The sequence below is a fragment of the Schistosoma haematobium genome, chromosome 2 (assembly GCF_000699445.3).
Source record: "Schistosoma haematobium chromosome 2, whole genome shotgun sequence".
NCBI lineage: Eukaryota > Metazoa > Platyhelminthes > Trematoda > Strigeidida > Schistosomatidae > Schistosoma > Schistosoma haematobium.
This window is the reverse complement of record NC_067197.1, coordinates 5,666,027-5,732,708: the sequence shown is the minus strand read 5'-3', so window position 1 is coordinate 5,732,708 and position 66,682 is coordinate 5,666,027. Positions and strand designations below refer to the sequence as shown.

At 35.9% G+C, this 66,682-nt stretch overlaps 2 protein-coding genes across 4 annotated transcripts; one reads left to right on the top strand and one right to left on the bottom strand.

The window, feature by feature from the left end:
• The first annotated feature begins 20,007 nt into the window (after window positions 1–20,007).
• RPUSD2_1 (RNA pseudouridylate synthase domain containing protein 2) lies at window positions 20,008–43,245 on the top strand. Of its 2 annotated transcripts, XM_051214175.1 has the most exons (8): window positions 20,008–20,264; window positions 20,297–20,407; window positions 20,447–20,567; window positions 20,602–20,767; window positions 23,228–23,315; window positions 25,194–25,473; window positions 26,809–26,954; window positions 30,660–35,869. In XM_051214175.1, the coding sequence occupies exons 1-8, from the start codon at window positions 20,061–20,063 to the stop codon at window positions 30,909–30,911; spliced, it is 1,368 nt and encodes a 455-aa protein (XP_051067327.1). In that variant the 5' UTR covers window positions 20,008–20,060; the 3' UTR covers window positions 30,912–35,869. The 2 variants fall into 2 exon arrangements, with proteins under 2 accessions (XP_051067327.1, XP_051067326.1); XM_051214176.1 differs by adding an exon at window positions 42,795–43,245 and having other exon boundaries at window positions 20,008–20,407; window positions 20,447–20,767; window positions 30,660–30,917.
• LIMK2_1 (LIM domain kinase 2) lies at window positions 37,000–59,322 on the bottom strand. Of its 2 annotated transcripts, XM_051214174.1 has the most exons (10): window positions 59,275–59,322; window positions 57,068–57,118; window positions 56,988–57,022; window positions 56,776–56,950; window positions 55,247–55,333; window positions 50,106–50,300; window positions 47,417–47,482; window positions 45,462–45,692; window positions 41,304–41,563; window positions 37,000–39,111 (listed from the first exon to the last, which is right to left on the bottom strand). In XM_051214174.1, exons 2-10 carry the CDS (start codon window positions 57,089–57,091, stop codon window positions 38,934–38,936), a joined length of 1,251 nt encoding a protein of 416 aa, XP_051067325.1. In that variant the 5' UTR covers window positions 57,092–57,118; window positions 59,275–59,322; the 3' UTR covers window positions 37,000–38,933. The 2 variants fall into 2 exon arrangements, with proteins under 2 accessions (XP_051067325.1, XP_051067324.1); XM_051214173.1 differs by having other exon boundaries at window positions 41,304–45,692; window positions 50,106–55,333; window positions 56,988–59,322.
• Window positions 59,323–66,682: the final 7,360 nt, after the last annotated feature.

Below are 66,682 nucleotides of genomic sequence, written 5' to 3'. Positions count from 1 at the left end.
CTCAAAAATACGCATTCACAATTAGTTTAAAGTACTGTCATAGAGGATGTGTTGATAATGTTCAAATGGACGATCTGAAAATCTTCGTTAAAAATATACTGCTTTATTTAAATTCAGCTGTGCGAATTTCAGTTTGTCATCAGGACACCGGAACTATACAAGTGAACTAAAATTTATCTTATCTAACAGACAAGTCAGCAATTGAGCATCGACAACTCAGTCCATTCTATCTCAGTCAATTCATGAAACCAACCGGCTCTTCTATTAACGTGTCATGACTCCTAATTACCGGAATGTCTCAAAGTCCGATATTTGGATGGCGAAAACAGATATACATGAAAAATACATTTTGGCTTGCTTCTGTGAATGTAAGGAGAAGCCCCCCACATGTCTGTTTTCTTCATGACTGGTAATTTGCGTTTTTAGAGCGTCTGCAGTTTGTTTTACTGTTGTCCGTACTCTCATATATTTACTCCTATTGTCGAAAAAATTATCAGCAAAATATTGTTCACAAACTTTGAATCTCACATCATTGTTTGGTCTTTTAATAAAACGTTTCCCTTCCATCTACTCAACAATTTTTGATGAGAGTCAAAGTACCTGACTGCTATACTCTGTTTGATAACTTGTAAAGCGATTAAAATATATGTGTATAAAAATAAAACATTTAATCATCGAAAAAACTAAACGTAATTTGAGTGAAGTCATTGTAAATTTTATCCGACCGCATTGTCGAAGACATAGATTTGCTACTGTACAGTTACACCGGGTTTTGCCGACTGAAGAGAATACACAATTGCCTTCTTCGATTCACATCATTCCTAAACAAACACCATGGTTCTGAAAGATGAGGCCAATAATCAAACCGACAATTTCGGTACTCAGACTGTTTCGTGTAACGTATGTAGCATGTGTGATCTATTTTTCACGCACAACTACACGTGATTATTCATTCATATTATATTCTGTGTTTCCGTCTACGCTATCAGTTTGTTTGTTTGTTTGTAACCGTCAAATTCCTGTTCTCTGAGTCTAATTAATGTATGGAATGTGAACAATGAGTAACATTCAGCGCAAAATTTTTGTTTAAATCTAACCTATTTGAAATGCACACTTTGATGTTATCCGGACGTTTTGTATCTCTATATAGCTCAAAAGTCGGATTCCACATTAATACTGCTTAGCACCTTCTATCTATTGGGGTGGCGTTCGAGAAGGACAACGAAGCCTCCAGTGGCGGATTGTGTGTGTATGTGTGAGTTCCGATAGGAGGGTAACACGAAGAAAGTTGAGCCGATGGCTCAATAAGCACACAGGACGCACTTATATTTAATAAGGAAGGCAATCTATGACCAATAGAATTCACAGATGTTTGAGATCAGTGAGAATCGTTAATGAAAACAGAATTTTGAAACGTTTAGGTTCTGAATGTATCACACTATTGTAGCGATTCGGATCTAACCGGGTGGCGTTTCGTTTGTTGTGGGCACGAGTTGAATGAGGTGCGCGGACAAAGTTAGATGAGGGAACAAGAGGAAAGATGCGCAAAAGACTCAGCAAGCGAAAACGCTCCATGCATACTTAGTACTGAAGGCGAAATACGACAAACAACAATAGCACAAGCCTCAGACTGCCTCTCGAATGCCCCGAAATGACCAAGAGTAGGGATAGTCAGCTAGTCCTCTCGAAAGGCTGTCACATGGCCACATGAATTAAACCACTGCAAGAGAAGTCCTACTCACTGTATTCTTGCGGAGAACGAAAAGCGAGTGTTCGACGCTTTAACCGGGTTTAGGTGGATACGCAGGGTCCACCTAAGGGAATTGGAAGACCCCGATTCCAAACCAACTGTGCACACGGGCTCAAGATCCTAGTGGAACAAATGGTGTCAGGACCCATCGTTGGTCACTGGCTATCATACGACTGCATCTCCTGATGTTGCCTCACTGCCTTGTGGATTAGACTTTTGGGTCAATGTCTCCGAGTGTGGCCCCCTAAGAAAACCACCTGCTAGAGTTTGTGCACTCGAGCAGTATCACAGCCTACACACAAACAAAATAAAATGACGATAATTACTGAAAGTATTATTCTGGCCTGGATTAAAAGACAGACAATTCACATTCAGTTTTTTTCTTATATACTGTGTCACTTATCCACACTCTTTTATTCCCACTTTCTGTATCCTTGTTTTTCGACTTATACAGCAGCTTGCCCATGATGGGGACTCTTTTCTATGTAAACGATCTCGAGTCACTGATTGGTTGAAAATTGAATGCTAACACCGAATACGAATACTGAAACAGCTTTTCTGAATCAACATATAACGTTCAAACTGGCTTTCTTCAACGTTCGCACACTAAGGCAGATCGGACAAAAGATAAGATTGGCTATGCCTTTCGAAAGTCTTAACATCGACGTTTGTTGTCTATCCGAGACTATGGTGATGTACTGCGAATTCGCTCCCCATCTCTCGCCTCGAAAAGCTTGTTTTACGTGCGTTAGTCCGAGTAGAGTATGACATATTCGTCCCGTATTGCTGGCGTTGGTGTCGAACTAAGCGCTAAGGCTGCGGCAGCAGGGTAATGTTAGGACCCGAGTTATACCCAGTGTAGAATTCAAACTATGGTTTGGATGTTGAAGAATAGCCGACCGGGGACTTTAGACACGCGCCCTTTCCCGTCGAAATCAAAACAAGTAATTGGGTAAATAACGGTTCTATAATTCGTCATAAATTTAAATGTAAATCGTTACCTAAACAAATATTACCACCCGGCTATTCAACCAATGATTGTTCAATCAATCAAATCTAAATTACAATAAATAAAGAAGTTGATAGAAGATGAGGAAAAATTACCAGTTACAACAAATGAACGTTATTCTATCCTGACTGGATAGATCACACACAACAGGAGGAACAAATCAATATGGCTACCGCCAAAAACAAGTGTCAAGTAAAACAACACAGATGCATTTCAGGAAGAAACACAAACATAGTGAATGCGTAATAAAAACAAAACTGCAATAAAAAAACAAGTATTAACAATTCAAATGTAACCAAAATACAACAATGTACAACTAAGGGGATCAATTGGAACAAAGTACAAGTATATACATGGAGGGATCTTCACTAACACACAAAACATTCAAAATGGATCTTACACACAGTAGATTAATTATTGTTTGATATGACGGAAAGAAAAGTCAATTTTCGATTGAATTACTCATTATGAGTTTTATTTAATATAACATCCGTTTTGATTCGACGTGACGAACATTCAGTGAAGTATTTGATTGTTTTTCCAGTATGATATTTTCTTCTGTATAATATACGATATTCTTGCATTCACTTGACATGAACTATGCTCAGTAAGTGATTTGTTATAAATGAGTATGTGATTTAATCCTAATTATTAATCAAAATGGGTGTACAATCAATATATAAACCAGTGTATTTTAGACTATATTTGATTCGTCGTTGTCATAGTGTTTGGGCTAATAAATCTTCACTTATACCAGTCTTGTGTTCTTACTTCGCATCATGGGAATTGTAGGGGTCCCTCGTTCCGAGTGTAAGTGATCAGCGTTTTTTTCCGGCACAGCAATCTGCGACGACCACATATAACAGGTTATAGGTATAAGTAAGTGAGTAAGAGACAAAGACATTTAAAATCCGGACACAGACTCCCTGACATGTTCATTACTCCTCGGCCTAGAAGGGTGATTTATTTCCACTACAAAACAATCCCGGCAGTATATTAAATAATTGGATATAGTAAATCAACAGGAGCCAATATCAATCTAATATAGATATAAATGTGGCATGCATACTACAACTTTTGTAACGTAGTTCTACATGTTTAGGGGTGTATATTCAATTTATTTGCGTTCCACGTAGATAAGCAAGTGTCAGTCAGTTTTCGTAATCTTCTACGACTAGTTTGATACATACTTCTACCGCCCTATACTTTCTTTTTAGATGCTATTTCTGGACTCCGGGCTGTTCGGTTTTCAGTCTATTAAGACTCTGTTCCTTTTCCAGGGCATCAATAGATTTCCATATAATTAGAAGAGTGACATCAGTAAGTTGGCTAAATCCTTACTACCACTCCTATATCATCTTTTGGTGACCCAGTGAATTCCTCAAAAACGGCCAAAAGGGGACTTGAGAACGCTGAGAAACATTTTATCTAATAAGCATTGAATATAAGTTACGCGGAAACATCTGGAAAAAGGAGAGTCACACGTAGAATTACTGACTGCATTATTACATACGCTGATACTATGTTTAATAGGGTTCCAAAACTTCCCATAGGTCCATGGCTGTTCGAGTTGCCACAAATGACTTCAAATTTCTGTACATAAACTGACTTTATAGTAAGGCGTTCCTCACGTATTTCGCGCCTTTTCTCTGGTGTTCAAGTTGTCGTGTAGAGTTAGTCTTGGTTTATTGGAACAGCTTAGAAAACCGACTCAAGAGTGTGATCAGAAGATTTATCACATCAACTTATTAGTTTGAGGAAGGCTTTCCACAACAGAGGGTAAATACATCGTATTTCACATCAATAACAATGATTACTCTTAATAGTAATATGAACCATTTTGATGCTTTTCAACTGAACCATTATCAGTATCAAACTCTCATTGTGTGGTTTAGGAAATGATAGATGAAGATAATACGTAGCTTCATCTTGGTACACCTGGTTGACAGTGAAAATTTTGATTTGTCCATCGTATATCTTCATCGTTTGATCCTGTCTCTTACATATAGCAGAAGCTATAAGGATCTCAATCTCCAATTGTAGTTGATATGTTCAAAAGAAATTGATGCCACTTTTTCTCTTCCCTGACCAGATATAACGTAACAAATGATTTTTCCAATTTTTCTCACATCCTGTCTTCTTTGTCATTCATCATCTCTTTCCGTTCATATTCTTCACTATCCAATTGTTTATATAATGCTTATTACGTAATTTCAATGGTTTGTAGTGATGATTTTAATTTTCGATTGAGGTCATGAACCGACTGATGTTAGATTACCATTGAAAACCTGGAAGCACTGGACGGTCGTTTCGTCCTGTCGTGGGATTCACAGCAGTGGAAGTCCACGATCCCGCTCGTGGGATTCAAACCCAGAGCCTTCAGTATCGCACGCGAACGCTTAACCTCTAGACCGCTGAGTCGGCATTCATCAGTGTTAATGTCTAACCTCAACCAATTCACGAAATTACGCGACTATCTTCCAGGTAGATACCTGTCACTACCCGACACGGATTAGCTTCACTGGTTTCTTATGTCTGGACATTTCAGGTGTCCAGAGTTTATATTGAAGATGCCAAAGGTATTCAGAGTTTGACAACGCTTTAACCAGTAATACCGTCTCCTATGAATCGTACCCACCAAGTGAAATCAAAAGACAGAAACGAGGAGGTTCAAAGATATATTTGATAAGCTATAAATATATCGGGAGTTGTTTGATCTAATCTGGCTAGCGATTGCAGTAGATGTTGGGCACGGCGTTTCCACTCGTGATCTAGTACGGATGTATGACCGAAACGCCTTCAGCTAGGTGAGTTCATTAAAACTAATGTGGTCAGCATCCAGTGTTGAAAACTTACAGAGCTGTTTATTTTGGGGAATAATTTACCGCCACAATATCAATAGACAGTAGGAAAATATTTTACGCTTTAGAAACTACTTCACTGTTAACAAGATGGTTAGTAGATTGAGATAATCGCTTAATAGATTTTATTTCGGTTACACTTTTATTTTACAAGAGAATCAACTGAACTCTACTCATTTTAGTCCTATCAACGCTTACTCATTATGTAATCACTTGTTACTGGCCATTTGAACTGTTGTCATAATCAGTGTTGTAGAATGTTCTTTTACAATATTCAGTCTATTGAATTTATTTACACCCTTGCTATACTATACTAATGTGTCTTCAATATAACTTCCAACCAAACCCTCTCGTGTAAGTAATTTAAACCCATTATGTAATTATGATTTTTTTGAATATCTCAGGTTGTAAACAGCTGATGAGAAGCAAACGAAATAAAATGAATTCATGCTATTCTGTTAGAATGTTTGTTCTTGTCCTTATCAAAATAATAAAGGCAACTTTGTGTATGAAAAGAATAAAGTTTAATAGATAAAACTATACCATCAGTATCATGGTATTAACTTTTAGTCTTTTCAAAATGTAATGATGATTGTCATTCATCTGATGAAAAATTATCATTATATGGTAGTTAAAACGGTTAAGATAAATTTGGAAAACACCACGTTTTATTGTGTGAGTTAATTACTCTAAAAGCAGAAAACACGCGACATTTACACTTCTTCTGGCAGAAACAAATGAATTCCAATGATCAAATAAGGTCACAAGGTGAACAGACATTTCTCTCTATTGCAAAATATTTGGTTGAAACTGGTCATCAGGTCGATATCAGGTCAGCCTTTTTAGTGTTGTACAAAAAGTCTTCAAGAACGTATATTAAGGTTGATTAAAGCCTTGGCTATACGGAAACTGCCTTCATGTGTTTAAAAACTATTAATTACCCTACATTTAAATATCTTCACATTGTTTCCGCACATTTAAAAGTATTTAAAATCTTCATCCCCGAATTGACTCCTTAACGCAACCGTAAGTATGTGTTAGAAAATATTCTTCAATTGAAATAAGCACAATATAAAAGTCACCCCGAGCGCTTCAGATGATGACATGTGTATACATCTTGAGATTCAATAGATGGATAAGTATTTCAAAACTAGAAACTATTGCTGAAAAAATCAGTTAAACATCAATCTACCTAACTAACTGAAACACATGGTTTCTAAATTTTTCCAGGTTTTAAATCACTTTTCCAATCATAAATTGAGAAAACGTTCATCATAGAAACATATCTACCCGAGTGTAAGTCAATTTTCTTTTGGAACATTTATAATCTTACTATTAATTTTGTAATTCACTCTTTTTTTCAACGGATTCCATAACTTTTGTGTACGAATAAATCATTTGACAAATAAACAAATATGATTATAATCAGAGAGTTGTTTTGGGTATTATAATAACTTAATAATAACTGAAGCTAGACTACCATGGAAAACCTGTAAATACTCTGATTGTAATCATTATACGCTCACGAGTGATGCTTTCTAAGAGGTATTTCCTGGAGTTCTTGTGAGAAGCCATGACCAGTGGATTTCAAATGGGTCTGTTAAGAGATTGTAACTAACTGAAGAAACTGGTGGACGATGGAGCAACTTCGTTGATTGGTTGCAGTTAGACACCAACACTGTTGGATTCCAGCTCGGTGCTCTAGAGGTTTAGCGCTCGCGCGCGAAACCAATAGGTTCTGGGTTCGGAATTCCATACCACAATGAAATGGCCATCCAGTGTTTCCAGATTTTCCATAGTGGTCCAGCTTCAACTGACTCATGAATTCAACGATTAAATATAATTATGAAAGAGCTATCTGTCTTCTAAATATATAAATATCCTTACCACTACATCAACAAATACGTTAGCTTGTCTACGAGTTTACTTCTAACAAATGATAAGACTCGTCATTCTTAATTATTTACACATTGGAATTAAACTAACTAGTCCCTTTGATAGATTTCGATAGTGGAATAAGAAGACGAAGGTTATCAGAATTATGCGATATATGTTTGCGCAATACATTTCGAACAATCTGATCACACGCAATGTACTTGTTAAGATATTTGTATATGCAAACTAAAAGATCATTCAAACAGATTGAAGATAAGCCATAACAAAGAAAAATAAAGTAAACAAAAACAATGTGATAACTACTCTGAATAATAAATCAATATCACCAGAGTAGGTTAAGGTTTTTAATAGTTTTTAAACACATGAAGGCAGTTTCCGTATAGCCAAGGCTTTAATCAACCTTAATATACGTTCTTGAAGACTTTTTGTACAACACTAAAAAGGCTGACCTGATATCGACCTGATGACCAGTTTCAACCAAATATTTTGCAATAGAGAGAAATGTCTGTTCACCTTGTGACCTTATTTGATCATTGGAATTCATTTGTTTCTGCCAGAAGAAGTGTAAATGTCGCGTGTTTTCTGCTTTTAGAGTAATTAACTCACACAATAAAACGTGGTGTTTTCCAAATTTATCTTAACCGTTTTAACTACCATATAATGATAATTTTTCATCAGATGAATGACAATCATCATTACATTTTGAAAAGACTAAAAGTTAATACCATGATACTGATGGTATAGTTTTATCTATTAAACTTTATTCTTTTCATACACAAAGTTGCCTTTATTATTTTGATAAGGACAAGAACAAACATTCTAACAGAATAGCATGAATTCATTTTATTTCGTTTGCTTCTCATCAGCTGTTTACAACCTGAGATATTCAAAAAAATCATAATTACATAATGGGTTTAAATTACTTACACGAGAGGGTTTGGTTGGAAGTTATATTGAAGACACATTAGTATAGTATAGCAAGGGTGTAAATAAATTCAATAGACTGAATATTGTAAAAGAACATTCTACAACACTGATTATGACAACAGTTCAAATGGCCAGTAACAAGTGATTACATAATGAGTAGGCGTTGATAGGACTAAAATGAGTAGAGTTCAGTTGATTCTCTTGTAAAATAAAAGTGTAACCGAAATAAAATCTATTAAGCGATTATCTCAATCTACTAACCATCTTGTTAACAGTGAAGTAGTTTCTAAAGCGTAAAATATTTTCCTACTGTCTATTGATATTGTGGCGGTAAATTATTCCCCAAAATAAACAGCTCTGTAAGTTTTCAACACTGGATGCTGACCACATTAGTTTTAATGAACTCACCTAGCTGAAGGCGTTTCGGTCATACATCCGTACCAGATCACGAGTGGAAACGCCGTGCCCAACATCTACTGCAATCGCTAGCCAGATTAGATCAAACAACTCCCGATATATTTATAGCTTATCAAATATATCTTTGAACCTCCTCGTTTCTGTCTTTTGATTTCACTTGGTGGGTACGATTCATAGGAGACGGTATTACTGGTTAAAGCGTTGTCAAACTCTGAATACCTTTGGCATCTTCAATATAAACTCTGGACACCTGAAATGTCCAGACATAAGAAACCAGTGAAGCTAATCCGTGTCGGGTAGTGACAGGTATCTACCTGGAAGATAGTCGCGTAATTTCGTGAATTGGTTGAGGTTAGACATTAACACTGATGAATGCCGACTCAGCGGTCTAGAGGTTAAGCGTTCGCGTGCGATACTGAAGGCTCTGGGTTTGAATCCCACGAGCGGGATCGTGGACTTCCACTGCTGTGAATCCCACGACAGGACGAAACGACCGTCCAGTGCTTCCAGGTTTTCAATGGTAATCTAACATCAGTCGGTTCATGACCTCAATCGAAAATTAAAATCATCACTACAAACCATTGAAATTACGTAATAAGCATTATATAAACAATTGGATAGTGAAGAATATGAACGGAAAGAGATGATGAATGACAAAGAAGACAGGATGTGAGAAAAATTGGAAAAATCATTTGTTACGTTATATCTGGTCAGGGAAGAGAAAAAGTGGCATCAATTTCTTTTGAACATATCAACTACAATTGGAGATTGAGATCCTTATAGCTTCTGCTATATGTAAGAGACAGGATCAAACGATGAAGATATACGATGGACAAATCAAAATTTTCACTGTCAACCAGGTGTACCAAGATGAAGCTACGTATTATCTTCATCTATCATTTCCTAAACCACACAATGAGAGTTTGATACTGATAATGGTTCAGTTGAAAAGCATCAAAATGGTTCATATTACTATTAAGAGTAATCATTGTTATTGATGTGAAATACGATGTATTTACCCTCTGTTGTGGAAAGCCTTCCTCAAACTAATAAGTTGATGTGATAAATCTTCTGATCACACTCTTGAGTCGGTTTTCTAAGCTGTTCCAATAAACCAAGACTAACTCTACACGACAACTTGAACACCAGAGAAAAGGCGCGAAATACGTGAGGAACGCCTTACTATAAAGTCAGTTTATGTACAGAAATTTGAAGTCATTTGTGGCAACTCGAACAGCCATGGACCTATGGGAAGTTTTGGAACCCTATTAAACATAGTATCAGCGTATGTAATAATGCAGTCAGTAATTCTACGTGTGACTCTCCTTTTTCCAGATGTTTCCGCGTAACTTATATTCAATGCTTATTAGATAAAATGTTTCTCAGCGTTCTCAAGTCCCCTTTTGGCCGTTTTTGAGGAATTCACTGGGTCACCAAAAGATGATATAGGAGTGGTAGTAAGGATTTAGCCAACTTACTGATGTCACTCTTCTAATTATATGGAAATCTATTGATGCCCTGGAAAAGGAACAGAGTCTTAATAGACTGAAAACCGAACAGCCCGGAGTCCAGAAATAGCATCTAAAAAGAAAGTATAGGGCGGTAGAAGTATGTATCAAACTAGTCGTAGAAGATTACGAAAACTGACTGACACTTGCTTATCTACGTGGAACGCAAATAAATTGAATATACACCCCTAAACATGTAGAACTACGTTACAAAAGTTGTAGTATGCATGCCACATTTATATCTATATTAGATTGATATTGGCTCCTGTTGATTTACTATATCCAATTATTTAATATACTGCCGGGATTGTTTTGTAGTGGAAATAAATCACCCTTCTAGGCCGAGGAGTAATGAACATGTCAGGGAGTCTGTGTCCGGATTTTAAATGTCTTTGTCTCTTACTCACTTACTTATACCTATAACCTGTTATATGTGGTCGTCGCAGATTGCTGTGCCGGAAAAAAACGCTGATCACTTACACTCGGAACGAGGGACCCCTACAATTCCCATGATGCGAAGTAAGAACACAAGACTGGTATAAGTGAAGATTTATTAGCCCAAACACTATGACAACGACGAATCAAATATAGTCTAAAATACACTGGTTTATATATTGATTGTACACCCATTTTGATTAATAATTAGGATTAAATCACATACTCATTTATAACAAATCACTTACTGAGCATAGTTCATGTCAAGTGAATGCAAGAATATCGTATATTATACAGAAGAAAATATCATACTGGAAAAACAATCAAATACTTCACTGAATGTTCGTCACGTCGAATCAAAACGGATGTTATATTAAATAAAACTCATAATGAGTAATTCAATCGAAAATTGACTTTTCTTTCCGTCATATCAAACAATAATCAATCTACTGGGTATAAGTCGGGTCCTAACATTACCCTACTTAGTCTTTCAAATAATATAGAGAGTAGTAAGCGACTTCAGTTATCGATATTGGGTAGCGTAACGTTCGATAAGTAGAAGAAAACTAATAGGATAAATCCAAATGTTTGAAAGATTATTATCCACATAAGGAGAATGAGAAAGATAAATGACGAATTAAAAGCATGAAGAAGGTAATGAGAAATGATTAAAAATTAAAAACATTCAGATAAATTGTCAATAAACGATTGATTGAGTTAGAGAAATTTGGTATTCGAGTCGCGATGTTATGATAGCTTGGCCCAAAGCTTTTGCACACATAGTTCGAATTTGAAATGATGAATAGCTATCGCCGCTGAAGCGAAACCATTTCAGAGACATTGTTGAAATGTAGTCAGATTTCTGATTCAAGCTAAGGAATACAAAACAACTGTCTATTTGCTTTGACTGTCTGAACATGGTTTTAACTTCAATAAATTATAGTCTGATTTAAACGAACTTAATATTCCTATGTTAGTGATATTAACAAAGCATGAGGTCCACCTATTTATTTAATTAATATTAAATAAAACCTGGTCATTTGACTCCAGACAGATAATCAAACATATTTGGCATCATTAGAAATGTTAATTCCCTTTTCAGTGCGCACCCTTATTAATATGAGTCTTTCTGAAGACCATCTTCTTTGACAGCACACCTTTTCACCCGTATTTTTGAGTCTTCCCTACATTCGCGCACTTCCGAATGGATACCTCAGGAAGATGTTTATCCATTCGTTTGTTTGATGGTATGCACAATATAGTTATGCCTACAGCAGCGGTTGCATTTCTAGACTAGTATCAAAGAAATAAACTCGGATAACTTACCTGAAAATCACTGATCGGCTAGAATACGCCAACGTAACAATAAATGACTAAAGTTGTTGTTCAAAAAAGCAACAATTGATGACTTGTAGATAATACTCGAATGACAAAGACTTGGCTGATAAACCAAAATCACTCATTGTATTTGTAAAATATGAAAACATCGCATTAAACACATTATTTTTTCATTTCCTTCAATTTTCCCTTACAAATTCCATTGTTCATTCTCGTAAAAGCAATACACACCACAAAATGAACTTCAAGTAACATAAACTAAAATACTTGTATATCAGCTCCAAATGTTTATTCTTAGAATTTCAATTATATGTTAAGCTCATTGTTTGTCAAGAAAACTGGTTTCAGACTCAATAAAAATGTTCTTATTATATGTTTATGCTATATTTCATTATCTTTAACATTATTTAAACATCACGCATTATAAGAAGTTGGATGCGAGAATGGTACGGTGATATTTTTCCAAATGGTGTCTTTTAATCTGTATGTTTTTATGAAACACTTTGCAACTTTGTTGCCTGTTCTTCAACCTTATTATCTGTGAATCTTTAATATACTGCCTTAAAGGTACTGAAAACAAAGTATGGTTTGAATGATGACTTCAGTGGAACTATTTGTTGTATAAAATTGGAGCCTACGAAATATCCATGATTTTAAGGAAAACGTAACAAAACAAAGTTAATTTGCAGGTCAGAATTATGAAAGATAATTGATATTTTGAGTCTCTAATCACTTTATGATACTGTCTTTTCCATCCTTCTGGAGAAGTATTTTCCATACAATTATAAATACGAATGTCCAGCTGTAGTGTTTTATGAACTTGTAGTGTGACGTCGAGTCGCGGTTAACTATGATCACCACTACAGGAAAAGTGCTTGCCAGTTAACCGGTTAGATCCCTTTGTAGGCTAAAACCCAGAAGGTGGTTGACGGGCGTAATAAGCTATATTTGTTGGCAATCTCGTGGTATCGAAAGAATACCGAGATCGTGCCAAAGAGTACAAGGAGAACATCTGAGCGTAACCGAGGGCGTGCAAGGTCACAATCAACGGAATAATGTATGCTTTTTGGTACAGTTAAACAAACAAGTACAGTAAAACAATCACTGGTACAATTGGTCATAAGAATAATTGTTTCCATTACACTAATTGCATTCTCTTGATAAAAGCAGGTGACTACAAACTAATGATTCCTTTGTACTTGATAAATGTTTGATTTCGGATTCTAAATACAATACGTTCGTTCGTGCTCGTATAGTTTATGCTTAAATCGCGTTATTTCTGATATCCTTAGTTCGTACTATAGTTTAAATACTCTTAATTATCACATTGACGTCGCGATGGAGCCTGTGATGAAATAGTTGAACATTCATTCAACTTCTCAAGCTTTTGAGCATTATTTAGAAAGATTTAAAATCTAGGGCATGACCGAGAAAGATGTTAAGGATGATAAAATTGTGGCACAGTTCCTTACATTAATCGGTAAAGAAGCCTGCAATTTATTATAAACTTTGGCATATTCAGAAATGTCTATCTCATTTCCTTATTCAACTCGTAGGGAACTACTATTAAATCATGTAAAGTGCACCAGTTTTGAATGTCGCGAGAGAGAAAACTTTCATAACGAAAAGGTTAGGAGATCAATTTTTGAATTACGAAAACCAGTTGCGAATGCACTTTTGGTGATCAACCTCATGTGCAGCAGAAGGATCGATTAATTGCAGGAATTGACATACCAGGTCTGGAAAGAGAGTTGTTAAAAATACCGAACTGCTCCTTTCAAGGTGCTATAACTGCGTGTATTAACTACAAAGCGGTGATTGGACTTGATAACCAGCCGGAGAAAAGTTCTGATGCTTTCCTTAGTCGTCACGATTAGATCCACTATCACGGTCGATCGAACACGCGTTTGTTTGAAAGTGATTCCTATTTTCGTGGAAATATGGAATGTCATTCAACAAAAAATTGCAAAGCACATCACAAAGGTGAAAGCAAGTTTGGTAAATGTTTTTCTTGTGGCAAATCTCATTCTCGTAGTTCATGTGCATTTGGTAATGCTAAATGTTTCAAACGTGGTAAATTAGTCAGTGAAACAGGACTGTCAATACTGGGTTTTAAAAATTTGAAAAGGCTTAAAGTCAAGTTGTCTCTACTAGTTTCTAGAGAATTTTTTGATGCTTTACTTAAAGATTTGATAGCTGCGTGTGCTAAGTGCAGTAGACGTGTGAAAATTCAGCCTATAAAACTTCAAGAATAGAGTGATCCATTCTTTTTTAAAAGACGAATAATTCTTTGTGATCCTCGAGAAGTGGTCCATAGGACATTGAAAGACTTGTGTGCAAAAGGCATGACTGAAACTGTTCAGTCTTCAGCATCGGGTACTCCTATTGTTATGCCATGGAAGTCGGATGGCAAGACCACCAGAATATGTGATGAATATAGATTAATAGTGAACTCCCGTTTGTTGAAGCAAACGTGAACGACGGTAGCGGCCGGAGATACTCTAAATCGATCCCATCGTCCCAAAATGTTCTCGAAAGTTGATTTGAAAGATGTTTGTCTCCAAATCCTTTTACATCAATCTTCCAACGTTTTGAAGACAATTAACACTCCTTTTGGTTTGTTTACATACATTTGATCCAGGTTGTTCTCCAGACATATTTCAGAAGGTTATGAATAAGGTAGTCAGTGATCTTGAAGATGTAGTGATCTACTATTATCAAGAGAACGCGATTGGTTTAATGGAAACAATTATTATTATAACCAATGGTACCAGGGACTGTTTTGCTGTACTCGTTTGTTTAACTGTACCAAAACACATACTTTCTTCTGTTGATTGTGACCTTGCGAGAATTTGGTTGCGCTCAGTAACCACACCCGTACTTCTTTGGCATGATCTCGATATTCTTTCGATACCACGAGATTGCCAACAAATACATCTCGACTACAGCCATCAAGTGCCTTCTAATAGTTGGCTTACGGCGGATCTTATCGGCTAACTGGCACGTAGTCTTCCTGAATTGATCATAGTCAACCGCGACTCGACGCCACACTACAATGGTGTTAAAGTTGATGATGATCGCATTATTCGCGGTTCTGATAAGGTAGTTCATGATCGGAGACTTATTGCTCTATCACATCGTTTAATAAAGTAGAATATTATGGCGAATCCAAATAAGTGTTCATTTATCGTATCTAGTTTTGAATGTCTTGGATACCAAGTTGATGGCAATAGGTTTAGACCAGATATGAAACTACTAGATCCACTCAAAAATGTACCATCTGTAAAACATCTTACAGAACTACATTCATTAGTGGGTGCTCTTCAATACCATTCCCGCTTTCTTCCTAATTTTTCTTGTCCTGCCAAATGTTTATTTATTATTTTCGCATCTAATTCACTTGAATGTAGTGAGGAACAAAAGTCATGCTGAAGAAGTCCACTAAAGTTTCTCCAAAGTGACGCTGTTCTTCTAACTTACTCACCTAGTGTATATTCTGTAGTTATTACTGATGCCCCAGCAGTGGGTATTGATGCAGTTTTGGAGCAGGAAGGCAGACCAGTTATCTGTGTTTCACCCAAACTTACGGTTACTAAACAACGTTATTCACAAACTCAGCGAGAAGCATTTTCTGTGTTTTGGGCTGTTAAGGGACTTAATAGATATGTATTCAGAAAGAAGTCGCCATTGTTACTGATCATTAAGCTTTAAAGTATATTTATCATCCTGAAAATTTTCCAGCACATTCCTCAGCTGCCATGGTTGAACGATGGAGTATTGATTTGAGTGCCTATAACTATACAGTTCTGCACAGCAGCGCCAAACAAAGTCAACACGTTGACTACATTACTCATCAGTCATCACAAGATGGGCCTGTTAATACTTCAGACTGTTTGTTAGTGCAACCTTTACCGCTGAGACATCCTGATCTCATCAGAGAAACTCGTAGATACTTTGAATGTATACTCAGTGCCTACGGAAAGTTTGGAATGCTAATCTGAAACGTAGATTTCCTGTATATTTTTCAAAACGTGATGAGTTATCTACCACTCATGATGGTATTTTGTGTTTAAATGGCGGTGTTATTATTCCTCCTTCATTAAATAAATCTATCCTTCATATAGGACATTTAGGTGTCGAAAAAATGAAGTCCTTGGCAGGACTCACATGTTGGTTACCGAAGATAAACGCAGACATAGGTCGTACAGCAAACCATTGTGAAGATGGTATGAGTTAAAAAATCATCTTTCAATGGGAATTCCATGGCCAGTATCGTCCGAGGCCTTGCAGAGAACTCATGCAGATTATTGTGGTCCATTTCCTGAAAAGTACAATGCAATTGTAGTAAATGGTTCTTTTTCAAAGTGGTCTGAAGTTTTTTTCACTTCCCCAAATTTTGACTTTACAATCAAAGCATTAAGAAAGGTGTTTGGTCGAGAAGGGGTTCCCATCGTGTTGGTGACCGATAATGGCTCTCATTTTGCTGCAGATGCAGTCACTACCTGGTTGAATGGTATAGGGTGCAAACATCTGTTCACTGCTCCCAGGCACCCTTGTTCTAATGGTCAGGCAGAAACTTTTGTCACGACATTGAAAACTTTATTGATTCTGGTGGTGTTTCAACGTCTAATGAGCTCGGGAAGTGAGTAGTTACATTTCCACTGCAATACAGAAATAATAAACATGCTGTGACAAGAGAGACTCCATCAAATCCATTAAAATGAAGAATTCTTCATTGTAATGTGAGGTGTTTGGAGTCTGTAGAAGTTACATATTGTCGTGGAAATTATCTTCAATCAGCCATGATACAAATCCACGAAGTCACTGTCAAGTGGACTGGTAGGTGTAGACTACCTGGTTGTGATCCGCGAGACAATAGCATCCGATAGTTAGAGACCCTGAATGACATGGCTCAAAATCGTTTGCGTTGGCGCAGGTGCATCCACTGTTTGTGTTCTCCCATATTCTGATCTTCTAAATTCTTCATTTCCCTTTCTTATTGCTCCGAATTCATTTCACTGGACTCCTTGAATAGCATCTTCAATCCCTAATCTTTTCGATTGCTGCCTATACTTTATTACCTCTACCACTATGGGGTTTGAATCGACAATTGTATCTGTATGCTAATGTGGTATGGCAACATGAGCTTATGTACGTACGTAAGAAGTTGTACGTTGTTGCTGACTGACTGAAGGGGATTGTGATGAAGAATGTCGAGAAACCTGTGGTGCGAATTCTAAATATTAATGGATTAGGAACACACAACCGACACGTTGACCAAATACAATACCAGGAACCAAATAGGTCTGTTTCAAGTTCAGTTATTAATTCTAATACTAATGAGTACATTCTAGATAATACAGAGTCTACATTCAATACACTGTCGGACAGTCTCAGGCTGAAATTATGGAGAGGCACAATTGATTACAGACACTTCGATTTCAATTAAATCTGTGGTGTCATAGTAAGACAGAACTCCACCGTGGCTTGACTGTGAAGGATTTAATCCCATCGAATGTGAGTAATATGCTGAAGTCAAACTATCCTGATTCTAAAAGTAGAAAACGGGCATGATTTTTAGAAGCTCGAAGAATATATCCGTAGCATCCAACCAGATAACTCTAAGGAATTTCAGGTCAAAACACTGATTATAATGGTTAAGAGGACCAATGACATTGTTGAAACCCAACCATATAAATTCCTTACGCTAATCCTGAGGTCGAAGAAGCAACGTGATCTAGTTTTAGAGTTCGTGGTTCTAGAATTATGGTCTACTATAATAATAGTACTGATCTCATAATAGACCTAATCCTAAAATTGTAGATTTGTTATGATGTAACTGCCTAATCTTTAAGATCACAGGTGGATGTTATGTCATTTTCTACCCTGACTCATTCGTGTTGTGACAGTCCTCAATATATGATGAAGAACATCTTTAGACTGGAGATAAAACAATAGATTTCATATGGATAAAAATGTGTCATAAGTATGACCACTCCTTCTCCATCGTTGGGTTTTTCTACGCGTTAAATTTTGAATATCTATTTCCTCAGTTGTTTCGTGTTCAGCTTTGACGATTGTGTGGTTGGGAGCGAATGTCACTACAATCTTACCTTCGAAATCGGGGTTACTTAATATTGACTTATCGTATACTGAACGATGACCTTGGTATTAATATGTCTTATCCTTACATCCCGTCTAGGACATTCGAAGAAAATTCAAAAAGTGGAGTTTTGTTTCTCGCATCGAGTAACGAATTACTAAAAATCTCTACTGGAACATGTATTATCAGCACCTGCTGTTGATATATTCAAAACAAGATTGAACCTCGACAGTGTTACAAACTGCAATGTTTAATAAAGGTCGATAGACTTTCTATCCTTATTACTGAATACTGACAACTAAAGACCAAGGGACAGACTCAGTTTATCATTTAATACACCAGATCACATAAGGTTCACCACTAAAAGCGCCACGGACATTTAGGTTTTGAAAACAATTTTTCCAATACAACTTTGTAATCGATTACCCAAAACCGTTCAAACCAGAAGGAAAGAACGAAGGAGTCCGAAGATATATCTGGAGAGTACGCGATACCCCAAAAAGCGTTTGATGTAAGCTGACCAGTAATTGTGCGAGACGCGTAACACAGCATACCCGATGGAGTTCTGCTGAAGATGCTTGACACAGAACATTTAGCTAGGGTGTGTTTAGTAAAATTAATAAGGTCAGCACTAATGTCGAAGACTTAGAGAATTGCTTACGTTAACGGTTTATTTGTCTTTACGTGAGTGGAAGCAAACAGCGCCCGTTACCATGAAGATATGTGGAAAGTAGAGTTCCTCAAGCAACATTCCTAGGTCTTCTTTCTTTTTTACTTTATATGAATGGTCTAACAAGACTCGCAGAGTCATTTGTTGGAAGTTTTACCGATGACATTGGAAAGTGGAGACCCGTAAACATGACTGATAAGCAGGACTTTGAAGATGCCACAAGTATTTGTAGTTTGATAACATATTAACCAGTAACAGCTTCTATAATTGAATCGTGCTCACCAAGTGAAATCAAAAGTCAGAAGCGAGAAGGTTGGGAGATATATTTGATATGTTACCGATATACCGAGAAGCGGCTGATCTAAGCTGGTTGGCGACTGCAGGAGAAGTTGAACATGGCGTTCCCACTCGTGCTCTGGTGTGGATGCGTGACCGAGCACCTTCAGCTAGTGGAGTTCATCAAAACTAATGTGTTCAGCATCAAATGTCGAAGACTTACAGAGCTATTTATTTTGGGGATTTATTTACCGCCACAAGTTGAATCCAGTGGTTGAGTGGACAGATCGATACTCATTAGAACCAAGTTATGGAAAGTGTTTAATCGTGTACCCCAGTAGTTCCGACGATCTGCATAACTACATAGTGAATGAAAAGAGAGATTGATTCTCTAAATGCTACAAATCTCCAACTTAAGCGTAGATCACTAAATTCCAATCCTTACTAATGAATTTCAAAACATGCCGATGAATGATCCTTTCTCACAAGAACTCGACAAGTGTTCGGAGTTCGACAAGGCCTTAGCTGGTAACATTTTTATAATCAAAGTATGCCAGTCCAGTCAAGTCAGAAGCTAATAGGTTCAAGGATATAGTTTACAAGCTATCGATATATTGAGAAGTGATTAACCAAAGCCGACTAGCGGTTGTAGATGTACATCACGGCGTTCCCGCGCGAGATCTGGTGCGGATGAGTGACCGAGGTGCTTTATTCACCGCCACATCCAGCAATCTTGATTCAGATCTCAGAGATAATCAGTTCTTTATTTGTACCCAACAAGGTTTGAAAGTTTTGAATAGTTGGTTCAAATGTTTGTCCAATTATCAAGGTCGCAATGTGAATAGGGGGGTTTGAGTGTAATCTGTATTCATGCTTTATGCTCGAAGCCTATGTACAAGTTTAGCCTGCGTTCTGAAAAACATGAATAAACGCGAAAGAAAGAATGCTAAAAAGGCTGCAGCTAAAGTTATATTGACTAAGAAACGACAAGAGAAGAAACGATTAGCGACTGACTTTGTGCATTACGAAAATTCTAGCATCAGTGACTACTACATTGATGGGATATTTAGAAAGGTTTGCAAATATTTCCGTACTCATCCTGATAGGTTTTCCCCTATCATTTCGTCTTCAAAGCTTATGCAAAGGACAGGTGGATTAGTCGTAAGCTCCGTGATGTCCTGCAGTCTGAATTTAATAATAATTCTGGTGAAGTAATCGTAAGGAATACCTTGTGTTACTGAAAAGAAGATTGTTAGGCACAGAAATGTGAATCAGGTGAAATCCTGGTAAATAATGCAAAAGTCGACCCTGACTATGTTATAAATGACAGTGATCTCCTTTCTCAAAAGGTTCATCGCCATGAGTGTCCTGTACTAAGTATGTTTATGTTTTAGTTCACTTTGCCTCCAAGATCTTCCCATCGAGTTTGTACACGATTCAGACGATATTCTAGTGGTCAATAAACCTCCCTCCATACCTATTCATCCCTGTGGCCAGTACACACTTAACAGCATCACACACATTTTGGCCAAGGATTATGGTCTTCGTCCTCTACGATTTACCCACCGCCTTGATAGGTATGTTCATTCACTATGGGTAACGGCTCACCTAACAAAAGTATGTGGAGGTGATTGTGCTTTAGATTTTACATAAACGTGACCCACATTTGCTTTGATAGGCTCTCGAGACTAGTTTATAAATATACCAGCCGATCTGAGATTGCGAATCTCGGATTTTGGAGCACAATTTGTTCGTCCTTATGGCTACTTATATGTTAAAACGTGGTGAAAAGCCAAGTCCTAATTCACAATCTTAACTTCTCTCAATCGCTCTCATTTGTTTAAGGCCTTATTTCGACCGCAGTAGATGTTTGACCCTCTTCTACTACACTTTAGTATCGCTAAGGTTGTCTCGCCATCAGGCTTTAAGGCAATAAATCCTCAATACTATTACTTGAATACCCAAGAGAAATCAAATGTTTAAGACATGAAGAAATAACTTGGTGTAGCACTACACTTAGCCGTTCGCTTATGGTTGACGCTCTTATTTTTTGTATATGGAACTCCTAGAAGATTGACTACTTACACCTACACTTCATTAACGTAGACATCTCCCACCTAATTCATTGTTGACTAGCTCTTCAAAACGACCATAGCTGTGGTATCAGCTCGTGATGCTAGTAATTTTTAGTTTGATTTGCATGTGAAAGAGCAGACTGAATAGCCTTCTTGTGTGAAAATACATTAGCTAAGCACTGAGTCTCCAGATGTTCGTTTATAACTTGTTGCAGCGCTTATGTCAGTCGTTCAGTTTTAGTTCTTTGTGAGCAGCTGGTTTACTGGGCAAAATTTTAATGATTTCATGCTTGATAGTTCTTAATTTGTGTATTCATCATGTTTTTACTCAAGTTTTTCAGTGATTATTTCTCATATGTATAGATGAGGGATCAGTATGCTTTCACCTGTGCTTGTCTTTATAGAGGAAGCTTCATTTTCAGCATTCGTCCCAAGAAATAAATATTTTTTAGTCGTTAGTGGGGGATAATCAGTTGTCTTAAAAAAACAGGTCACCTAGGCACCGAAAAGTAGAGACAAACGATTATATGCCTAAAGCATGGCGAACTTCCTTATGTGGTAAATATCTATTAGAACAAGTGGTATATTTGTAAACCTTGACTTACAACATTCCTAAGGTTTTTTTAACCAGTTTATAGATCGATATTAAGGTCGGGGCAGGTGAAGCTCTGAGATCGTAGTACTGCGAGCCTATTAAGTCGAGACCGTCAGTTTAATAATAACAACACAAGAGATAGTGACAATAGGACAATTTAAAATAGATATCAGATCCTAGTCTGCATTTTTGTCAAAATTGTCTGAGCCATGTTGGTAGATGCAGACTACTTGGTTGGGGTCCGCGTGACTATCGTAACCAATGGTTGGAGACTCTTGGTGACATGGCTCAGAATCGACCACAGTGGCGTCGGTGTATACACTCTCACGGCCACGCGTATACAGCCTCTGCCAGGGAAGTCCTACTCATTGCCTTCTCGTGGCGGGGGTGTTGTTTACGAAAATGAGAGGACGAAAAGCGAATGTCCGGTGCTTTAACCGGATCCCAAACCAGTGGTGCACGTGGGCTCTAGTATCCTGCGGGAACAAATGGCGTATGAACCAATCGCTGGTCACCGGCTACCATAGGAATGCATCTCCTCACGATGTTCCACTGCCTTGTGGATCAAACCCTCAGGTCAAAGGCTCGGGGTGTGGCTCCCTAAGATAACCACCTGCTTCGGTCTGGGCACCCGGGCAGTATCACAGCCCACACACACACAAATATGGTGTGGCGCATATATGTTTGGTGCCCTCTTGTACTGATATTTATGTGTTGAAATAATAATAATAATTCCCTTAAACTAAGAGGTTCTTTCTACGAACTGATTCTTTCTTCCTGTACTATATCCTTATTGCAATCTTTCTTTTATATATTACCACCTCTGCATTAACTACTTTTATGAATCCGGTGTCCATCTTGTTGTGTTAATGAAGTATGGCAACTTGGACCGATGCATATATGTACCTGGTCCTGCGTTGTAGCTGACTGACTGACTTTTGTCAAAATGTGGACACTTGCAAGCCCATTTTTTTCGTGCCGTTTCCAAAATCATCTTGTTACTATTTTTAATTTCTTGGTGAGTCTCTAACTTATAGTAATGTGACTTGTTGCAACTTAGATTCGTAGTCACTGTAAAATGTTGTCTGTGGAAAACCCGTAATTATGTCTTATGCTCAATCATGTAGGGGGTAGCTGATTAGAATTCAAAAGAAATTTGTCAAATTGCTCAGGTTATTGCTTAGTAATTAAATTTTTACGAAATTCCAAATACTTTCATATTATTTCACTCCCGATGTTCTACGAACTTTATCTTATTATTTATGTTTCTGTGTTGCATGAAGTTTAACGGTGATTTTAATTTGTCCTAGCATTTAACACATGGTATTTACACTTCATTTTCGCTTATGGTTTTAAAAAAATGATAGAATGACTTCTGGATTACTTTTAATCGCCAAGAACTACGACACATCTGTACGTCTGCAATCACAAATTAGTAGTAAGGAGGTTGCGAAAGTACGTCTTTTTTTATCATATTTATCATTTCTTTCTATATCTAACTTAACGCATCCATATAGATAGTATCATTTCTTGATTTGAATTTGGATTACAAGCTTGATTTTGATATTTTCACTAGTTCGATTCAGTATTCTCATGCTTCAGCATTTTTGACTGTAACTCGGCATCTACGATGTGGCTGTTCAGTAATATTGACCTATAACTGAAGAGACTATATGATGTATATTTATCATTATATTGCATAAATTACAGTTCTTCCCATCAGTCTTCAAAACGAAATAATGAACTTTATAACTCAGTATATGTCCATGCCTTCGTCTATGATCTACTCTTTATTTGGAAAAATCATCGATATTATTAATTCACTAACTAGCTTTTCAATCCATAACCCATAAATTTCCATCTCAACATTTGATGTCAACACTCACCTGATGATATTCACACCGGGTAGTAAATTAGAGTTTTCTAGGTTTCACCAGACTGACTGGTTAAAACTCCATATAAACATTTCAATGCTATAAAATTTAAAGTCTGATAGTCGTGCATGAAGTGCTCAGTTATTGACACCTAGTTCAAAATATTCCAATGGGACATTTCCCACTAAGCTACTAAGTGTTGTATGTTGAATGAAGCAAAGTAATGAGATCAAAGTTATTTATTACACAATTTACAGTAAAGTCACTCTAGCATAAAAAAATTTATAAAAATAGTACAAGACTTGCTGTTTCCACTTTTTCGAAGAATTAGGTATAAGGATTTAAACGGATTCTAATAATAACCGTATGCTTAGCAACTCGGTTATTTGAGTAGTTGCAGTCAATCAACTGTTTATGAATAGTAATTCTGACCGATTTCCTCTTGTCCCTGTAAAACCAAGCTAGAGTATGTGCTCGTATTTGTGGTAGAGGCGAACACTGGCTCTGGTCAATGTACTTTCCTCCATTCGGAGTAGGTATAATAATATATCCATATACAGGCTGTCAGACAGGGAAGCTTATCCTTTAGGGATACAGAAAATAGTCTCCTGCTTTTTGCACGGAACATCCTCTTAATTGCTACAGACAAAGAGTTCTTAAGTAAACCGGGAGTCTAGTGGATTCTGAATTCCAGATTCATATACAGGTGTCTTAGAGACGGAATTTCTGTAGTCCTCTGTTCGAGTTGTTCTCACTTATCCACGAAAAGGTTAACATAGTTCTCACTGCGTTTTATCTAATAAGTCAACATTGGATAAAATAAGATAACTATGGTGTTTCAATGCCTTTGTTTTGTTGTAAATTGTATTATACATAACTGTATGAATATACCGCTTTAGTAAATGACATCGATAGACATTTTTTCCTAATTTCCCTTATTTTCTGTAATAATGTTATAAATATCCTCTTTTAATAATTGTCAGACGTCTTGTTGGCTAAGATTTGGCTCCTAATTTAATCTATCTTAAAATTTCAATAAGGAATATCAAGTGAATTAGCTAGGTGTACCTATCCCCTTTCTTCAACGTAGCAAGACTAGTCTGTTAGTTCACATGTCTGTTTCTGAACATGTTACTTTTGCTCAGTAAGCCAATAGTTTACATCATTGTGTACTTAGTCAATAAAGTGTGTAGTGTAAGTTAATCTAAAACATTTTGGAGTTTCCATGGTTTTGGTGTTATACACGACCTTATACATATTTCAACCCTAACCCATTATCGAGGCCGAGAAATTTGGAAATATTACAATTAAAGCGTGAATATCACCATGCAGTTAACACTAGATTTTACTATGAAATTTCATCTACAAATTATTCCGAACTAAGACGTATTCTTAATTAGCTATGCCTGTAATAACGATGTATTAAAGCTACTTCCTTGTTTTGTTTTCACTTTATAAGTATTATATATGTCATGTCGAAGGCTGTTTCCCAACTGAACCAATCAATCAATGTACTGGCTTTGAGATAAACAATGGAGTAGTGGTTTGTAGCCAACCTGTCGGGCCTATCAGTCGTAGAATGGGTGTACATGGCGTTGTACCAGAATCAGCTGGTGGGAAGTTCGCTCGGACACATTTCTTACGCTTAAACTACAATCCTGTCACGAATACAAGTCTAGTCATATGTCGTCTATTCACTGGGCGTACACATCAAATCCGAGTACATGTGCAGTACTTAGGTAATACAATACATCATATAACTTGTATCCGTACATTTTTGGTACAGTTATAAATCTTTGTAAATGTTCGCAATGTTGAATTATTTCTTAAGAATAGTCTTTACTTAGAATGAGCAAAGAAAACACAATAACCTTGTTATTAACCACCTTCTAATCAATGTTGGAAACTTCAGATGGTATTACTCGTAGTCGGTGGCATTGACCCACTCATTATTACTTTAATTCCATAACTATCATCTTGATTTCATTCGTCTTTTTTTTATTTTCTATTCCTTTTGGCTTTTTACTGTTGTTTGCGCTGAGTTAACTCTGAAGATTATAATCGACACTACGTACTATATTGTCAGCCGAACCGGTGAACTATTTCACGAGTTTACACAATCTAGACCTTAATGCTTATCGGTGCCCGCGCCCCTTCTAACCCAGTGGCCAATCAGAAGACGATGACCGAAGGCAGACTAACTGTTGTCTCCGATTCGATCATGACAAAAACCTACACAATAATATGCTGAAAATGCCTAACCACATAACACGCCAAACAACAAATTACATTTTAAACACGATCATACCATAAGTGGTAGAGGGTCGAAACAAGCAGTACATAATTAACTAACATTAATTACAGAAAAGTAAAGGATATTAGTGACAATCCGCTGAAAGTTTACAGTTAGGGCGATGTAAAAATGCAGTAATAAAGTTATCGATTAATTATACAGTAACGATGCAAATATTAATAGTCCAGAAAATATGGCTGAAGGTCCCAACTTCTCCAATATTCTTCAGTGGCCCTATATCTGACTCCAATTAGATTGTATGAATGATTATTGTCAAAATATACATCCTAGCTATCTACGTATATAATTATTGACTTAACTCGCGTTAGTAAGTAACGGAATTAAAATAAGTCAAATACGAGAAATGATTTCGAATACGTATATTTTGTACTATTGATTCAGGCAGACGATCAAAGGAACGAAGCGAAACGAAATGATGCGTGGTGGAAAAAACATGTGAGCCAAGTCAATTTAACCAAGCGTTAATCAATATTTATAGTCACACAAAAATAAGCTACAGACGTGTGATGAGTAGGATAAAAAGTTTACATACACATATGCTCATATAAAAACAGTCAAGGTTGATAAGCGAATAATTGACAATTTCAAAATGTAACTCAAGAAGAATGAGTAAATTGGCCTATCCAGAAGCTAGAATAAGTTGTGTGGGCATAACATAGTAACCGACACTACAATTCGTTCTGTGTTAATGTCTTGTTTAGGTAAAAATGACTTCGTTTCTGCTTGTAATGACTGTTATCCCCGTGTTATTTCTGTTTAGGTTATCCGATTGTTGATGATCCCCTATACAATTCAGCTGATTGGGGTGAATTAAAAGGGAAAGGTGCTAATTATGGAATGACTCTGGAAGAAGTTGTCCAAAGATTGAGTGATTCTCGTAACAGGGAAAAGTACAGAATCCAAGAGGTAGGACTCTTCTTGAATTTCATATTATGCTAGTTTTTCGTGATTTCATTGCTACCACTTGTTCTGAATTGTGGTTTCTCTATCGTTTTTGAAACTTTCTCTTTACAAACAAATCCGCATAATTTATTCATGAATGGTTGCACTTAAAATTCTTTGGACATGGTAACATTTAAATACTACTTAGAATAACAGTAATCGGAACCAGTTACTTCACTAGTTTGAACGTAATCTAGATTTCTTTACTCTTCAAAGCAAACATTTCATCTAATTCATTCAAAGTATATATGTTTCAGCGTCCAGGTAAGTAGGTACTCAGTGCAAAACTTTCAAACTGGATTATTAAAATGTTTTCAGTAATCCTTTATGTTATATCCGAGTGGAGATTAAATTACAGGTAACTTCCGAGGACTATTCATGGACTAATATTCTTATTGTATAACTACTCAACAATTACACTATGTATATTTATATCCCTCTTATGACAAGCTTTTTTTTGGCCTATAATTTATTATTGTACGATTTACGGTTCTTAAGTTATGTTCAGTTTATTAACTACTGCCTCCCACATTCACAGCCACTTTTTGGGCTTATTTGTGTACAATATTATTTCCTATTTTATGGTACGTTGCGGTTTGTCTGATTGATATATAAACCAAGTATGTCTGAAATAAATGATCTGCTCTGATTCTGGTCTGATCTGCTCTGATTCGGAAGCTGGTATCTTGTTCTGGACTCAAGTGGAAGGGCTCGGAAGACATAGGACCAGTAAGGACGCTAGACTGCCCGCACCGGTTGAACGTCATTGGTTGGCCTAGTGTAAAGATCCGTATAATTCGTATCCGGATTGGTCGATAGGTCGCGTGGTAGCAAAACAAGACATTCAAGGTCATAACAATTGGCGACGGGGATTTTGGCAACAAAGAAATAATAATAATTCAAGTGGTGACTCAGATTTTGGAAATGAATTAGCTGTATAATTGCCGGTGATTTTTGGAGCTAATATTATTGGCAAAAAAAATGTCGATTTCTTTCGAACAGTTGCGGTTAATATTACAGCACCAGCAGAAGATGTTTGCCTTGCAACAACAGCTATTTGTAACATTTTTGGGCAGACTTTGCATTCAAGTAGAAAATAAGAAATCTATGTATCATGCAGATAATGGTGCAGTAATGGACATTTCAGAAGCATATCCTGTGCAGGATTCAAATCCCTCTATACCAGAAGGAAAACGTAATATTGGTAACGTGTCCAGCTCAGAGCAAGAAAATATTGTGCTAAATGCACATGAAGTTGTGACAATACCAGATGATCAGGAGCCAGATCCTGTAGATGATGCCCAGAGTCCAGAATCAAATGAAACACTACTGGTACTGTCTAGCTGCGAAAATAAACGTCAGCTCGAACAAAATTGTGGTCCACGTGCTATTAGTCGAGAAAGCTATGGTGACTCGTATTCAGAAAATAACTGGAGCAACACGATGAACCAAATTGTGCCAGATGTTACTCAAAATCACCGGAAGACAGAATTTTATATTGAGTCAACCTATCCCATTTCTAATGACAGTGTGTCAGATATTGATTCTCAGAATAATGCATATGATTTTGATTAAACTTCTTATAACAATGAGGGAAATATGTCAGCTGAGTCGAATGATGGCCAAAAATCTAATTTAATTCTGTTAGACGTTGACTTTCTTAATGACTCGTTATCTGCTAACGAGATTCATAATGAATTTGAAAATAATGAACTCAGATCAAAGGTCGTTCATCATCATCTAGTCATTTTTAGTGGATTCTCCAGTCAATACAAGAAACATGGTTTAAATAAAGTCCTACTAGTTGTATTTTGGAGCCATAAGGACCCAACATTATTTCGAGGAGGAGGAGAATGTTGAGGAATTTAAAGTCACATATAATTTTTTTTTTTTTAATCAGAATCTAAAGTTGGAATTTTCAAAAAAAAAAAAAAGGGGGGGAGGTGTTATATCCGAGTGGAGATTAAATTACAGGTAACTTCCGAGGACTATTCATGGACTAATATTCTTATTGTATAACTACTCAACAATTACACTATGTATATTTATATCCCTCTTATGACAAGCTTTTTTTTGGCCTATAATTTATTATTGTACGATTTACGGTTCTTAAGTTATGTTCAGTTTATTAACTACTGCCTCCCACATTCACAGCCACTTTTTGGGCTTATTTGTGTACAATATTATTTCCTATTTTATGGTACGTTGCGGTTTGTCTGATTGATATATAAACCAAGTATGTCTGAAATAAATGATCTGCTCTGATTCGGAAGCTGGTATCTTGTTCTGGACTCAAGTGGAAGGGCTCGGAAGACATAGGACCAGTAAGGACGCTAGACTGCCCGCACCGGTTGAACGTCATTGGTTGGCCTAGTGTAAAGATCCGTATAATTCGTATCCGGATTGGTCGATAGGTCGCGTGGTAGCAAAACAAGACATTCAAGGTCATAACACTTTAAAGTTTGGATTCCACATCTGTTCCAAATTCAATTCGAATTGCCCTTCAGTTGCAAGCTGGTTTGCTCTCTGCCACTGTAGATTGTTTCTGATAGTATCCGGCCGATGGATAAGGTGTATCTTGCGTGGACAATTGTTTTTAAGTACCTATACTTCTTTAGTGATAGCTACGATAGTTCTCAGAGTAAATTGTCGACTGACTGACTCAGAGTAACTTGCTTGGTACCAAAACCCAAAATCCAACTATGCTTAATCACAATACAAAGACTGGTTATGAAGGTTTATTTGACCTCAAATTTAAATTATTCATGAATACACATGTCTATACTGATTTTACTCACACTTAACGATTGATTCGTAATTATCACACGGGAGAAATACACAGAATTACTTCAAAAACCCAAGCTACGAGTTTCATACTGAATTGACTCAAAGAATATCATATCTGTTATATGCACCTCAGCTTAGCTCCTGTTTTACAATATATATTTTGTTTAGTTTATTCCGATCCCTAATTCCATCGACATAGGGTTAAAATTGCATTATTTAAACAGTCGCAGATAAAAATAAGAATATCATATGGATGTGTTTATATGATCAAGATTATCTCAACAACTTGAATCTAGAAAGAAGATTTTTTCATCAGTCCTACATATCCTGTCGAGTTAATTGATGCAACAGGCTTTCGTTTATAGTAGTACACCATGATGCAATGAAAAATTATTATTTGTTTTTTCTCACTATGAACTCTTCGTGTACACATGCAACTTTGTCAAACCTACTTATACGTGATCAATCAGTTGGCATCAATAAGCCATACATAAACATTGTAATTCGAAGCTGAATATATAAACATGTGCTTTGTAAATTGATCATACTATTTGTTTGCTTATTTGTCTTAGTCTAAAACTAAATGGGTCAGTAAAAATCACTAGTTTGTTGTAATGTAGCTCATTCACCACGTACAAATTTGTGTACTCGGCTTTTAGTCAAACCTTATGTGTAAGTGGTACCCATACTCAAAAAAGCGGAGAGGGACTTGGCCCACTGTAACCTAATGGTTGAAATCCTAACTCCTTAATCACTAAGCCAATGGCCCACCAGAGTACGCAACTAACTACTTATATTTGAGATTGTCAATTATCACTACTTTGTCATTTATGTTGCATCGTATCACTCTTAAAGGTGATTTATCTTTGGTTTTTTCTTCAGACCGATGAAAAGTTGGAAAGTTCTCTTGATCCAAATGTATTAGAGCGTCTGCAATTGTGTAAAGATCCCTTATGCCCTGATTGCAAGCTTACTTTCAAGGATCCAGAAATGAATAACTTAATACTACGACTGCACGCTTATCGTTATAGTGGATCTGATTGGTGCTATTCTGCACCTTTACCCAGTTGGGTTATAAATGAGAATGTACCAGACTTGCATGGTGCAATAGAGGAGGCAATGAAACAGTTATAAATATTTGTGGGTATATTAGTTTTTCTCCATGTTTGTTTAGTTTGTTCTCTATCATTTGAAATATTCATGCGTACCATATATCAGTCAGTCAGTTACAGCGTAGGACCAGGTACATATATGTGCATCGGTCCAAGTTGCCACACCTCATTAGCACAACAAGATAAACACCAAATTCATAGTAGTTACTTTAATGGTAATAATATATAAGAGAAAGATTGCATATCAGGACATAGCGCAGGACGAAAGAATTAGTTCGTAGAAAGGAAAATATAAAGTAATTTTAATCTCATAGTTTAACGAAAGACAGAGTGTATAGACCTAAACTATGTCACCCAGAGTCTCCAACCATTGATTACGATAGCTACGCGGACCCCAACCAAGTAGTCTGCATCTACCAACATGGCTCAAACTAGAAGTTAGTGATTCCAAGCACTGATGCCAAATTTTAGTTTGGCCACCCCTAACTTTCTTCCAATCATCCACAACACTCGTCAACATTGTGCGTCGGGGTAATCGGTGTTCAGGCATACGTAACACGTGTCCCAACCATCTTAGCCAGTGAAGATTTACAAAGTCATCAACAGATATGCCATTATTCCCTAATACCCTGCGTCTAACCTCACTATTACTTATCCGGTAATCCCAGCAGATGAGAGCAATATTTCTAAGGCATCTGTGGTAAAATACTAGTAGCTTACGAGTATTTTCTACTCTTAATGGCCATGTTTCTCAGCCGTAATATAGAACATAGCGAACTACTGCACAGTATACTCGTCCCTTAATTGAGATATCTCGCCTTCGCCATAGGTGACGTACGTTGGCAAAAGCCAAACGAGCTTTTCGAATTCGTGCTGAGATTTCGTCAGACACCGACTCATTAGGGCTGATCAGACTTCCAAAGTAAGTGTTATATTTCTCTCTTACGGTTATGATCCAGCTATTCCTATTGCTTAGTATTCTTGGACACCAAATCACTCGACAAGTCCCCAAATCAGAACACGGTTGAACAGGAAAGAGATTATATTCCAAATAACAAGGTTAGATGGAGGCAAGAAGCACATTAGGGAAAACGTTAGTATATTTATATTACTTACATGAGAAGAATCTAGAGTATTCTCCAAGTATCGACTAGTGCTGATTGAATAAGAATTAGCCAATCAGCGTGCACCAAAGCAACTGTGCATTGAGCATGCTTTAATCCAGTCTATGTCCCGCTAACAATAAGTGACGTTGTCGACGTGTTCGATAAGTGGGACACGAATATGAATAGTTTAGTTATTTAACAATGATACGATAAAAATATACGTATAGTATTGGTCCATAAATGGATCCCCAAAGTTACCATTCATTTTCTCATCGGGATATAACAATAATACAGACCTTTTTTTTTTATCTTATTTTACTATTCTACGCATTCGGTTTCCTCACTTTCCCTTTATCAGAGTAATTGATGTTGTTCCCTCAGTGGACTTTCTGTTTACTCAGTTTGGTTGCTTAAATTAATAGGTAATTATGGTAGTTTCCGAAAATGAAATGCAATTTTCAGTGTATTGATCAAGTTGGATTATGTTTCTTACGACAATGAGGATATTGTAAAAGTTGAAACTGGCTTTCCGAATTAATATGGACTATAATCTTTTCATATGATTGCTGAGTAACTAGATTAATATATATATACGTCCCATCTATCGTAAGCTCCCGCTCCACTTATTAACTCGTGTCGTACGTCTTAGTATTATTATATTTTTTTGTCAGTCTGTTATTTACAGCCCTTTTTAGCTTGTCCATGTCTAATTGTTATTTCCAATTTTATGGTGTGATCTGGGCCACTATGTTTGCATACAAACCAAATCTATTTGAAGTATTTAGCACAGGCTGGCTTCTGCACTCAAGCATAGAGCATAGAGAGAAACTAGAGAATCCTGAACAGAAAGAAACGTAGCTGTTGATTCAAAGTTAATAGTACTGGTCGGACTTGTAACTGAACAACTCAGAGACACTTAGCCATAGAGTAAATAAGGGATCTTATTAGAATTATAATTCTCATTAGTGGCTAGTCATGTGATTTTTATCAGCAGTCTCCCGGACGTAATATTCATTTTATTTATTACCTATAAAATGTCCAACTAATTTATTGTTAAAATATCAATGCAAAATAGAAATTTTAGTAGTTGTTTTGTTTACTTCCTATTTCAGCTTCTAAAATTAATTGTTTTGTTTGATGTAGTACTTCATGAATTACATACAGAAGATATGCTACTGTTACGAATTTAGCGTCCACTGAAACATAACGGATTCAGTTTTAAGACACCCCATAATAAAAAATATCAAAATACGCTACTACGTACCTTCGTAAGACCTAACCGAATGAATCCTTATAACAAACATGTTTCCGTAACCTGCTCACGATTTGTTAAAACTATACTAAACAGACTCTATTCACTGACCTCAAATGTGACCTCGTGACTAGCCAGTCAAAATGTAGCTTTTGTGAGAGTCCTAAAATGCAAAACGTTAGTAGGATTATACAGCATTAGAAGCTGATTAATGGTTGTATTGAGGGTAAATATCGATAAATCAAGCAGGAAGTCCTAGTACTATAAGCTGCCATTAAAATAAATCCTTAACCCTAACACTCCTTAATCTAATTCCTATCACCTAATGCTCGTAATCTTTGCACTCCTAACACAGAAATACTGATTGCAGTTTATTCTACAAGAAAATCATCATCTAGTCTTTTCAAAGAATGAATTATAGCCAAAAACGTAGGTCTCGACAAAGAGCTACTCGTAATAGCATGTAAAATTCGCGCTAATATCCAACGTCGACTATCCCAATTTTGATTGGCTTTTCAAGACCGCCGGCATATTGTAGTATTACCATACGTTTAAATGTTGCGCCAACCAGAACAAACCATTCACAGGTTTTCTCATAGGGATATTATATTTGATTAAAAATGTTAATCATGACTTACCATATTATCTTCCATTATCCATGAAACTTATTGAAGCACAGAACAGCCGGCGGAAAATGACGGCAATCAATTCAAGTATAATTGCTACGTTTATTTTATACTTCTTCCCCTTTAGATATGGTCTCACAATCCTACATCCTTCTAATCTTGAATCCTTATGTTAACTCACGTTATTCACTTAGACTATATACCTGTCTATTTAAATGGTGATAAAAAATAAATAAAAAGGTATATGACAGTTAAATGGGCAGTTGAAATACTGTTGGTTTTTTCTATTTCGTTAAAATTCTACGTTGTGTAAGATTGACTACTGACTTTTGGTATATTTGGATAGTGTAATAAAGAGATGATCATCAGAACTACGTGATATATTGGCACAATAAATTCCTAACGATCTGATCACACGTATAGTTTCAAGATACTCAACACTCATTTCGTCGTTTCATTAAGAATATCTACGTAAAAACAATTGACTATAAGCAAAAGCAAGTCTCTTTATTGAAAACATTGATCAAAATAGAACTGATAAGTTTGATGAGGTAGACTGATTATAAAATTGTTAATAATAAAAAAATGCAGTCTTAAATCATCGATATGTCTTGTAGTGGCTGTGCTTCGTTGACCAATCACCTTCGTAACCGTTACAATCTAATCCTCAACGGTGTTTGAAATCAGAAGGCAAAGAGAAGCAGCGACTACAGTTTTATTGGCAGATGACTCAGATCACAAAGCAGTGAGGCAAATGAGTGAGTCAGCGAACCGAGAGTGTAGTATATATATATATATTCAAACAAACAATAAAAAATGAATTCAAACTTCACTTCATTGCACAAGCCAGTGGCTATCAGGACTCAGTAGTCAAGTGGGTAACGCGATGGCGCTTGAAGCGAACGGTATTGGATTCGATTCTTGTAGTGAACATCAATTCTCGGGTGCAGGTGCATCCGGGTGACAAGTCCCAAATAGGACGAAACGCGCGTCCTGGATTCCACTACTAGCCACCATCCATCTTTTCAGTACATTTTTTATGAATTATTTTACTGTGTAAGAGAGAACTTATAGAATTTATAATTTGTGATTTAATCTTATATCATTACAATAAGGTCCGTTAATTCTCGAACACTATCGAAGTTTGTACACCTAATTAACAAAACTAACCATCAATAAAGTCAATCAGGAGAAAGACAAATTGGTTTTAAGAAAGAACTTCATTTTTTTAACTCTGAAGGCGACAATTTATACTGTGTTGCTTGTAGTTTTGACAATAATTAGCAATGGATTCTACAAAATCTACTTTGTCTTATATGAAATTTACCAACTGAATGCACCTCAACTCGAAAATTTATGTTCCATACTAGAACCCCAAACCCTTATTGTTTAATACCAACGTCAGAATATTATTCACCAGCCTATACATTAACGTCAAATGTTTCCAACTAAATAAATAATTTGTGATTAATACAATTTTCCAAACTAACTTTAACAGTTCTTTTTCATTAAATAATCCTATATTATTTCAAACAGTCAATTGTATAACAAACTACCCAGCTATGATTCAACATTCTATACACTTAGTAGATTATGAACAGAGTGATCCCGAAGACTGTTAGAGGTATGAAAACAGTTGTCTGTTTCCAACCCCCTTGTACATTGAGCAGTATGACTTCACCTTCGTACCTTAAATTGCTGGTTTTTGTCTTACTGTCATCTACTTTTGCAACCTCAAGTGGTGTCCGTCAAGGCTGTCCACTTTCCCCATTTTTGTTTAACTTCATCATAGATCTACTGATGGAAATAACTTTCTCGTCGACTGAGTTCTCGGGTATTGATCTCCATCCAGGAGGTCCACTTATCGACTTAGAATACGCAGATGACATAGTCCTGTTTGGTGAAGACGCTGACAAAATGCAGAGTCTTTTGGTAGCACTAAGCAACAATGCCAGAATGATTGGAATGCGCTTCTCTCCCTCGAAATGCAAGTTGTTGCTTCAGGACTGGTCTGCGTCAACACCTGAACTAAGGATAGGGAGTGAAGTAGTCGAACGCGTTGACAACTTCACTTATCTTGGAAGTCTGATCAGCCCTAATGGGTTGGTATCTGACGAAATCTCAGCACGGATTCGAAAAGCTCGCTTGGCTTTTGCCAACTTGCGTCGCCTTTGGCGAAGGCGAGATATCCGTCTATCAATAAAACGACGGGTATACTGCGCGGCAGTCCGTTCTGTTTTACTTTACGGCAGCGAAACATGGCCACTAAGAGTAGAAGACACTCAGTGCTTGAAGTCACTAACTTCTAGTCTGAGCCATGTTGGTAGATGCAGACTACTTGGTTGGGGTCCGCGTGACAATCGTAACCAATCGTTGGAGACTCTTGGTGACATGGCTCAGAATCGATCATAATGGCGTAGGTGTATACACTCTTTGTCTTCCCTTAAACTAAGAGATTAAAATCGCTTCATATCTTTCTTTCTACGAACCAATTCTTTCTTCTTGTACTATATCTCTATATGCAATCTTTCTCTTATATATTACCACCTTTGACCTAACCACTGCTATGAATCCGGTGTTCATCTCGTTGTGCTGATGCGGTACGGCAACCTGGACCGATGCACATATGTGCCTGGTCCTACGTTGTAGCTGACTGACTTACTGTCCTCCAGCCGACCTATCTGTCATTGTAAAACCTAGGAAAACAACTGTTCTAGCTAATGTGGGTCGACTAAGTTGTCATAATACGCAACCTCGATCACTACGTCAAGGCAGCAGCTATAGTTAAACCTATACAATTGATTCACAGTCGTTATGTATTGAGAATCACACCAATAAACAATGTTCACGTCATATGGTTTACCTTCTCTACGCCATCAAGACAAATACATGCTGTTTTATTCAGGTTTTTAATATACAGTACTAATAGTACATGAATGAGTCACATGGTTACAATTTAAATATAAAACTGTCAAAAACCACTCATGAAACGACACAATAACTCGGAACAAGTTGATGTGAACTATGGTAGAATGGAATGCGCAAGGCTACAATATATATATATATATATATTCCACTCTGCCAATTTACGCCAATTTGTTCCGAGTCATTGTATATATAAATAGAATAAAATCAACACATTAAAGAAATGCTGACACTTGATGTAAGTTGATTAGTGTAGGAAAAAATCAATACCACAAATTATACGGTATCTATAGTTTGAGTAACATTAATAAACTAGAAGTAAATCTGAACAGTCGCTGTCTCATCTGGTGTAATTGCTCGTTACGAGATTTGGAGATCTGGGGTTCGATCCCCAGTACGTTTGTAGATACGCAATGCCGAGGAGTCTCACAGGAGGACGGGATTACTGTCCAGTGCTTCCTGGTTCTCAACGGTTATTTCGTGATGCTAGCTATGAGATTAAACACTCCACCAACCCATTACTTACCAAAAACGGTTAACAAAATTAATCAGGTGACTGAGGTGATCAGATTGGCAATTTATATCAGGAAATCGATATATAAATCCAAACTAAAAGACCGATACAACTGGTGAATAGAAGTTGTCATCTTACAAAATATTTAACTAATTTAGTTGGCCTGGCGAAAAATGTTACAGAGCAACCAGTAATCCAACACTTCCGTTCGATATATCACCATAAAGAGCAGTAGACATTTTACTGCTACTTGTAACATGCGCCTGAATGCCGGATTCCAAGGGGAAACTGAAAAATTTTTACTCTACTTTCCTGACCAATAAGGGAATCTTAGATAAATTTCCGTTTTCAGAATTTCAATAAAAGCCAAAAATGTGAGATTGTCAAATGACTTAATAAAGTCAATGTAAGTTAAACTCCCTGGCTTCCTTTTATCTAAAGACTGCTCCCAGCTCTCTCTTGATGGTGGAGAGTTGATTGTGTACTGATCAACAAGAAGTTGGATTACAAAAAGATAATGGTCTTAATAATTCTTATCAACATTTTTACAACAAAATGGTCAACGAATCGATTTGTGTCGCTTGGATCCTATTTTGTGGATCGAGATAATTATGGTAGATCTCCAGTCCAATGGTAAAATACACTGGATGCCTCAAGTTCTGAATATTACTATCAGGAGAACAGGTAGTTTTAATATAAATCCTCAGCGGTTTAACTTCAAAAGAAAAGTATCCTCTACAAAGCTATTCATAATGTAAAAGCGAGGTATTATTTTTAAATTATGAAATACTTGATGAATGAAGAGCTGAATAGATTAATGCAGAAACTAATTCTGAAACATGGAAATTCAAAGAATGATAGAAAATTTCTGAAATCATGCCAAAAAATAACCAATAACTGTATTTATATAAACTTAATCTACAAATCTATACGGAAACAGACAACCAGTTACGTGGAAAGCGACAAATCAAATAAAAATACAAACCAAAAGTTAACAAAACTACGAAGACAAAGAGTCACAGATAAATTCGTCAGCATAGACTGATTAAACGCTTGTAGAATAGTAATTAAACAAGGCATTTTCACGTCAACAAGACACTGAACATGTCCAGAAGAACAACGAAAACTTTACAATTCAACCATTAAGCTTAGAGAATTCAATAAAATCAAAATAAAATAATCAGTCATATTTCTATATCAAATGGCTCCAAACACCAATACAGAAAAGTATGATGATTACATTTAAGTGGTTGAAGAGTTGTAATCTCATTTTACTTATCAATTCAATATAAGTCATAACCGATAAAAAAATAAGGAATGGATTAGTAACAGGGAAACAGGATACAAAACTTAATTTCACATTAAAATAGAGATTTATTTCTTCGTGCAATAACATAGAAATATAATATTCGGATAATGAAAATCCATACAACAGTAGGGTACGCATAAAACATCATTTCATTCGAGTTGGAATTTATAGCTGTGATATGATCAAGTGGAAAATATAACCAAGTTAGTTAACTAAAAAGAAAATTTACAAATATCTTTCTGGCTTAAGAAATTATTATCATATCAAATGATCATTACAAATATGTATACAAGGATATATATGTACTATTGATCAATATTTATTAACATCAAGATTCTGATGATCAGAATCTCCCCTCTCTGTATTGTTGTCATCAACTGTGGTAATGTCTTCAGCAGAATTTCCAACTATAACCTGTTGTGATTGATGTCCAGATAATAAATATAATAAACATTGTTCCAGTAGTCCAACACATAAATCGAAACAAGGTCTGAAATATAGAAGAAAATTACTTTCATTATTAATATCAAAAGTTAACTGTTTTTGTCAAGTTGGATTGTGACATAAGTGCATCCTGGATGATCTTCAATTTAGACAAGAGTATTAATTAAAGTTTGGTTATGGATAGCAGCGGAATCGAAGACTCATATTTTGTCCTATTTACGACTCGTTAGCTAGATGTACCTGCATTGCTGTATTGGTGTTCTTCACACTGAGACCCGAATGCGAATTCGCTTCAGATTCCAGCGCATTATCCATTGAGCTACTGAGTCCATTAAACTACTAACTTGTTCAACAGGCATAAATTTGTTTTGAAGTGCGCTTGGTTATTGTATTTTAGGACCTAATGGTTTAATATGTTTTGATGAACTGTCACTTTTATAGATAAACCAATCAGGATTAATGTGTATTTAAGATTTTTATGCGAAATTAAAAAGTAGTCCTGTAACAGCAAAGAAAACACATTGGAGGAGGAAAGATTAACAGTTAATTGATGTGCTTCATTATTTATCTTGTGAACAGGGTCAAAAATGAAAACACCATGGATTAATGCTACAACTGCATAAGCAAAGTGAGAATGAATGGTTGTAAGCTGCTACTTGTTTGACGATTTGCACATTCTGTGCATTTACACTATACTTAGTGTGTTGGTTATACATCATCCACCTGAGCTAGAAATCTTCTCCACCATCTCAAAAACTAGTAACTTATTTTATTGACCCGGGATTTCTCGGTTGGTGTCCTTAGTTGTGTGGTTATTGTTAGCATGTTCTGAGTCCATTGTGAAGAAATTCTAATAGCTCACTTCTTTTGAAGAAGAGTTTCAACTGTTTCGGGTTGATAATAAGTTAACCATAGTAATATACTGTGGAGACAACACGAAGAAAACATGGATACTATGACCGCTAAAATTCAACTATATCAGTTGTGAAGCAATTATTCAATAGTGGCCATATGATAACTGTTGAGCTATATCTCAAAGCTGGCTGATACGTGACAGTATATTGATTTCCCAATCATCAAAATAGAGAGAAAGTATTAAGGTATTTCTTCGTTGAGAGGGAGTAAATTACAAACTCTAATAAACAAAACATTAGGTGAGACTATAATTTATGAACTATCTTCGGGCGACGCTAAACTGACCTTGAGAGTGTCCACCTAATAACTAGGACCAAATGAGGCTTAAAAACCGGTGTTAGGAATCAGAATTATGGTTGGTAGTTGATGATCAAGGTTAAGAATTAAATCTCGGGTTTTCATCACGAACTGACGTCAGCTATAATGCCAAAACTCCATTTATCCAAATAGATGAGTGAATTTCGCGTCAAAATTGGAGACCTGTTATTTTATACGTGATTAGTTCGTCCATAAATTATAGTCTCGCCAAAAATTACCAATCAGTAAATATGTGAAAGTGAAGTGGTAACATATGACGACGTAAAAGTACTCATCTCTCAGCTAAACGGTTTCAGATTCAAAACGTGTTTAGTGGCCGGGTATTTGATTCCAGATAGGTCGTTTCTGATTGTTATCGAAATACACATGTCGCCAATCCTCGTATATAATTATCGACTTAAATCGCGTTGGTGAATAACGAAACTAAATGAGTCAAATATGAGAATGGATTTTCTAATATGTATATTTTGTACAATCATCAATCGGAAAGTGAAATAAAACAACATGATACGCAGCGAGGATGGTGAGTGAGCCGAAATGATGTCACCAAGCCTTAATCGATATTTATAGTCACACAAAAATAAGCTACAGAAATGTGATGATTAGGATAAGCGATGCATATATATGCGCTCACATAAAAACAGTCAGGGCTGATAAGTTACAAGGTCAAAATGGAGCTTGAGAAAAATGAGTAAATTAGTCTGTGTACAGAAATGAGAATAACCTATGTGGGCTTGACATGTGGCCATTCACTACACATAAGCCAATTACTTCAAATTCACCAGAGATACAAGTGTGGCTAAACATCACATCAACTGATGTGGCTTAAGGTCGAGGACATTAACTTGATCATGGCAAGTAAGTTAAGTATATGCTACGTCGGTGTGAGGAATCATTTGTGTATTTTAGAAAGCTTTTTCTTGATGTAAACTTGATCCACATAACTGATCGTCTTTATTTAATATATAAATGAAATTATGAATAAATTTGAAGCAAAAACCCTACCTATTTCTTGGATCCAATGAGACGCATTGACTTGTCATGTTTAATAATATTGGTGGTGTATTGATCGGAAAATTTTCTAGTTTCATTAATTCATCCATTTCTATACAGAAAGTTTTTGCATCACGTATTAAGTTATCCGGATCAGCATTTGTACGTAAAATTAATTGACACATAATTGTACCAAATGAATATACATCCACTGAATTATCATATGGTTGACCAACTATCATTTCTGGAGCCATCCAGTATGGACTACCAACCTTTTTATAATTAATCGTGAGAAAGAGGGAAACAAAAGTTATATACAGAAAAGGATATTTAAAACACAAGAACTTTATTATTTCAGTGAGTTATACAGGCTGGCACATATATGTATCGGTTCAAATTCACATACCATATCAATACAGGAAGATTAGATCATCAAACTAGTAGAAATAGCAATAGCGGAAAATTTTTACATATAGCCAATATGATTAAAGAAAGAATAAAACTGACCAATAAAAATTATGAATATTTAAAAAAAGAGTGGAATATATATGGCTGGTTTTGGTTAATGTCACTCAATGTATCTAATCAATGGTTACGATAATTGCGCGGATCCTAACAAGGGAGCCTACATCTATTTAAACAGCTCAGTCCAGCAGTCAATAACTTTATGTACTGATGTTATATCTTGGTTTGGTTGCTTTTAGCTTTCTTCCAACGACTCCTACAATATTGTTCGTGAAGGTAGACAGTGGTTGGGTATACGCAATACATATCCTAATCACTTTAATCGTTGAATGTTTACTACTCATCGATTGGTTGACTAGCTTTACCTAGTACTCTGCATTTAAACTCAGACATTTTTTATTTAAGACCAGTATAAATTATGGGTTTAGGGACAAAACTATCCAAGGTTATGTCGTTGGTCTGAACCTAAGTGTGTTTAGGCAGATGTGATAATGGTGTGGTGAACAAGAATTTAGTTGAGGACAACCAAATTACAAAGTATCTTGCTGAAATATAAGAATCGTACACTGAATACTTCATTTGAGAATTCCCATCATTTGTCTTTCACATTCCGTATAATTCTTTCAGTTCACAATTCCTTTCAATTTTCCTTTTATTCTCTTCAACTCGATCTTTTTAGCCTTCAACTACCAGGTTTTCCACTTTCGGTGTTACGTACTACTTATGTCGACAGACATGAGTAATATACACCACAGTAATATTAATAGTCTTCACATATAGCGTGATTTGCAGCTGGGCATATGAAATATTTGGTAAAAATAAATTATAATATTTAACTAATATTGGATTAGTCGAAACAAGTTCATTAAAAATGGACTTTTGTATAAGTGTAGTGTATTTGTAGAATTGAATGATCTCATGGCTAATAAAAATGATTTTAGGAACAGTGAAATAGACTCTTATTAGTTTCCCTGAAAAAAAGTGTTTTAATACCTTTGTTTATTCTACCTTACTGTTACTGTGGTGTGGGTTGATAAGGAAAGAACGGGAACGGAACGCAATTGGTATGAAAATGCATGAACGATGAAATCTGAGACAATAGACTGATATTTACAAAAGGAACAGTCAAGTTTGAGACGATGGTTTGATATTTTGCAAATTAACTTATAGTGTCGGTTATTATGTTAAGCCCATATACCTTATTCTTCGTTTCGGACAGACCATTTCATTCATTCTACTTGAGTCACATTCTGACCTTGTTATTTATTCGCTTATCAATCTTGGCTGTTTTTATATGAGCGCGTAGGTGTGTGTACATTTCTTATCCCATTACTCATCACATGTCTGTAACTTACTTTTGTGTAACCATAAATATTGATTAATGCTTGGTTAAATGGGAGTTGGCTTACCAGCCATCTCCACTCTGCATTGTTTCTCTTCTCTCTATTCCATTCGCTTTATATACAAAATATAAGTATTCACAAGTCCATTCTCGTTATTCGACTTATTTAATTCCGTTATTGATTAACACAATTTAAGTCGATGACTATATACGAGGATAGGCGATAACAAACATTCATACGATCTAATTGTAGTCAGATCTCGAGCCACTAAAGTGGAGAGCCCTTTCGACATCGTGCGATCTAAATGACGACAAAAATAACGGGCCCCACAAACTATCTACTATATGATTCTCAGATTTTATTGAGATGCTCTGTAATTTCGTATCAAATACACTAAACTGTTCCCACTCGTGTACTTGTTCACTATATTCAACAGAATTTTATTGCCAATATTATTGTAATTATTATCATACTGTAGAAGTACGTATATATTTGCCGAAAACAGAACTCTCCACTGAACTAATCTTTCTTATTTTATATCTCAATGGGCATATTCTATTTACTAGAAACTGTCGTAAAGCTCGGTTTTACTTTGTCTAATGTTATAACGGTTGGGTTTCCACTTTTACACGAATGGGACGTAAATTACCTTAGACGAATATCTACATTATATTCCCTCCCAGTGTCTATTCTAAAGGATATCAACATGACTCAGATTAAGAACACGTGATTAGCCTGACCACAACGTAAATATATTTCCACACCAAAAACCCGACACAATCCAACAACAATGAACAATCAATAATAAGTGAGTAATGATAATAAGGATAGGGGAATATATAACTCGTCTGACACCTATCAGACTATCTACATGTCTGACTAAGCAGACAACCAATCATTATCATTCTCGCCCACACATCAGAAACACACTGTGTCATGAAGTTATTGTTAAAATGGTATAAAATTCGGGATCACATCGTAATTCAGTATATTTAAAATGGTATATTTTTGTCCAGTATATTTGTGGTGAGACTTTGATTTATGTACGACCCTGGAAAGATATTAAAGTGACCTCGAGAAAATCCACCTACCTACTACGATCGGAAGAAGGCCATAAATTCGTGTGAGAAATTAGGATCGGGATTTAGAGTTAGGAATTAAAGTTATCATCACGAAATGATATCAGACATAGTGCTAAAACGTTAGGATAGACTCCACTTTCGTTCGTAATTTTGACCGTGAACCTGGCAACCAACCAAAATGAAGTGGTAATCATTATCTGCACTATCGTCAACCAAGATGGAGGGTATGTTTCTTTCTCTGTCGTTGTTGGTCGCTTACATAAAAAATATAAAGTTTTCTACGACGAAAATACTACTCTATAGTGCTACGGACGTGTCAAGTGTAGTGCACTCAAGTCATTATGGAAAAAAAATTACAACATAGCAAAAACCATATCTCCAATTTATCCTAAAATATAAATTACCCCAACATATCCACAATTGAGTAACTGAGTAAACGACATAATAACCGTAATTACTGACCACGACACACTCAGACGAACTGAGTCCTATTTTGTCATATAGGTGAATGGATTTCGCGCACAAGTCCGAGACCTGACATTTTAAATCTAATTAGCTCGTCCACAAATTATAGTCTTACCATATTTGTTTTATTTCAGTGTAATATTTATTCAATATAAAAGAGTTTTATATTAGATTTAGTGTGATATTTGTTCAATATAATATCCAGAATTCATTTTGTTTTTGAGTCAGAGTAAAATCCACTTATTAATACATATTTCCATTATCTTCAGTTGTATATGGATATTCATTATTGACTAATCATTGTTTTCCAGTGAAGTCTATGTATAAATGAGTATGTTTAATCGCTGTGTGTTTTAGAGGGTGATATAAAATTATTATCTATCATCAGTGATTATCATTTTTGTTTGCGTTGTGTAAACTTTAGTTTTGGTTTTCCAAATTGTACATGATATAGGATACAACTGGTTTAAGCTTTAAAACTGCTTTGACTAAGGGATAAGAAACAGTTTATGATATGAAACACACATCACAATTGATTGATCACTGGGTGGCGATCAATGTCATGCGTGTCTAGTCCTTATTAGTGCAGATCGAATGCTATCGACCATATTGCAATGTGACTACCAGCCAAGTAGCACGAAACCCGGGTCCAGGGTGTCCTGACAACTACCTCCAACCACAATCTAATGAAACACACATATTAAGTAACGTCAAAGAATACCCTAGGATAACTGAAATTATTTCATTTGGTTGAGTGAAATTACTTGAAACCAATAGATACTGACTTTTTAATGCTTAACAATCATTTCACTTACTACAGTATGTCTTCTTGGATGGTTGTATGCATGATGACGTCTAAGACGAGGAGTATGATGACGTTGAACATCGGCGTTATTTGAAGTATCAGAAGAAGAATCTTGAATTATTGGTGCGGAGTCATTTGTTGTTGTGTGATCGGAGCATTTTTCTTCCGTTTCCTGACTACAAGACGGAATTGACCGAACTAATTTTGACAATCCGAAATCAGACACAACTACAGAGTCATCCTAATGAAAAGAAAACAAGAGAACTTTCTAGAACACTATTTTTCAACAATCAATTCATAAGACTTATTAGTCAGAAAAACATCAAATGAATGATATTATGATGAATAAAATTTTCGGGACCAACTTATTGCAGACTTTAGTAGGTGACACAACAAAAAACAATTTTGGTTGTTTTTTTGTGTGGGAGAAACCATGATAATTAGTTTAAATAAAGTGACAATTGTTTTATATTATAACTATTAAGGGATTATATTATACGGTTGTCATAAAAAAATGGTTAGACCAATGTAATCCTTTCAGGGTACATATATACCAACAAAGACTGATCAAAATTCAGTCATGATCATCAACAATGAAACAATAGACTTTTACCAATAGCGTAAGACAACGTGCCTGTTGAACAAGTTGGTGTCTAACTGAACAGAATAGCTTTCAGCAAATAACACGTTGAGGTATGAAGTAAAAAGTATTGGGTTCGAGTCCCATTGTGAACACCAAACAATGGGATGGAGGTATATCTAGATGATGGGTCCTATGTAGGACGAGAAGAAAGTCCTGGATTCCAATCCTGATATTCTAAGGAAGTGGTATCCAAGTGATTTTTGAGTGGACAGTGGCCATAAATGTGAAATGTTATACGGTGCATCGGTTTTAGCGGCTTCCATTTCTCATTGTGGGAGATTTCATTAAAATTTACTGTACTCTTATTTACAGCATCAAAGTGGTATGCTCCAATGGTACACGTAAGTCTTAAAATTCCTCTTATAAGGTAAAGGACAGAAAATTTAACAATAACAATCTACTACATAAGTTGAAGATTAAAAATTAGTTATGGAGTATAGATCACATAGCAATATAAAACGCAGAGATTTCAGCTGGTATAAAGTACTTGGGCTTAAATAGTTATTAAAGCTGCAATATTTTGTGGATGTTTACTTGTGAAGATAACGGTTCATACATTTTTTTCCATTGTAATATTCATGATTTATATGAAGGTTTTGAAGCTGCACAGATGCTCAAAACGAAACTAATATATTGATGAACCACTGAGTAGTAACATATCTCATGGCTATCTAGTCCTGAGTGCTGGTCAAATCATACTGATCAAGTTGCAATGTGGTCATCGTGACTTCAGTCACTACTGTGATTAATCACTGCAAATATTTTAATTCTACAGGAGGTCAGTCACCACTCGAATAGCTGAACGATACCGTTTTAAACTATGATGCTGGTTGATGCAGCCTCGAATCCCACAAGGACAATTAGCTACCTAGAAGTTAGAGGTACGGGTTGTTTATAAGCGCCAGATGGCACGAAATCCAAGTCCGTAGTCCTCAGCCAACTAATTCCAGCCACTTAACATCAAAACAAAGTTAGTAGTTTTACTGACCATGCAATTTGATCTAAGAGTACCGTAGCAACGCCATAAAATAAAGTATAAATTAGGTTCACCAGCCATTTATTTCATTATGATCCCAAAAATTACGTACATTCCTACTAGTTTCGAATTAAACATTTCAAACTAACATTTATTTGAACCCTCATTACTAAATGATTCGATTAAAACAGTTTGACGTTATCTACCTCAATCTTGTTTGGTTTCAATTATATTTTGTTGTTGAAAGAATTGTTTCTTTTAAGAAAAGAAATTTGGAGAATACTAATAACGTTTCAAATCGTTAACACAATGAATGATGTTTATAAATAATGTTTAATTAGCTTACTTGTCGTACAAGACAATTAAGAGTTGTTAAATCCCGATGTATAACGTCATGTTTATGTAAATAAGCCTAAAAGTCGCAATAATAAAAATACAAATCGTGTTAATTCACAAAGAATAAATAATTTTTTGGTATTTTATTTACAAGTAATGTAAACTGTTGCATTATTTAATATTTTCATGGTTCAGAAACATTACTCGCCGACCAGCATTCTCCAACTCAACCTGTCATGGAACTTTTTTCTAGTTTATCCTATTTTTGTTCATTTTTCTCATGACTATCTCCATTTCTCGACGTAATGTGTTCTTTGGTCTTACTCTTTCTCCTTTGGCCTTGACGATTCCAAGTGAAGGCTTGCGTTTTGATGCAGTTGAGTGCTTTCCTCAATGTGTGTCCTATCCACTTCCAGCGATTCTTCCTGATTTCTTCCTCCGCTGGGATCTGGTTTGTTCTCTCCCACAGTAGGTTGTTGCTTATAGTGTCTGGCCAACGTATCCAAAGTATCTTGCATAGACAACTGTTAATAAACACCTGTATCTTCTGGATGATGGCTTTCGTAGTTCTCCAAGTTTCCACCCCATACAGTAGAACTGTTTTGACATTTGTATTGAAAATTCTGACTTTGATGTTGGTTGACAGACAGTTGTTTTGAGTTCCAGATGTTCTTCAGTTGTAAATATGCCGCTTTTGCTTTGCTGACCGCGCTTTCACATCTGCGTCAGATCCACCCTGTTCATCAATGATAGTGTTCAGATATGTAAAGGTTTTTACATCTTCCAAATCTTCTCCGTCAATTGTGATTGGATTGATGCAAGCTGTGTTGTATCGGAAAATCTTGCTTTTCCCTTTGTGTATGTTGAGACCTACTGCTGCTGAGGCTGATGCTACACTGGTTCTCTTCTTCATTTGTTGTTGAGTGTGCAACAGGAGAGCCAGATTATATGCGAAGTCTAGATCGTCCAGCTGCATCCTAGCTGTCCACTGTATCCCATGCTTTCCCTCAGATGTTGACGTCTTCATGATCCAGTCGATCACCAGGAGAAAGAGGAAGGTTGAGTAAGCAACCTTGTCTTACACCGGTCTTTACCTCGAACGAGTCTGTCAGTTGTCCTCCGTGCATGATTTTACGGTTTAATTCATCACAGGAATTCCGTATGATATTAACTATCTTCTGAGAAACGCTGTAGTGTCGAAGAAGCTTCCATAATGTTGTCATGTCCACGCTATCAAACGCTTTCTCGTAGTCAATGTTGATATAGAGCGATGAATTTCATTCCATTGATTGTTCCACAGGTTCAGAAACATGGTATATTACAAAATATTTACTTGCAATAAAATAATGTTCTACAGTATATTTTCTTTATGATGATGATGATCTTGGAAAAATCTTTTAAACTGTCAACATTATACTGATTGTTTATTATAAACGGAACCAATCATTTAAGAACATCGCATAATTTTTCATGTCTCTGGCAGATTTATCACGATAGAAACAGAACGGAATTTTCCTTAGATCCATTTATGAATTGTAAGCAAGGATTTTATTGACCTAGATATTAGTTTCGACAGATTATTGATAATTTAATCTAATTAATAACCGTAGACAGGGTAACCAGTTCACATATTTCTAGTTGCCTAAACACATGTAAAAAAATATTACGTTAGCCTCTGTATACGATACACAATAAATCTTATTATTCAAACAAAATAAGGCGTCATTTATAAATTGATTAACAAACAAATATATGACCAGACAGTTTGAAATATACTACTCTGATGTATCACATAGTTCTAATAAAGTTCATCTTAACGCATTATCTAGATTTATCAAATAGTCTGTTTATTTATTTTAGTCACAATAATTACACCTTAATAACAATAATAAGCTACAACGTAGGACCAAGCACATATATGTATCGGTCTAAGTTGTCATACCTCAATATCACAACAAGATGAATACCGAATTCATAGAAGTAGTTAATTCAATCGTAGTAGTATACAAAAGAAAGATTGCATATAAGAATATAGTACAGGAAGAAAGAATTAGTTGATAGAAAGAAAGATAGAAAGCAATTTTAATCTCATAGTTTAAGGAAAGACAGAGAGTGTATACACCTGAACCATGTCACCCAGAGTCTCCAACCATTGATTACGATAGCTACGCGGACCCCAACCAAGTAGTCTGCATCTACCAACACGGCTAAGACTAGAAGTTAGTGACTCCAAGCACTGATGCCACGTTTTGGTTTGGCCACCCCTTATTTCTTCCAACCATCCACAACACTCGTCAGCATTATGCGTCGGGGTAATCGGTGTTCAGGCATACATAACACGTGGCCCAACCATCTCAGCCAATAAAGATCCACAACTTCATCAACTGATTTACCATCATTTCCTAATACCCTGCGTCTAACTTCACTATTACTTACCTGGTGATCCCAACAGATGTGAGCAGTAGTTCTAAGGCATCTATGGTAAAATAATAGTAGCTTACGAGTATTTTCTACTCTTAATGGCCACATTTGCAACTGTAAAGTAGAACAGAGCAAAGTGCCGTAAAATATACTCGTCTCTTAATTGATAGACGGATATCTTGCCTTCGTACGTGACGTACGTTGGCAAAAGCCAAAAGAGCTTTCTAAATAAAACAAAAAATATTTTGAAAGAAAAAAAACAGAACAATTAAACTTACCATCCCTGATGCAATATCACGACCAAATGTTATTATTTTAATCCAATCAAATGGATATTTAATTTTATCCAAGCATAATGAATGTAAACTTCCTTTTTCAATATATTCAGTAATAAGACAAAATTGTCTATTTCGAATAACCACACCGACAATTGTTAAAATATTTGTATGTTTTAAATTTTGAAGTAATGAAACCTGTAACAAAATATAAAAAAAGATAATTGTTTAAATGAAAGGTAAAAATATGATACTAGTCCTTCCTTACTGAGTGGGTTGGAGAATGCTGGTCGGCGGCCTATGCTCCACTAGGAGTAACTAGCGTAAGTAAGTAAGTAAAAATATGATAATAAGATAAATTAATGAAATAATGATAGATATGTTGTTTGAAATTGTTAAATATCTTGGAAACAATATGGAAGGACTAGCACTAAATTAAATTAGTTTATATTGATTTAGTTCATATGTCAATAGAGTGTGAGTGGAGAAAATTACTAAGGTGAAAGTCAAGAGTTAATATTATGGTCGTATGAATGATGGATAAAAACTATACGTAAAGAACGTTTAGACAGAGTCGAATTTCCACCATAGACGAGCTGCTGTATAAGTCCGAGAGATTGTGCTACACAGTAACTAGAGACGTTATCATATATGGCTCAGAATAGAAGCCTGTGGCGATCCCGATGTAACCTTCTTTCACTTTCTTCGTAAAAAGTGGTTGTATCTTCCTTAACTGAAAGATTTCTTCTGGTTGTACCTTTCCGTTCCCCCATTATTACTATTATTATTATTACACTACCTTACACCAAGCCGTTCGTTATTGTTCTCTTTTTTTTTACGCTCCTTACCTTTTTTCTTTTTCCTTCTCTTTAAATTCTCATTGTTTTGTGTGGTGCATATACATTTGGCGCACTCTTGTACCAATTTTTATGTGTTCAAATAATAATAATAATAAAATGCGTAAAGAGCAAATATTTCGCAAATAAAAACAGACAGTGAAACTGAAGAATAAGAATTATGAGACAATATTAAGACTTTAGAATTGAACACAACTGTTTCCGTACGATACTGTAATCTTTGTATCAATTGATAAACGCTTAATATATAAGTAAACGTTTTATTATTTTTTTTAATTATAACACAATACGTTTACGTTTGTTACGTCACCTATGGCGAAGGCGAGATATCCGTCTATCAATAAAAGGACGAGTATACTGCGCGGCAGTCCGTTCTGTTTTAATTTACGGCAGCGAAACATGGCCATTAAGAGTAGAAGACACTCGTAAGCTACTAGTATTTGACCACAGATGCCTTAGAACTACTGCTCACATCTGCTGGGATCACCAGGTAAGTAATAGTGAAGTTAGACGCAGGGTATTAGGAAATGATGGTAAATCAGTTGATGAAGTTGTGGATCTTTATTGGCTGAGATGGTTGGGCCACGTGTTACGTATGCCCGAAAACCGATTACCACAACGTGCAATGCTAACCGGCGTTCGGGATGGTTGGAAGAAAGTTAGTGGCGGCCAAACCAAAACGTGGCATCAGTGCTTGGAGTCACTAATTTCTAGTCTTAGCCGTGTTGGTAGATGCAGACTACTTGGTTGGGGTCCGCGTGACTGTCATAACCAATCGTTGGAGACTCTTGGTGACATGGCTCAGAATCGATCACAATGGCGTCGGTGTATACACTCTCTGTCTTCCCTCAAACTAAGAGATTAAAATCGCTTCATATCTTTCTTTCTATCAACTAATTCTTTCTTCCTGTATTATATCCTTATTGAAATCTTTCTTTTATATATTACCACCTCTGAATTAACTACTTTTATAAATCCGATCTCCATCTTGCTGTGTTAATGAGGTATGGCAACTTGGACCGATGCATATATGTGCCTGGTCCTACGTTGTAGCTGACTGACTGACTTACGTTTGTTCACAGTCTTTTCTTGTCTTCAGCCACTGATCTATTATTAAATATTAGAGTATGTTTCAGATTGATCTAAGAATTTTTATATCAATACATACATTACCATGATCCATTTTAGATGCGCATGAATCTATACGATGGAATGGTTTAAAGCAATGATTTTATTTCAAAGGGATCTATTACAATTATATAACTTCACGAATTGTTAGGGACAATAATCATTGATGAAGTTATGTATCAGTTTAAAACAAAACATCATAAAATAAGATTGTATTAGAATGTAGTTGATTCTATTGAAATTCTCGCCAAATACAAATTAGTATACTCAAATTTCAGCTATAGTTTTAGTAGAAATGACTAACGACACTAGGTGATTGTTTTGACCGACGTAGATTTACTATAGTTTTAGTTTAAATTTCTATACATCAATTATACTTATTATTAGTATTATTTTGTGTTAACGATTAGTGTTAAACCAACCGAAATAATAAGACAGAATAATTTAGAAACATAAATGAGCAGAATATATGATGTTTTGCCGGGGATTGTATTCATACTGAAATGCATAATATCTACATTGACCTTAAAATATCATAAAGATCACTAAGATTGATTGACTAAGGTATATTATAGAGTTTTATTTAATTAGAAGTTTCTATTATCATTCTAACAATAATTAGCATACATATCTATAGAAATATAAATTACTACATAATCTAATTGCATGTGACTGAAAATGTTACATATGGAAAATTCTGTTAACTTGAAAATATTGAGAAACTTACAAAGTTACATGTATCAAAGATGTAAGAGTTTTCAACCCGTATAAACTATTCAATAACTAATTCTGTATCATTCATATTATCATTGGAAAACAATTGAAGTTACAGAGATTGTGTAAAATGCTTCAAAGTGTGAACTTTCATTATATAAATAGTTTAACGTGTGAATACTAAAACGCCACATATATTTGCAATTCATTTAGCAAGTTATCATATAGAAAGATACATTCAATCACTGCTCTATAACTGATTTGTATGTTTCATTCTACTACCAGTCAATCGGTCTCAAACAATATACTCCTACTCCAGCGAGTATCAAGTGTTGAGGTAGGTTGTAGTTGGTCAAACGTGTAGTGGGTCCTTATTTGGTGAAAATTCATAAACTTATTAATAGATTAATCATTTTCGTCTAGCACCACCTGTCTAACCTAGATAAAGCTCACTCTATGTTCCCAACACATGCGAGTAATGCTCTGAAGATATCTATGATTTGATACTAGCAACCAGTCCACGCTCTCTTCTTCTAAAGGTTATGTTTCACAAGCATATAGCAAAAAATAGTGCATGGTTGAGTAGGATACTGGTTTTTTGGTTGGCAGACATCTTGCCTACGGCGCAGCTAGCACAATTAAACAATGTCAACCGAGCTTTCTGGACGTGGGTCGAGATTACATCAGATCCATCCAAACGGGACTGATGAAACTTCTACGATAAGTTGAGTGATTCACTCACTTAGACAACCCCAATTCAGGCGTTGACACGGAGCAGTCTTGAGAAACTTGGAATTTAAAGACTGAGAAACTCCAAATATGCTTGGACTGCAGCTTAGGACGCTTAAGGGACTGCATCTAATAAGTGCCTTCACTAAATGGACCAGGTAAAAATCATACTCTAAGTCACTAAATAAATCATCTGACCAGATGTCAGTCCCTTAAAAGTCAGATGAAGAACCCGTATCTATGCTTACAGAGAAGCTGAATAGAAATGGTGACACTGAGCAGCTCTGACAAAGAGCGCTTGGGGCTGACAGTTTTAAAGATAGTTCGCCATAAGCCTACACAAAGCCTTTGCACTTTCTTTGTACACCTAATGATAAACATTGTCATAAAGCCTTTTGACCAACGAAGTCGAATGCTAACTTCAACTCAAGTAATATTACTACTGTCGGACATCAGTAGGTATGCCTTAGCTCGGAAACCTGACAAACGGTCAATATTTGATCGACACTTAGATATCCAGATTTGAAGCCACCCAGGTTTATGTGAGTTTACTATTCACGAACCCTAATTTAGGGTTGCATGTTTCCAATGTTACAAGTAGGGACTTTGTTTGTGCAACTCACTCACAAAATAAAGATCCAGAATTTACGAAACAGGTCTAAATTTTAAACAATGAGAATCGCCTAAAATACTAGAACACAAAGGTTTGGGTTTATGATTTCCTAATGATTGCTTCAAACGTACAATATGCATAAAAGTTTGGCAAGGATGACAAGAATTTTCAAGAATCAGCGATAAAAACAAGAAATGCTTAAACTGGTAAATATTTCCAATAACAGATTACTTTATGAATACTTTCCGTATGACAAATTAGATAGAGCCCACATAATACGTCTGATGTTGATTGTAAACTGGACGCATAGCAACTGAGCAGTTGGCAAGAATAAATAAAACATAATGAAGTACGTTTGTGCTAAGGGTCACTTTGAGATTATAAAAACTCTCCTTTAAGCCCACAAAATCAATAATAACCATAGAGTTACTAACTAGTATTAGGATGGGTCCTCTGAATTTCTATTAGGATGACGTGATCTGATGAGTGAATTAGGTTGAAAGTGAGACAGTACCTTACCGATGATAGCGGATAAGGATAACGACACAAAACAACGTAGCTAAAGTTTAAACTATGAACCACTCCATTTCTACTCAATGGTCGAAAATTACTGTGTTGGACCCTTTTCCGTGTTGATTCGTGAGTTTACATCACTAAGAAGTCCCGCAATGGAACGAAATATTAGACTAGTGATCTGTGAGTTTTAATTGCTCTTCAAATGGCATCAGTTCTCAATGGGAATCATCTTCAAAATATACAAACATTTTTGTAAAACCCTCAAAACTAATAATCCAAACATAAACTTAAATGGAAAATGGTATGATAAGCTGAGAGATTGCTGAAAAATAAACAAATGATCCAAATAGATAATTCAAAGCAATCATAAACTAACAATTTTTTATGTATTACAGACTATGTCCCTTCGCGTAACTCCGCCTGTAACCCCTCTGAGGCTAACTACGGTCCCAAGCCGAGATAAAAGAGCGTTGGATATGGGGTTAGTGACCTCATCCCGTAGAAAACTAACTCGCTAAAAAAAACGCTAAACAGAAAAAACAATTCATCCCTTCGCGTACTTTTAAAAATAGAATTATGTTCCTTACTTCGCGTATAATAGTTGCCTCGATTGCTTTGTTTTGTTCAATAACCTCTTTAAGAACCAACAAACAATTAGATTGTCGGTGTTTTACCTGAAATGGAACGAGGTGAAAAAGCAAATTAACACGGTTAACACATGTATAAATAAATACAAACACACAATCATGAGGTTTTTTAGAATAGTAGGAGACGTTTTTATGATAATCTTCGGATAATATGTCATTTTTATTACCTACTGTATAAACAATTATCGGCCAGTAGATTGTCGCAGTCAAACATTTAAACCTATTATTACCACAACACTAGCATCATTTAGAGGAGTACCGAGAAGAATGGAAAGATAGACAAGTTGTTTGTTCAAGTTTGAGACTTTCCGGGATTGTACACCTATGGCTTATGATATGAATGAACTCAAACTATAGTGTCCAGGCTAGTACAATCTCACTTTCGAATTGACTTACTCGTTATGAATTTTCGGTTCAACGTTCACTTAGCTTTGCATTCTTCAAGAAATTATTTGGATATACATTACTACGTCAGACAGAAAAGAAGTACTTTGTAATAAACTGGAAGGACTTTGCGTCTATGAGGAAGAGCTTTTATCTTAAATAGGGAAATCCTGCAAGTACAAACTAATGAAAATTGAGAAGTTTCACCAATATGCTCTTCTAAGAGAGCGGCAGATTACATTATTAGCATAAATAACGATAACGTATTAAATGCAATCTTTTATGAATAGTTGAAATAAGTTAAATAAAACAGACTATTTGAATTAACTTCTCTGTTGTAGTGTTTGAAGATGCAATAAAATGGTGCCAAGGTTGCTTCCCCAAAACTTGTTTCAAAAGTTCGGCAACCGGAAAGACAAGACAAGAGCACATTTAACGAAAAAACACAAACAACTAAGCTGAATGAATGATAAGATGCATGTATACAAATTCATCTCGCTCAAAATTCACATCAGTTTAAGGCCTTGTTATGACCACAAGGTTTCACTTTTTTAACTCTCACGTGTTAAACTATGCAATTATATGTCAGTTTGTGTGGTAAATTATCATGTGAAAGTAAATGACAATATTTAGTGACATCTTCAAAACAGTGAATACTCCGACCCACAATCAAATTAGTTATAGGTAAAATCCTTAGGCCGTTAATAAGCAAATCGTCACTAAATAAGTCCAATCTAGTAAGGTAATACTATGTCTCTTTATGAGGACTCAAATTAACATATGGTATTTGAAGTTGTAAGTAAACTTCTGCAATGATGTAAACTATTTCTCTTTAGACTCTACACATGCACGAAAATATTCTTTGTTTGACATCTTGCACTGACATTTTCATATAGTAGCGCCCAATGTATTTGATCAACAATAATTGAAAACACGGTTATAATAATAACAATGATAATAATAATAATGCAGCAAAACGCTATTTTAAGATATCAAAAACGATTAGTGATAATTTGCTACTTTCAAGAATCACAAACTATCTTCTTAGTAATGAAAATCAGTTAATATTCGAATGCCCAACTTACTTTTATAGCTCTACCATATGCTCCACTTCCAATTTCACCTAATATTTCTAGATCTTTCTCGTCTATACTCGGAGGAAACTCTACCGTGGATCTAACACTAGTCGTACGAGTCAATGAAACACGATCACATTCTTCTTGAATGGTGCATTGAGCGTTTGAACGTGAAAATCTACAACTAAATACAGTTATTGACAGCTATGCAAAATTATTACCCATGATCCTTGCTATCATTTCGTAAAGATGCACTCTAGGAAAATTGATATTACTTCACTTCCGATGGAAATGATCTTACAGTCTGAAGCTTCTTTGTTAACATTCGTTTATTTGTGAAATTTCCAGGTGCCTGGGAAGTCAAAATTTACTTAAGAGTTTTACTTGTGGTAAACAAAACAGATAAGAAAAGTTTTAATCTGTCATATACTTAGATAATATAGTTTGGTAAATCCACAGATTGTGGCAGCTTCATTTCATCCAGCTAAGCAATTTTAAATTTATACCACGAGTTCATAAAACACGTTCACACAAGCCTATACTTGTTTGAACAGGTATAAAGTAAAATAATTGTGTGACGGTTAAATGTCGCTTCTATCCTAAATAGCATTGTTATTTCTCAAGAAACGTAACCTTACAATGCCTAAAACACAGGACGATCATCTGAATGGTCTCAAACCTGGCAGTTGTGATGCATATCGGTCATCAAGGCACAGATACATACACGATGAATAACACTGAGCTACCTGTCGTCCAGACATATAATGACTTAGGAGTTATCGTTAGTCAAGACTTAAAGACTACTGCACACTGCCGTGCAATAGCCGCCAAAGGTTTTAGAACGTTATGGTCAATACGTAGGGCTTTAAGCCATGTCGACGCTAAGATGTTTTTGACTTTGTATACAGTGTTCGTACGTCCTAAACTTGAGTACTTCATACAAGCGGCCAGCCCCTGCTTACAAAAAGACAGTGAACTTCTGGAAAAGGTTCAGAGAACGGCAACTAAGCTGATTCCCGGAATAGAGAAGCTTCCGTCTGAAGCTCGACTGGCCAAGCTGAACCTTCCCCCGTTGTCATATCGCAGAACTAGAGGCGACTTGATACAGTCTACAAATTGCTTAGTGCCACATTCGCACCTGACATGCCCTCATTTTTCTTGTCTTCCAAAACAGAGAATTTACGAGGACACTCCAAAAACGTTCACAAGCAAAGAACAAATTACTTGTCAGCTGACTATCGACTTTCCCATCAAATCATCAACGAGTGGAACTCATTACCTCAGCACGTGGTTGAGGCTCCATCCGTCGACTTTTTCAAAAGAAAGTTGGATCAACTGAGGGACCACCATTGCCAGGACTAACACAGTCCACCAGGCCTCCTGTCCTTCCCAAACTGAAACTAATCCTAAAATTATAATATCGCGTTGATGTAGAGAGGCTTAGATTTATCGACAACAATCTACTACATAACGATTTAGATAACACTATTTTATCTAATCACCATAGAGGTAATATAAAATTAAGGAAGTATAAACTAAAACTGAGAAATAAGTTCTACAATAAGCTTCACATGACAACATATCAGTCCAAGTAGCTTAATGTAGCAAAGCGAAAATGTGATAAAGGTCATAGAGGAGAGGAAAAAAAGAATATACAATAAGATCAGGTTTATAGAAAGATAAACCACAGATGCATCTGGAATATTTTGATCAGTGTAAACCATTAATAATAAATTTATTTATTATTTGTTGAACTCAGGTTAAGATCCTTTCTCTAATACCTGGTCAGTGGACTAAACAACCAACTCGTAGAGATGAGACTAAATCCACCACTCAATGCCTTTGAGAAACTGTGCTATCATGTACTGTTGCCACGAATTACAGTGATTGCATAAAATGACCGTAACTCGGTGGATTATTACAAGCGTTTTTTGTATCCCCTAAAATCAGCAAGATCATGACTTGTGGACGAACCAATGTAAGTAAAGATAGCCAATCTTCTACTTTGTCTTGAAATATACTCACCCATATAGTTAAAGCGCATTTTGGCATAATATTTGATATCAATTCGTGATGAAAAACTTACTTTAATTCGTAACCTTGAATTCTGAATGTAAGTACTGATCCCATTTCCCTATACTTATTCGTTAACTCCATTCGACTCTGGTGGGCAGGTAGGTTTTCTCAAAGTCACTACCATCGCCCACATGTTTTAAAAGGCAAGGTCGTCCATAGTTTTATTGTCTACCACGTGCGAGATATGAAACTTGTGGAAGTATTAAAGTATTTATTAGCTGTTTTAGCTGTAGCAGCTTATCAAAAACAGAATCCCCATAAAGATAAGCATGCTACTAACTTTGGAACAAAATGGACCAATTTTGGTTGTATCCTCTCCACCTTTCAGCGTATACTAAATGAAAATACGCAACTCAAAACGTCTTGTTAAAAATCTAGCGCAAATCACGACTTAAAAAGTATCACCACTAAATATAACAGACTTCCAGATACCTGTCACTGAAAGTAGGATTAAATATGCACTACATAGTTTACACTAATAAAACAGCCAAATGGTACATTAAAACAAACGTTAACTCAACAAAAAATTACTTTTAGGGTTTTTACCGTTAGTATAAATTCGCCTTTAAATGTGTTATCGAATTCATTTCGCTTCACAACATTCATCTTACGTTCTTCAAAATGACAGGATGTACTGTTTATGTAAACGTTATAGGAATTTCAATCGACAAGTGATTATTACTAGCTCAGTCACATTGCCATAGTTCTTCGAAATTCGTTGCGAATTATAAAACTCTACAGCATTTTTGGTCTGGTTGAAATAAGTAAATTAAGGTTATTTGTTTGTGCAACCATGACAAAAACCCTTACACCACTTTACATCAGCTTGTATTGTAGATAGATTTTTAAGAGAGATTCCCCTTCTGGATCACTTACGATACATCACGCGAAAATTTTAAGCATTAGGACTAGTTATGAGGTTTCAAAACCGATTCCCCATTTGTGTTTGCTGTTGCAGACTTGGATTGATCAATGCTTGGTATAGGTGTTGTAGTGTCTACTAATATATCACGCCAATTTGAATTACTCTCGCTTTTTTGACATCGGTTAATTCATGCTTTTCGGGTTATTATCGACAAATGTTTTAGAAGTTCGTTTACCCTGACGAATAATGACAGATGCTAAGCGAAGCGCAGAAGGCTAGCGGGCGAAGCGTAACTCCCTGTTTAGAGCCAGACGGAAAAGTTAGTCAGCCTTTTGATGGATTGAGCACACACATATACGCTAATGCAGAAACAATCAAGGTCACAAAGAGGGAGCTGGCTTTTCATATCCATATTATTATCACCAGGTTCAGTAGAAAGAATTATAACGCATTATAGCGGTAAATAAATTTCCAGAATAAATAGCTCTGTAAGTTTTCAACATTGGATGCTGACCACATTGGTTTTAATGGACTCACCTAGCTGAAGGCGCTCGGTCATGCATCCGCAGCAGAGTACGAGTGGGAACGTCATGCTCAACATCCCATGTAGCCGCTAACCACATTAAATCAGACGATCCTCGATGTATTTATAATTTACCTAATATACATTCGAAACTCTCCATTTCTCTCTTTTGATTTTACTTGATGAATGATTCACAGGAGACGATGTTACTGGTTAAAGCGTTGTCAAACTCCGAAAAACTGTGTCAACTTCAGCAAATTTCATTAACTTCAATATCGTTCGATCGTTTGGAAAGAGAAACGCGAAACCGTCAATGTTTTCAAGAAAAGCCACTCGACCTTCATCGATTAAATGTGAAGGAACATTTTGATAATTCCTCTATATTTGATATACACTACCCCGGTAGGAACCAATGTGGATATGTGTACGTTTCGCCAGAACAATATAAAAAGGGGAACGACATACTTTTAAAGTAAATCCTCAACTGGCTTTACTTGAATCTACAATAATATTTATATGCTTATATGAAGCTAATAAGTCAATCATGGCAGTTTATTAGTCACTGTTAGAAGTGAAATAAATCAGTCGATAAAATTTTAAGTAAAAGTACAAATTGACAGTATGATGACAGATGTACTAGTTGAGACAAGAATAATAAATGCTTGAATAGACGTTTCATAATAGGTAGTCGGTCAGTGAATTGAAGAATATAGACTCTGAAGTAGCATGCATTCAAACTTACAAGACTGCGCAATAAGAAGTGTTTGGATTACTTGACGGTAAGGCGTGTGTCAGAAAAAAGGGGTGGAATAATAATAACAGCGAGGATGGAAAATAACAAAAAAACAAGATATTTTGTTGAGGCTGATTCGGTAAAAGGAGAGGTGGAGGTCTAGCAAAATTTTTATGAATACGAAAACGTGAGTTGTTAGTTCTAGTCCCACTGGCTTCTGCTATATGCAAGAGTCGAGATTAGGTCTCAAAAAAACTCGTAGATGCACGGTAAATCACCTCAGATGGTTTCTTCTATCTACTTGTCAAACGCTGCCATGGAGAAAGCTATATTGGGTGCATAATTAGACAAGTGAGCCAATTAGTTAGTGAACATTTCCATTCGTGAAATTAATATACAGCTCTGCCTATCACAATCGATCGAAAGTATTTATGTAATAGATAAAATTCGGCCATTTGAGGCAATTTACAGTACACTAACCAGTTTTCTTAAATTTTTATATTTTGCTGGTTATTTGGTCTCTGCAAACTATCACACTGTTAACACTGACTGATAAACTGCCTTGAGTAGTCTAACAATTTCAAACATGAATATAAATATTATTGTATATTGGAGTGAAAGATGATGAAGATTGTACATTTATCCATGTTGTTCTATTTAAGGAAGTCAATTTTTAAACCAGTGTATCTTCTGGACCAAGTGTACTCGACTTTCCATTCATATGCTAGACAAAGCGTTAACTACAATATGATTGCGAAGACACGCTTTTTAGATTTCAGCTTGCGCTTCAAAATAGTTCTGTCAATAATCCCAAACATCACACAGCAATCTGAATACTAATAACAATAATTATCATTAGTTCATCTATGTACGCAAGATGACAGGTCTTTAATGATAGGGAAGATATAGCTGGATGTGCATTTATTCTATATGCGTTTTAGCTGTATAAACACAGGTTCTAAAAGTGCAGGTGTTAAGAACACTGAAATAAGAGATTATGCGAGAAATAACTGCTTAAAATTTGTTGTGGGAGTCAACTTTAATTTCATCCTCTCAATTACGTTTCCGATTGAGCTCCAAAACCGAAATATTTTTTATTTAAAATATCAAGTGTAATCACCCTTTGATCGATTTTCTGCTTCAACAATATATAAGAAAACTCTGTGTCAGAAAACTATCCTGTATGATGAATAAACATAAAATTATGGACAGTTGTTTTCTGTAGTTTGTTGTTTGTTAGGACAAATAAAGGCTCTACTCACTTTACCTAATATCCAGACATTTTTTGCAGTTCCGTGAGATGAAACATCTAAGGACATGTGTGCATAGCTTGGCACCTACCATTATTCTACTGTGCTCTTCATAACATGGCTTCCATAAGTTTCTTGAAAGGAAGTCTATTTTAGCATTAGAAGTAATAAGAAACATCTTTTTTAAAAGAAAATTTCTAACATTTGCTTCATGGTTTTATATATCATCAGTTTTGAGCTGAACTTAACTGCTGTGCTCAGACATAGCGTTGTACTTCGGAACATCCCCCATCAACATATTGTCCATTGTGTGATGAGTGTCAGATTTTCCTTTGGATTAAAGATGTAGTATGCCCAGTGACGTTATGTTCTGTAGAATAAGAATAATGTATAAAACGACATTTTGTCTTCTCATTGTTGTTTGCATTTAAAAAAACTTGAAGGAAGGATTCGCTGAAGTTCTGATGTAATTTCGTTGTCGTTTTAGGTTTGTACTTATCCGGCACATCATTTCGCTTTTATATGTTCTTATTTATTTTAGTATCCATAATATGAACAGAGTATGTTCTGATTAACAAGAACACACAATGTTCTTCTTGGGATATCACTCCGTGCTACGGAGTATCTACTTATGAATTTTTGTACTGTAATATAACTACCTGCAACCGGATGAACCAATTTTACGTTCGTTACTATCTCACGTGTTTTGTCTTTGTTATTATGTGATCTGCTTTCTTTTTCTTCATACTTCCACCTGGTTGTCCTACGTTTTACTAATATTGGTGAAAGTTCAGAAAATTTATTGGTTCGGCAGTCATAGTCTGCACTTATCATTCGTTTTAGCAAAAGATTTCACATTATTCTGTTGACTTTCCCTCATCCTAATGCGGTAGCTTTTTCTTGTGGTCCCTATTAGATTGTTAGGATACTTTGTGGTAAATCACATATGTAAGATGGTTGATAAAGTAATTGAATACAATAACCACAAAAATTAAAGGTTTTTGCGAAGGAAAGAGAAAAACATTACTCTAACCCATTAGTGTTTTGGCATTATTGTCTGAAATTTTCAAAAATGACAGTGATGAAAATATACTTAAAATGACTTTGATCTTGGATTTCTTATGGAAGAAACTTCACTAAACATAATTTTTTGAGCTACTTATAGTAAAATTTTAGTAGTAAGCTTAAGCTCTGGGTGAGTCAGGCAGAATAATATGTGGTGTACATATGATGTTTGATACAGAGGTGCCAATTCCAAATAATTTTACATTCATTTTAAAACACAACATGTTGCTATCAGAAATATAAATAAATAATATAATTGTAATATCCCAATGAGCTGAGAAAACAGATTTACTGACGTTTCATGACTTAGTGTGAGCCACTTCTTCAGAGAATTAATAACTTGGATTGATTTTAATTCGGTTATTTATTCTTCGAAGAAGTGGATTGCACTAAGTCACGAATCGTCAGAAAATATAACTTTTCCACTCAATGGGATATTACAAATATATTATTTAAAACAAATAGTTCCTTTGATAAATTTCGATAATGCAATGAAAAGACGAAGTTTGTCAGAATTATGTGATATATTTGAGCGATACATTTCAAGCAATCTGACCATACGTATACTCGTCAAGACATTTTCATATGAAAATTAAAAGGTCAACTAGGCATTTTAGAGGTGAGCCATAATAGAGAAAGAATAATATTAAAGCACACAAAAACAAATCTGAAAACCACTCTAGATAATAAATCAGTATTAACAGGGTAGGGTAAATGTGAGGAAAGATTGTTTTTAAACACATAAACGGGTTTCAATTTCCGTATAGCCGAGGTTTCAATAAACCTTAGTATACGTCCCTGAAAGCTTTTGTATAACATTACAAAGGCTGACTTAGTGAGATGCTTAATGTCAACGTTATGACCAGTCTCAATCAAGTGAAGGACAATTTCTGTTCATCCTGTGATTTTATCTGACTACTGGAATATATTTCGGTATGTGTTCACCCACCCTTAATTGCAAATCACGGCTGCTCCTCCGTATGTGCGTGTTTCCGCACATACATGTAAATTGGTAGACACAACAGGTTGTGATACAATCGCTTTTATGCTGTTTGGGCTTTTAGTGAAACACAGAGCTTGTTTTTTCGATAATGACAAGTTGGGCTGCATAAAATGTCTGGTTGATCGCTAATTTAAGTCTCCGTTTCAATATGAGAATATTTGTATCGCCTCTGAATGGTAACGTAATGTAAACTAGCTTTTTGGGTGGCATAAGCACCATAGATCTAGTTGTATTGCAACAATCAACATAGACTCTATCTCAGTGCATACCGGTCATGAGTTTTTTATGGGTGACCATAGAGTTGTATTGAGTATTATTGACTCTTTAAACGCCATACAGTTGAACTCCAAAGCTTCAGTGATGTACCAGAGCAGACATTTTGATCAACAAACATGGAAACGGACTGGAACTCTCATTCAACGTTTACCATGGGAAACTTATTTTACCACAAATAATGTTGACATTGCGCTTTCCAATCCATACCATAACCTGATATATTGCCTTGACTGCACTGCTCCAGTTATTGGCCGTGTGGCTTATAATGCTAATAGGGGCCAAAATACTTTTAAAAGAAAGCTGAGGAAATTAAAATGCCGCTACTATGAGCAGAATGATGTGTATGCACTTCAGAGTATACTTAAATTAATCAACAGAAATGCTTCATCTAAACGTAAGTATTTTATGAATATAGAAAATAAAGCTCTACGTAGTAAAAGCCTAGAACTATCAACACTTTGGCTTTTTCAAACCCGTGTAAAGTCAATTCCCTTGGCACGACTAGATTCTTCATAGTTAACGGAAGCATTGTTAACGACCCGAATACTATATGCTAACAATTCAGCAAGCACTTCTCGCAGTGCTACAAAACTGGAACTGAAAACTCCATCATTACATTTCCAATGCTGACATCCAGACATCTGTCGAAAATTGATTTTACACCCTCCAACATCAAGCAGGCCATAGCTGCCCTGAAAAAGTCTTATGATGGTGGACCTGACGGGATACCTTCATCATTTGTGAAATATGGAAGTAGAGAATTTCCATTATTTTGTTTGAAACTTCTCAATCTATCTATGGAATATGGGACCTATCCATCTGTATGGAAAACATCCCTTATCACCCCTAGATTCAAAACAGGACCACGTAGTGATATTATTAACTATAGGCCAATTAGTTTGACATCCGTGCTCTCAAGAACCATGGAAAAAATCATCCACAAACAGCTACTATCATTTTTGCTTTCGGCTAGTCTGATCAGCCCATCCCAACACGGGTTTATGACTAAACGCTCATGCTTCACATCGCACCTGGAGTTTTTCGATCAAATTACCCAGAAAAGAGATGTTGGTCAGTCAGTGATAGTTCTTTACTTCGATTTTAGTAAGGCTTTCGACAGTGTCTCACACAAACTTCTTCTTTTAAAACTCTCCTCATTTGGTATACAGAATCCCTTTTTATCTTGGCTCAAATCTTTCTTAGAAGAACGTAGCCAAATCGTTCGCTTTGGATCTTGCTACTCTAAACTTGTGAATGTAACCAGTGGGGTTATACAAGGAAGTGTGATTGGTCCATTACTCTTTCTCCTTTTTATCAATGACGTGTGTTCCCTCTTTCAGTATGGTAAACCTTTCCTTTTTGCCGATGACCTGAAAGTAGTTTATTCATTCTCTTCTCCCACGAAAGAAAGCTATATTTCAGCGGTAATCCAAGAGGAAATAAACAAGTTGTACGAATGGACTGTTTCGTGGAATATGCCACTTAATGTTGACAAAAGTGGATTTATTCACATTGGTCGCTGTCTTAACTTAAATCTGACTGTACAGACACATACACTCAAACCTCTCAACACTGTTCGCGACCTGGGTCTAAGATATAGCAACAGTCTGAACTTTTCTGAGCACATTATATCTCAAGTATCCAAAGCTAGAAAGCTCATCGGATTGATAATGATAAACTTTAATAATATCGAATCGAGATTGTTACTATACAGAAAATGTATCTTACCCATTCTTGAATATGATATTTTAGTTTACAGTAATTGCAGACATAATGACCTGATTAAAATTGAAGGTGTTCAAAGCAAGTTCACCAAAGCTGTTCTGTGGTATTCCGATAACAAAGACTATCACCAAAGATGTCAACAACTCAACTTAGAACCTCTTTGGACCAGACGTAGCAAATTAAATCTTGCCTTTATCTACCGGCTTATTAACGGTATTTCCTACTCTTCGGTATCCACCCCTTCATACCTTATGATATCATCCCACAATCTACGCAATAAGGAGAATATTCTAGCGATTCCAAGAACCCACACAAACTTACTTCAGAATTTTTTCCTTATTCGCTACTACACTATGTGGAACAGACTGCTAGTGAACCTCCGTTGCAGTGAAACTACAAC

Coding starts and splice junctions, on each gene's coding strand:
- RPUSD2_1 (XM_051214175.1), top strand. CDS start 20,061: ATGCTTTATGCTCGAAGCCTATGTACAAGTTTAGCCTGCGTTCTGAAA. Junction 20,265..20,296: donor TTGATGGGATATTTAGAAAG/GTTTGCAAATAT, acceptor TCATCCTGATAG/GTTTTCCCCTATCATTTCGT. Junction 23,316..25,193: donor GTAGTAAGGAGGTTGCGAAA/GTACGTCTTTTT, acceptor TCACTTTATAAG/TATTATATATGTCATGTCGA.
- LIMK2_1 (XM_051214174.1), bottom strand. CDS start 57,091: ATGTTAACAAAGAAGCTTCAGACT. Junction 45,693..47,416: donor TTAATTGTCTTGTACGACAA/GTAAGCTAATTA, acceptor TCTTTTCATTAG/GATGACTCTGTAGTTGTGTC. Junction 39,112..41,303: donor TCATTGGATCCAAGAAATAG/GTAGGGTTTTTG, acceptor TCTATATTTCAG/ACCTTGTTTCGATTTATGTG.